At 40.7% G+C, this 69051-nt stretch overlaps 4 protein-coding genes across 4 annotated transcripts in view; 3 read left to right on the top strand and 1 right to left on the bottom strand.

Moving 5' to 3' along the window:
* The first annotated feature begins 3616 nt into the window (after positions 1–3616).
* fam131c (family with sequence similarity 131 member C) lies at positions 3617–18505 on the top strand. Its single transcript, XM_063464644.1, has 6 exons — positions 3617–3830; positions 5323–5384; positions 7027–7111; positions 14185–14430; positions 14726–14815; positions 17973–18505. Exons 1-6 carry the CDS (start codon positions 3800–3802, stop codon positions 18245–18247), a joined length of 789 nt encoding a protein of 262 aa, XP_063320714.1. The 5' UTR covers positions 3617–3799; the 3' UTR covers positions 18248–18505.
* Positions 18506–21461: 2956 nt separating this feature from the next.
* Positions 21462–39316, bottom strand: clcnk (chloride channel K). Its single transcript, XM_063464643.1, is given in 20 exon segments — positions 21462–21500; positions 21739–21825; positions 23368–23448; positions 24156–24226; positions 24626–24756; positions 27150–27366; positions 27654–27764; positions 27914–27983; positions 28565–28717; positions 30535–30619; positions 30850–30951; positions 31249–31333; positions 33267–33392; positions 33923–33998; positions 35434–35511; positions 35633–35772; positions 36985–37113; positions 37235–37366; positions 39179–39289; positions 39292–39316. Coding segments are annotated over 20 exon segments (2049 nt in total).
* Positions 39317–59531: 20215 nt separating this feature from the next.
* On the top strand, positions 59532–62934 carry hspb7 (heat shock protein family, member 7 (cardiovascular)). Its single transcript, XM_063464704.1, has 3 exons — positions 59532–59875; positions 62154–62278; positions 62417–62934. The coding sequence occupies exons 1-3, from the start codon at positions 59710–59712 to the stop codon at positions 62594–62596; spliced, it is 471 nt and encodes a 156-aa protein (XP_063320774.1). The 5' UTR covers positions 59532–59709; the 3' UTR covers positions 62597–62934.
* Positions 62935–63848: 914 nt separating this feature from the next.
* zbtb17 (zinc finger and BTB domain containing 17) overlaps positions 63849–69051 on the top strand; it is a 15472-nt gene continuing 10269 nt past the window's right edge. The window contains exons 1-4 of the mRNA XM_063464820.1: positions 63849–64021; positions 67504–67726; positions 67818–67997; positions 68468–68800. Coding sequence (XP_063320890.1) covers positions 67522–67726; positions 67818–67997; positions 68468–68800 — 718 coding nt within the window. The 5' untranslated portion in view covers positions 63849–64021; positions 67504–67521. The remainder of the gene's footprint in view (positions 64022–67503; positions 67727–67817; positions 67998–68467; positions 68801–69051) is intronic.

Genomic DNA, 69051 nt, shown 5'->3' on the forward strand with positions numbered 1-69051 from the left:
AAACTTTTTTTTAGATACCAGACTGAATTTTAACATCATAATTTGCACAAAGTAAGACATAACTATAATAATAATGGGTATATTTTGCTTTAAGCTAACATTAACTTTAGTACAGATTTTCATCTTTCACTTGCTTTAATGTTTCTTCATTTTATTTATGTTTATTGTGTTCGCCAAAGAAGTCTTTGCCAAAGATTGTCAGGCCTGATGTTATTGTTGGCTGCACATTTAAACCTCATTGAGGTCAAATGTTTGATTCTCGTTTTTCTTGAAATGCTGAATTTTCTCTGGGCTCCCACTGATTCTCACTGAAGGACTGCTGTAACCTTCAAAAGTGGATCTAAAAAACAGAAAAAGCATGGCGGGTGGACAGCTCGACATTTTTTTAAAGGATTAAAAAGTAATCGTCCAAGAAAGGCTTTTTAATTCATTCCCTTTTTTAATCCTTGGAAATTCCCACATTGACACAGACTGCAGCAAACAGAGGTTGAATTTCCCCAGAAGCCGAATGACTACTTGGTTTGCAATAAGAGAATCAAAGTAATCACACTTGTATTCAATCAAAACTTGGCTGCATGAAGTAAAAAAACAACTTTCATGTTGAGTACACTGTGCATATCAATGACAATATTTCAGAATCATCCAGTACTGAAAGGCATCCAACTTTCTCTCTGCCCCAAGGGATGACAGAAATGACTGTTGCTGAATGGTTGTGGCTTCCCACTGAGGAGAATCGCATACGCGTATGTGGATGTTAGACATTCCTCCTTCTCTTTCTGCTCTCTCCTCGACTACTAAGCAAAAACCCACATTCCCCTCAAAGCCTACTCGAGATTGGTTTCGTTTGATGGACAGAGATTTGGTCACACCAAAGGACCATAAAGAGGCCGGTTTTATTGGCGCTGTCTAACAACTGCACACGGTGACAAAAAAAGGTTTGCACAGCAGCCAGCACTGAGACGTGTTGAGGCGTGGTAACGAGCTGATGTGAATATGTAACAGCAAAGGAATTGACTTTTCTTCAACATGCAAGGTGAGAAGTGGGATCTGGCCCTTGGGTCTTTAGTGAACACTTCCACCTGCTGGTCTGAATTATTCATGAAACACTTCCCAAAGCTCTTCCTGTCTAATATCCAAGCTCCGGCTGCTTTAACCACGCACTTTGTTTGGTTTAACAATACATTTACAAGCAACTGAAACACAAATGTCATGAAAGGTTGTAACACAGCCTTCCAAGTTTCTCATGCACTTTTGCCTTTTTGCCACAAGGTGTCAGGCTGCTCCTAACCTTGCCCCCATTCCTTTCACCAAGCCACATGCGTTTCATGGTGGGATGGAAGGACTAGGGGGAGCCTGGGACTACAGCAGAGATTATTAAGAATGTTCCAGAGCAGGTTCAGAATTATTTAAAGGAATAATAAGATTCCTTGAGCTTCTCGATGGGTTTCTGGAGGGATTTCAGAGCCCCCAAAGTGTATTAAAAGGGTCAGTGAACATATTACAGCCCTCCTTGAGACTGGTCCTGTGGCCCTGAAAGAGGTTTGAGGGGCTCTGGAAGGGTTCCTGCGGCTGGAATATGCTAAATTTGAAGTAGTGAGTTCTTCATTTTCATCTTAAGGTTTCTTTTAGGGGAGCTGAATGGACCAGTGAGGGGTCTCTTTATCTTGAAGGTGTGTGGTTTCATCACTAGGTTTAAGGAGGAATTTTCTCCACTGTGTTCACTGATTGTTAGCAGAAGGTTTCAGAGGTCCTTAGATTTTTTGGAGGAACATCTGTCATTTCTAGATGAGATGTTAAGGTTCATTAAGTTCTCCTGAAGCACAATTTTCAGGAAAAACGTCAGTGAAGGTCAACAGTTTTAAGCAGGGTTTCATTTAATTAAAACAACTCAATGATTATATTATTCTGTAAAGCTACTCATCAGCTCGCACTTATCTGTGTCAAATTAGCCAGAAAGAACTTCTCTTTTCCAAGTATCGAGTTTCACCCCATCTTCTTTCTCCAATGTGCAATTTCAAGGCTCACTTGTATTTTCAGTTAGTTATTTATTGTATGGTTGAGAGGTAGCGTCTCTGGGAATGTATATGAAGGAATACCCTGTGGAGTTTCGGCTTAGTGGAAATGATCTGCCCTTGGAGAAAATACAAAGAGCACTTTTTCTTTTAAAGGGAACGTAAACGCAGCACGATTTTGCTTGAATGTTTGAGGTCAGCGGCTGTTTCTCTAACTTTATCAGCGCAGTCCTCCCATGTTCATCAGATAATGCTTCTTTGCATCCTTTCTCCGTCCAATTACAGCAAAACGCTTCAAAAGCACGGAGCAACGTGGTTGCCACAGCAACAGGATTTTCCCCACGTTGCCGCGGGTGATGTCAGCAAAGCCCCGGTTACTACTGTGCCAGCAGGCACCGGGCTCTGAGACCAACTTACGAAACACACAGGGACAAGAAGAGTCGAGAAAGAAAGAAAAAATCGTTTCAGGTGAAATGAGCCACTGTGTTTAAATGCTGTGTTTAAGCAAGGACAAGAAAATCTGAACATTCAGCTCAGGCTGGCAAGTTCAGAGAGAAGATCGTCTTAAAGGCATCTCAATAAACGCCACAAAAATGCTTTTAAAGGAAGATTTGGCTTCAATATCATCCATAAAAGTTTCATATCCCCGGAGAAATTAATCAGGTGAGACAGAATTTGCAAAGGAAAACAGCAAATTATATATCTATATATATATATAGATAGATAGATATATAATTTCTGTGCAGTGTGCGCTGTTGGTCTGCTGTCCTTCTGTGAACTGATGCGCTTTCCCCCTCGTCCCTCGTATAAGGTCCAACTGTTCCTTTGTCGTCTGTCGGGGTTCTCTCCTCTGAACTTGTGTGAGTGCTTCTGATTTGTGTTTGGTGTCTTCTTGTTTTTGTGTTGCTTTGTTTGTTTTTCTTCAGTCGTTTTCCTTCTTTTCGTTTTTAAGACCACCCTGTACGTGTTTTGCATTCGGAAAAGTCGGGCTGGTTGCTTCTTTAGTGCTGTTGTCTTAAATACGGTGTCATATGCACATAATGAAATAAGAGATTGTCTGCCCTTCGTGGTCAAAAGATAGGAATGGAAATGATTGCGATCCACCAGAATCTGCACTTAAACATTTTGCACTTTCTGCATGAGTTTGTCTGCATAATTTCAGTCGTGAATCAAATTCCTATCTATCTATCTATCTATCTATCTATCTATCTATCTATCTATCTATCTATCTATCTATCTATCTATCTATCTATCTATCTATCTATCTATCTATCTATCTATCTATCTAATATTATTTGTCCCACAACATACTTACATACCTCCATCACTAAGCCCTCTTGTCACAGTGTGAAGTCAAATATATACAGTAGCATGAAGAGTGGGAGGAGAATAGAAGAAAGAGTGGGGAGGGGATTCAAATCGTCACCAAACAGACATTCATGCTTTCTCCCCCTTTTCCTCTCTCTCTCTGTCTCTTTTTCTTTGTGTCCCCCCTCCCCACACTTCGTCTCTGTTGCTCTCTCTCTCTCTCACCTCCCCTCTCCTGTATGGAGCAGTGCCTCAGCCTACAGCTCATCAGACATTCGTTCTTACTTACCCCCCAACTCACACACACACCACCACCACAGTTTCTCACTTCCCTCTGCTCCTCTGCCTACTGATACTTCTGCTTCCACTGCTGCTTCTTTTTTCTTGCCTTCCTCGCTCCCTTCCCTCCTCTCTGTAGCTCGCTCCTCATCCTCAATCCACCATGGTGAACAGATAACCGCCCCTGCCGTCCCGAGACCATGGGTGCCTGCCTCTGCAAAGGTCACAAAGGTCAGTGCCCGACTCCACCTGCTTGCTCTTCCTCATCTGTGTGTATGTCTGAGGGTTTAATCAGCCTTGAAGATAATGTGACAGCATTCACAGGCTGTTTCAGAAAGTTGCTTTATGCCTTTCATGAATAACTATGCATGTGAGGACGTGGAAAATCATGGAAAATGTTTGATTTTTGATTTTAGCAGATATTCCTGAAGTTCTAACAGCAGAAAGACCACCTGAATCACATTTTGAGGCATGTTTACAATGCACTCCATCATGCAAATCCAGAAACTTATTTTAAGCTGATGTCTTATCTATCCTCGAGCGAATCTGTTGAGGCTGCTTTAGAATAAAGACTCTGGGAGAAGAGGCTGATGACGAGGATTGTGTGGATCAGTGAAGGACAATTGTAGCTGTAGGATGTCAGAGCTTCGTCAGAAGCCGATTCCAACTTGTCGTGACTTGAAGATGTGACTTGGGTTGCAATTTCTTTTCTCTCCTACTGTGTTTGCTCACTGTCTCTGCTTCTGGGGGAAATAAGTTAGTGTTCCAGCGCTGCCTAGATGAAATAACAATACCTCAGCTGAATGCAGGGCCTCTTCCAGGGAGAACATAGGTAGTAATTTATGCTGTCAAAACAAAAGGTTCACTAGCATCGAAGACAGATGTGAGGTGTCTGTGATACCTCAGAACAGCAGTCTACTTAATATTTTCCCAGTACGTGACAAAATATTAACATCATACTGCAGTCTTATATATTATTTTCAGCTGGAGCGTGGAGTGGTGTTTGAAAATATTTTGTGAGACAAAGGTGACAGAGTGAGCAGCGCTTTCAAGCTGGGAGGAAAGAGAGAAGGCAGCTGTGAGGATCCAGACAAACAGATAAGAGAGCAGCGGAGGTGTGTGTTGTGTGTACGTGCACAGGTGTGTGTGTGTGGGAGTGAATCAGTGTGGGATTTAACCCCACAAGGACAGTGTATTGGATCAGGAATCGCAATGGGGTTTCTTGACCTGCTGATAGGATCCGATGAGGCCAAAGAGCAGATACAGCCCTGTGCACCAGTGCGTGTGTGTGCATGTGTAAAAGTGTGCTGGTAAGTAAATGGAAGGGCATCACTAGTCACCTTTTGCTGTAGCGTTTCCATAGCAATACCCAATTGTATTGAAGGCACCTCCCGTGGGAAAACCCCTAATGTGTGAGCGTGTGTGTGCGTCTGACATTTCTAATAATGTTAATTCGCCATCGCACGGGCCTGCACTTCATTTCCTCCTGTCATTCATACGAACCTCATCACCATCAATTAGAAAGCAAACAGAGTGAGCTGGGGCCGAGCTAAATATGCAGAGAGGCTTTGGTTAAATGACTCTAACAGGATTCAGCCGTCTCCATCTCATCATTTATATATGAGGCTCACTTGACCCCTGGAAGCACATCGACACACACAAAGGAAGCCTAGACACGTACGCTGCAAGTGTAACACCAGGGTTTGTCTGTCACTCCCTACAGAGATCAGCATTCCTGTATCAACACTGCACCACCCCGAGGAGGGTCAGTCATCCCCTGTCAAGGTAAGTGGAAGCCCCCCCACCATCAACTTGTAATTACGGGCCCTTTTAGATTTTTAATGGTGGCTTTAATGGCTGTCATTACTAGCTAATACCTTTTTAAAACCAACAATACAGATCATAGTTTAGCTAATTATCTCCCTATGATATCATCATTAGCTGGACCAGCTCAATTTATGATGACATCTAATATGCTAGCAGCTCTTTCTATACCTGTAACACAAATGTTACAACATTTACAAATTCTCAATTATTATAAAACATTTTTGTTCTGCTGTCTCTCCATTTTTGTAACCTTTTAACATTTTTAGGTATGTTTTAAGGAATAATCTTCACGTTAGCGATGTCACAATTGGCATTTTGTAAAAAATGTATAAAACAACACATGTATTAAAACCTTCAAGTGAAATTGAGGTTGAAGGAATCTATATTAACTTTTTAATTACTGTTATGGAAATCTGAAATAAATCGATTTACAAGCAAACATGTTGGTTCTGTGAGGTTTTGATTTGCCTCTACAAAGGGAACAACAGTGGCGTATTTCTCAAAAACATTCTTAAAGTTCTCACCACGAGTTACAGCTCATACATCGAAACACTGCAGCTACAGTAACTTACCCTAAACTTTTATTTCACGTGTTAAAAGTGATGTTGAAAGCCTACCCAGTCAAACTGGTCAAATATTCAGTCATGGTGAATTCCTCAATTTTTAATTTCTTCTACAATGGTAAAACAAAAATGCGTGCTGCTCCAGGCAGGTTATTTTCTGAGGATAAATGACTGCTATTGTGTATCAAGGTGAAAACTGGGGACCCTGATTTGAAGAGACGAAGATTTCACTTGCTTTTGTAAAGCAAAAGAGCATCTACATTTGGATGTAATGGGATGGAAAAAAAAAAAGAGATCAAACCTCCAGCAGTAACATTAAGCTATCAACTCGCGTAGATTGTACAAAACTGAAATTGAACACATCCCAAAAACATGCAGCCTGTCTGTACCAAAGGAAAAAAAATCATATTGTAAAAAACTGAAATATTTTTCGAATGCTGACAGATGATAGGAAATCGCCTTTCTGTGATGCACAAAATGTGAATGTCATTTATTGTTATACTTGAAAAACTGTAATATCTGTACAAGTGGATTTGAACTGGTTTCCAGCAGTCTGAAGTGGAACCTTCGTCTATGCTCTAATGTGAACAGTTTACACCGTCAGCTTACTCTCAGTTCAAAAATACTAAAACCGAGAGAACACTGTTTGAAAAGTACCTCCCAAGTCTGTATTGATTGCAGCTTCTTGGGTGTAAACAGCAGACACGCTTATAATACCTTTTGCTTGCAACTTATTCAGGCTGAGTGTGATTACTGAGGGACTTATGGATGCTATTGTCATTATCACCATTTTGCCAGGAAGAAAAAAGTGGGAATAGTGTGGGTTGAGGCTCAACGTGACTGGATGCGGTTGCTAGAAGAGGGTGTATGCAAATGTTCTGTTGCATGCATATGTTTGCATCTACTGTTTTTTTTGCAGTTCCCTGCCCCTGAATTAGGTCAGATGTCTTAAATGCATTGATGGCAACCTAAAAGGAAGCTAAGTCCTGAGAAGTAATGAATATAAATCCCCTTTTTTATGCTATTATACTGTGCAGGATGACCAGAATCCCTCCAATGGCAGCGTATCAGATAAAACCAGTCGCTATGACATTGCAGAGCTGGCCACATCCTCTTTACTGGGTGAGACACACACACACACACACACACACACACACACACACACACACACACACACACACACACACACACACACACACACACACACACGTGTTTAGTTCATGCTGTGTTTAATTCCTGTGTGCTTCATCATGAGTCACTGTGCTGGTAACTATGGGAGATTATAATGTCATTTCCGTCTTTCCTTACTCCCTCACACAGCACACATATTTCCTTCATCCATGTGTATTTTTTCCTTCTCCACCTTTAACTCTGGCTTCCTGCTCCTCGTCGTCTTCCTCCTTTCCCCATCCTGTGTCTGTCTGCCTCATCTCGACTGCTTCCCCTGCTCAGTGGGGGGTTCATTATCTCGGTTAATGTGTTATGCCTTGCTGAACTTTTCCGAGTGAACGCTTCTTTATTACAGTGACAGAATAATTACGGAGGCCATGAAAACCTCATGAATGCAATAGACAAATACAGACATTCAGGAAGACGGCTGAGATGCTGGCACCTGCTTTGAGAGGCTCCGTGACATAAAAAAAAGAATCAAAAGGCTTTTTAACATTTACTCAATCTTAATCAGTCTTCAGTCATCACTTAAATTGGCACTGTAAGTTCTGTGGACGTGGAGCTGACATCCTAACTGCTTAAATGAGATCACACTGTGCTAACGCAAATATTATTGTACCACTGTAATTGCATTTTGAATAATATTGAGCAGCCGTTGCTGCTTTTATTCTCCTTGTATGATGCTGTTTGATGAATGCATCAGGCTGACGTGATTGTATTAAGAGCCAATGGTGCTAAAGCGCTGTTAGCGACTCTGGGAAGCTAAAGTCTTCATCAGATTGCAAAGCTGCAATAATATTGGACTGAAAAAGAAATGACATTTTTGTTATTCTTAGAAACCCTGTGTTACTAAACATGCAGTGTTTCTCTACACGTATGTTTACGCTGGTCTTTAAAATGAAATAGGCTTCGCACTATCAGAGTATGAAGGTGCTCAGTGAATTCAGTGTCATTTGAAAGGTAGTCATAATCATAACTAAACTTCAATTTATATAATGCTGCTGATTCTTTATCGTGGTATACGGCAGTTCTGCAGGCTATAACAGTAAATGTTGTTGCCACCTCCTAGCAGAAGCTCTTGCTTGACTGCTGTGGCTGGGTAAAGTCAATTGTAAACACCAATCTGCTTGTCCCTGTCATTACTTTAGATTTAATTAAAACCATAAAACTAGAAGCATATTCTTGCTAGCTTTGTGCAGTCACAGTTCATTAATGATACTGTAAAGGCCCGATCTCCTTTATCTGGACGTCTGTACAGCTAAAAGGATCTGCTCAGCAGATCTAGTGGGAGTGTGCAAAGTTAAAACAAAAAAAGATCAGAGAAGTAAGGAGGCAAAATCCATGCAATGACTTAAAATCAGCGGGGAAAATGGGACCAATAAAAGGAAATCAATATGGTTGATCTGTTAAGACCCAAACATTTTAGCCCAGCTGCAGACCGAGCAACAACTCACTGACAGGTGAATAAAGACTGTTTCAACAGTCAAGTCACGAAATGAAGGCATGAATAGCCTTTTTCAAAGTCTGTCGAGCAGAGAAATAGCCTCACCTTTTAAGTACCCAAAAGCTAAAAGAGCCTAGCTTTAACAACAGCATTTATCTGTTTATCAAAAGGAAAAGAGCTGCCGCCGGTCATTCTCAGGTTCTTCACAGAGGTTTTGTTTGTTTGTTTTTTAAATAGATTTTTAAAGGTCTGAGTCCAGTGGGTGTCAGGTGCTCCAAAAAAATCACTTCTGTTCATTTAAAGTAAGAAAATTTAATGCAATCCATGTTTTGACACAGACCAGACAGTCCAGTAGGGCCTTCAGAAGAGCCATGGTTTTGCATTTTAAGCAGATAATTCTGTGAATTATCTGCACAACAGTAAAATCATATCATGTTGTTTTTTTTTTTAGATTAAACTCAAGCAAAGCATATACAATGAAAACAGAAAGTGGACCAAAAATGGATCCCTGAAGGACCCCACCTTAAAAGTGAAGCTGGTGAGGGTGGTGCGTCCTCCACCCTAACTAGAACAATTCTGTCAGCTGAATAAGATTTTTAATAATTACAGAGCAATGCCTTTATTTCTGACAGTGCTCAAACTGAGCAGTTAGAATATTATGCATATTGTAGATAAAGGTACTAATCTCTAAAAGGTCATTTAAAACTTTAAAAAATGCACAGACTAAAATACTTCTGTAACTCAGCTTCAATCTAAAATGAAGCTTTTAGCTTTTCGGTCTGAAGTTGGTAACAGCTTTCTCCAGCACTTTAGTCAAAGTGAACTCATTAAATCACATCTCTAAAGAAGCAGCCCATTAGCAGACCGTTTAGTCTTTCTGTGTGCAATTTGAAGAACATACAAAAATTTTGAACATGCCATTTCTTTTTAATAAATATTAAATTTAGTAATGGCTGTTTCTACTTACAGCTATGAAAACAAGGCAAACTGCTCTGAAGGCTATTTTAGACCAGATCAGTGCAAATGAACATAAATGGGACAAATTTGCATGTCGTCAAACCATGAACATTTGCCAACAGTTATAGATCAAAATTAATGCCCTAGGTTTTCTCGCGTTCAGTTAACAAGTTTAACAAATTAAAAACTTACGAAGACTCCAGTTTAAGTTCAGTTAATGCAGATTTTTAACACAGCACTTCAACTTCGTGTTTTAAAATCTCTACTACAGTGGCTACATAAAATGTAATTGTTCATCTTGAAGCGAGCTGAATGTTCCCGGCAGTTTATTCAATACAAAGTTACAGCTTAATATACAGAATTGATGGTGGCTTTGAAGGAACATTCAGGAGCTCCCCTAAATATTGCACTTAATTTGCTGCTCCTTCCCCAGTGGCCCACCCTGGCAAGACTGTGCTATATTGGTAATAATGTAGTAAGGCTGCAGAAAAGGTAATGCTAACCCATGAACAGTGCATAGAGACATAGAGACAACATAGAGACAGGCAACAGGTCACACTCTTACATGAAATAAAACTGGAAGTTCTGTTGTTGGTGTGCCACCCCAATATTTTTAGTGGCCCCCATATGGCCACCCGTATGAAAAAAGTCTGGAGGCACCCCTGCTTGTCACGATAGATAAGTGTGAACATGGACGTCTGTCCATTCACAGTGGCCAAATTTACATCACTTAGACCTACACACACTCTGCCACGGGGAGTGTGGCACCTACAAAATATGTATAAGTAAGACTATAAACATGGTAAATAAAATTGTTGCCTCTGACATGCTGAACATGGCTAAATGTTTCATTTATCATCTCATTTCCTGTCTTATTTTAGCGGTGACTCATTTTTAACAGCAAAGTGACTCTTACATATTTTCTGTCAGTTTCATTTTCATGACTGCTTGCTGTGTTTCCACAATCACCTCTACTGAAGCTGCCCATGTTGTGCAATAATATATGTTCTTAAGGCCAACTTTATAGAGTTAAAAAAAAACCTCAAGCAAAAAACCATTGGTTGAAATGTTGGTTTGCATGAACCATTCAATATTTTAAAAGGAATGCCAGCTCTACACCAATTTAAAGCTTGTGTATGTGTGTATCAAATGACTTTGAATGTGGGATCAAAAACAGAACAAAAAGCATAGTTAGCAAATGGATTTGAGCAGCCAGTCGGCTACAGTAAATGATAAAGGGGGGACATTAGTGGAGAAAATAGCTGGCGACAAGCAAACCAGTCGTGGAAATGGCTGAAAGCAGACTCTTTAAAGCTATGTGTTTTTTTTAAATCATAAAAGCATCCCGGTCCTATCTTTTGTTAGGTAGGTACTTTCAGCTGCCCCCTTATTTCCCATGAGGTCACCACAGCAGATGGATTGGTATATTTGATTTGACACATATTATACCAGATGCCCTTCCTCACACAATCCTGCCATTTATCCAGACTTGGAACTTATGACACTAGGAACACATTAACTTGTGACCCCCTAAGGGTCGGCATGCGAGTTCTCAAACAAGGGATGTTTTGCATATTAGACCTATGTGTTAACTACTGCAACATGGAGCCACTGGGCCGTAGCCTTTAGTTCGTGTACCACAGACCTCTTAACAAGCTCAATCCGGGTTTGTTTTGACTTTGAAATAGCTCACACAGTCACTATTCAACCCAGTAATGGCATAATTCCTCTGAAGTTGAGAAGATGTGTTCACATCAAGACTGGTGTTGGCCAGAGGGGCCGATGGCGCGATATGGCAGCCTCGCTTCTGTCAGTCTGCCCCAGGGCAGCTGTGGCTACAACTGTAGCTTGCCTCCACCAGTGTGTGAATGTGAGAGTGAATGAATAGTGGCATTGTAAAGCGCTTTGGGTGCCTTGAAAAGTGCTATATAAATCCAATCCATTATTATTATTATTATAAGATAAATCTAATACATCAAATGTGTCTCTAAGGGTCTCCTTTGAATTCAGTCCTTGAACTCTTATTTGATTGATCTGATTAGCTGATCTTACTTAGAAGCAACCAAGCAAATGTAAAACTTGACATGCTAATCCTCTCTATCATGTGCTTAGCAATCAAACTGTTTCAACTACCCAGCTTATATATCAGCTTGTTTGTTTGTTTCATTTACTATGAGCTTCTCCTTTTAGCTGTTCCCTTCTTTCTACAGCAGTTCATCTCATCCTATCCCTAGGATCCACCTCTCTCACATTAATATCCTCCTTCTCTACATCCATGAATCTTCTCTGTGGTATTCCTCTTTTCCTCCTGTCTGGAAGCTCCATATCCAATATCCTCTGTCCAACATATCCACCATCCATCCTTTGTACCTCTGAGCCTGCTAGCCCTTCACCTCAGCTACGTTTTTGGTCTCTACCAGGTCTTGAGGGAAATTGTTTTCTCTTTAATTGCCGACTGCCTAGCTAAAGGCTAATCACCATTTAACCAAGCCCCTGCATGCCCTCCTTCAGTACATCAGTACATCCACGAATGGTCTCTGTCTGCATTTAAAAACTATAAATCAACTGATTCAGTTCTTATATATCCCAGTTCACTCCGTTAGCATTAATGTCAATCATACAGTATAACCTTATTGTGCTTACAGCTTTACAGAATGGCATAAAATAATGAGAAAAAATCATTTCCTGTTTAAAGAAATATAAATGAATTAATTGTGTCTGCTGTTATTGTCAGGATCCATATGGCTCCAGTAATCTTAACAGGCAAGCTGGGTATAGGGTGAGATGCTAAACTGAAGGCAAAGAAGGACAATATCACTGCCTTTTGTGCTCCACTCACAACTGCTTAATAGGCTCATTGCTTTCAACGCCCAGCAATAATTGAGGCTGACTCAGACGAGCATATGTTTCCAAAGTTTTCAAAAAGACTTCTGTGATAAGGAGAATTATCTGAAACAATAAAAGCGAGGATGACAAAAATAACATCTTGAAAAAGCCTTTCAGTTAACTGTGCAAACTCATGAAAATGTTTTACTTCTCTTCACACACAGACAATGCAAATGTGACATTTTGTAGGGTTTTTTCTCTCTTTTTTTTTTCAGAAACATAATAACAGGCCTGTATAGAGACACGCAGCAGCAGCACAGTCAGTAACTACAAACAGCACACTGTGCATCAGCCTCCCATAGCCCTGGCGGTCCCTTAAACACTGTTTCTTGTCTGCACTGTACCTACAGATTAACAGCGAAAATCATGCCTGGCTTATTTCTGCCCACTGCGTTCCAGGAACAAATAGGCTGAGCTATGTCAGCCTATTATGATTTAGTCCGTTTCATAACACAGTGTTGACAGTTAGTGCAAAATACCCCGTTTGGAAAACAGATGGGATTTTATTGCTGTTTGCACATAACCTAAATAGATGCAAATATAGCTTCCTCACATCAACAGTCAGCCAGAAAAGAGCCGCAAAAAAGAGTCGTCACTGTGTGAACGCAGCATGAGACGGAAGTGGGTGTCACAGTGTACAACAAAACGCTGAGAAGTAGGTGTTGAGCTCAGAAGGGAAAGAAGAAAAAGTGATACCAGTGGGGGTTTTTTCTCAGCTTGAACCCAGGTGTCCAGCACATTTGGATCCCTTATGTTATTTACACCATTTCTCAATCCTCAAAGTCGCCTTTTGATTTCTAATCCTTGGTTTTCCTCTAAGCTTCTGTAGTCTTAACATTTTATTTCTGCTTTTTCCATAAATTCATCTCTTTTTTTGACCTTTACCTTTTCAACCTTTCCTTTGTTTGTCCTTTGTCAATTTGACTTTAACTCGTCCTTTCCGAAGACCTTTCAACTTTTGTCTCCTTTGATTAAATTAAACGATGGATCCTTTGAGGTTTTGCCCGGTGATTTCGCAGGTTATGAATAACACATTAGCGTAGAGATACGGGAACACAGAGACCTGATATTGCTTGACAAGAGTCAATTTAGGGCAACATTCAAAGACCAGAGGGAAATGCACCTGATTTGTTGGATCCTTCTGGTTAAGCTAACAATTATGATGTCTATCACAACTACAAAGGAGTCCAAACAGACTGAAATGATCTAATAAAATGATAAATGTCACACAGTTTTTGTTTCAATGGTTTTCTAGCTAAGTGAGACTCATACAATACTGTTAAAGTGCTGAGAGTTATAAACAAGAACTGCCTGAGGCGCTGCTATGCTCTCATTTCTGTTCTGTCCAGTTTCGTTTCAGTGGCTCGCTACATAAGAAGGCAGCAGTAGAAGTTCTTCTTTTCATGGTTCATGTTATGCAAATCAAGAATAAATGCTCACCCTCAAGCCTGAATTATGCAAAGCTGTAGAATTTCATGTCAAACAACAACCATCTCATTATAGTTCACCTTTCTCTTGCCCTCTATTAGATTTCGCATGCCCCGTTTCTCGCCGTTTTCATCTCTTTCCTACTCTACACCATTTTCATGGAGCTATTTCATCTTTACATTGCCTTCCCCTCAATTACTTTCTCTTATTCCTTCGTTACCACACTTACTGCATGCTCCATCTTTTCAGCCCGGACAACCAAAATCTAATCTTGAGCTTCATCCTTTCTTGTCCTTCTTCCATTATTTAGGTCTGGTGGCCACAATAAAGGAGCACATCACCAAGCCGACGGCAATGGCCCAGGGGCGAGTTGCGCACCTGATTGAGTGGAAGGGTTGGGGTGGATGCGGTGAAGCCAGGGGAGGCGGAGGTGGATGGAGCGGGGCCTGGGGTAGAGGAGGCGGCGCCTGGGGGGGCATGGAGGCCGAGCTGCAGGAAGATGAACAGCTTTATTCCCAAATGACGGACGAATTCAAAGAAGCTCGCTTCGCTGCAGGTGAGGCAGACGGATGAGTTTCATAGGAGGAAAAACAAGATGTTGTCTGTGGAGATGAAGCGATGCTTTGATCCCCCCCAACATTGTTTTTGTGTGATTGGTTTGTGCCGAGGGAGCATCTACAAAAATCAATAACCTTTAGAACGTCTGATGACAGTGACTCAAACCTCGTGCACTTATTGAATTTCCCTCTTTTCTTTTTTTTTTGTCTTGTGGTGTACGCTTTGTGAAAAACAACCGATCGACTTCTGAGAAACGCAGCACGAAATGTGTTTGTTTGGCTTGCGTCTCGCAGGTGTCGCGGAGCAGTTTGCCCTGGCTGAGGCAGCCATGAACGTGTGGTCCATGAACGACAACACAGAGCAGCCGTCCACCAGCTTACAAGGTTGGTGTCTCCTTTATCGGCATTTCATTTTTGTTTTTCATGCTGCGAACGTGGCTGATCCATTGTGTCTGAATACAAATGAACCAAATGTATTCATTTCTTTTATAACGGTCTCCATCTGGGTTTGATTAATTATTATCCCAAAGTCATAATTTTACCTCCAAGTCGTTGCTTTAATGTTGACAATGGATTTTATTTGCAGACAGACATAAAAGATAAAAGAATGAATTTGTCTTTCACAACATACCTGATTTATAGCTGCATAGTGATGTAAGCTGCTCTGTTGTCTTCTTTATTTTGTTACTGCTGCTTTGGCATGGAGATTAATCTGTCCTCTATTAAATAAGAGCCATGAAAGAATCCAACTGACTGGCAGTTGGATTTATTTTGTCTAGTAGTGGTGGATATCTCAGAGGAAATGTTTATGTCGTGTGCAGCTATTGCTCGAAGGTGAGTGGTGCTAAAACTTTACAGACGTAAACAGCAGAAAAATTCTGTAACCCCAAGGATAAATACTACTACCTCACATATGATGGTATGTACATCTAAAATCTTAAACTACCAACGGTGAAGGCCTTTTCAGCTTCAAAGCACACTGAAATTATGATGCCTAATATGTTCCCAGATATATATATTTAGTACTTATGTTTGTCTGTAATATGTAATTCTGGGCTTGTTACCCTCTCCAGTCGTTGTAAAATCAAAGTACATCCTCTTTCAAATATAAGGTTTTATGTGTATGGACATCATCAAAATCATCTGGTACTTGCAGGTTTTAAAATTGCATAAAAAAACATGGCAACATTGCTTAAGTTTGCTATGCCTTAAGCAATGGTGTTTGGCTATAACGTGCAGCACCACAACAAAAACCAGAGCATATCAGCACAGCACGGTGAAGGAGGGGTGATGATTTGAGCTTGTTTTGCAGCACCTGGGCACTTTGGAGTCGTTGAACCATGAAATCATCTCTACACCAAAGTTGGTGTGATGGGATCATAAGAAAGCTGTGTGTGGACACATGTCAACAAGTGTCAGTGAACTAAAGCAACACTGTAAGGAAAAGTGGGCCACAGTTCCTCCACTGAGAGGCTGATAGTCAGCTAGAAAACCGTTACTTAAACTCACTACAGCGGAAGGTTCTGGAGCTATTGAGTCATGGGATGAACTCAGGTTGTCACACACTACTCCTGAATTTTGGTTTGGTATTTGTTGAATAAGATACGGTGTAATATCTCACGTGTTGTTGTTCAGCCGAGGTTGTATTTATCTAGTCTAGATTATTTTTTGGGATGTTCTTACACATAAAAAGAGGACGTGCTTTCTGTTTAGCATGACTCTTTGTCTTTTTTCTGTTAGCTGTTTTGTAAGGAAATAAAAAAATAAAACTTACTGCCTAAAATTCTCACTTAAAGGAAACTTCACCAACTGAAACATCTCCTAATTGTCACAGTATGGAGTCTGGAGACTCAGTGTTTGTGTTTTTTGATCATTAACATGCTTTGTTTCAGTTAGTTTCTGGTTACATTTTGGTGATTTCTAGGTCTTAGGTTTCAAAGATTCAAGATTCAAAGTGTTTATTGTCATGTGTACAGAAGAAATAGCATTTCTCTGTGCAATGAAATTCTTCCTTTGCTGTCCATACACAAATGCCAAGTTAGGTAGGGTTGAAGGAGCAAGATAAATAAGGATAAGAATAAGACAAGATATTAAGATAAATAAGGTAAAAAATAAATAAATAAATAAATTGTGAAAGATAAATAAATAAGTACAAAATAAGTAAATGAAGACAAGTGAGGTATGGAGTTGTCAATGTAAAAGGATGTACAAAGGAGCTTAATGTGAACAATGAACTTAGTGTGCAAATTGTTCTGATGTGCAATTTGCAGTTGAGGTAGTTTAGCTGTTCAGTCTGATAGCATTGGGGAAGAAGGAGTTGTTGAGTCGAGATGTTCTGGATTTCACACTTCTAAACCTTCATCCCGAGGGCAGAAGTGCGGTCTCTAAGGATGGAGGCAGCTCTCCTCTGGACTCTGTGATGGTAGATGCTCTGCAGAGAGGGCAGCGGGGTCCTGGTGATCTTCTCCGCAGTTGTTATCACTCTCTGCGGGCGTTTGCGGTCCATAGCAGTAGTGCTGCCGTACCATGCAGTGATGCAGCTGGTCACTGTGCTCTCCACAGTGCAGCTGTAGAAGCTGCTGAGGATCTTGGCTGACATCCCAGATTTCCTCAGCCTTTCCTTAGGTTTGTTCCTGTGCCTCCCACGTTTAGTGTGTAATGTTTCAGTGTAGGTTTGGTTCTGTCTTCATCTGTTTCCCGGTCACATCTTTTGCTCCCTCTCTTCCTTATGTTCTGTCAATCCGCATCTCAGTGTGAGTCTCTGGTTTCCTGTTTTATGGTGATAGTTCCGTGTCCTGTGTGAGTGTATTATGTTTTGCTTCCTCCCTGACTCATCATGTCTGATTAGGTTCAGCTGTGTCTTCCTTCTGTTGTGTATTCCCTCGTCACCCTCTGTGTATATAGTGTGTGTCTTCTGCTTTGTTCCCCGTCAGTTTGTCTGTTAACTTTCCCATATCTCCCCGTGTTCCAAGTTCCTCGTGTCTCAGGTATTCATGTGTTCCTGGTTTTCGTGTATTTGGTTTTCCCAGTTTAGGTTTTTGTGATTAGTTTCTCATTCATCTGATTTTTCATGTTTGGTTCCTGTTCTGTTTTTCGGCCTCAATAAAAGGCACGTCTTTTGTTATAATACAGTTCAATTTCCACATTTCGGTCATCTGCATTTGGGTCCACTACTTTCCATTCCACACGGTGACACAAATAAACACCTGCTGTTTAGGTAACCAGATCATTTAGCCTTAATCCAAGCATTCATATCAACAATATATGCTTGCACGCACGTCTTCACAAACTTATATATATTTTCAGAAAGAAATAGGTCACAGTGTTGTGTTATCCAAGGCAACAGTCGAGTGCTGTGCAGCAGGTGGTTTAGAAAAATAGAACTTTTTTTTTTCATCTGATTTGAGCAGCGTGTGTGTAAAGACCTTCTAAAAAATCACAGCAACCTGTGATGACTCACTTGTTTGTGAAATCCAGATACTTTTTTTTCCTTTTGTTTTTACAAAGCTACCATCTGACTGATATTGATACCCCTCCACAGCAGCACAGAGCCACTACATGTCTCAGTTCCTGCTTGATGGTGGAAGCGTTGGCGTCCCTCAGCATCTGTACAGCATTCACACCCAGGCGTATGGCAACAACACTGCAGCCAACCTGGTCCCCCCTCCACCGCCACCAATCAGCTCCGCTTCCCTGATGTCCAACGCCCAGGACAGAGATCATCCTATTCAGGACAGAAGCACTGTGATTGCAGAAGCCGCTGTCCGACACGTAGACAGCAGCTCCTTATCCGAGGACGATGTTTTTTACAACTAGGCTGTAAAAAAAGAAGCCTTGATGGCAATCTCTAAAATGAGCCTCGGTGTAAGGAGTCTCAACCACCAGCAACGAGCGAGAGGAGAAGTAAAGGCAGACATTTAAGAGGCGACTCTGTAAATGGCTTTTCTGAAAAGGTTCAGAAGACTCCGGATAGTATTTTCCTGAGAGCTGAGGCATATAGTTTTGTGAATGTACATAGTTCAACTGTCACATTAAAAAAAACATTTTTTATTCCATGTACATGAAGTAGTTATATAGAGCTGAACAGTCAAATGAAATATGCTGTAAATACCTTGTTATAAAGTATGTTTTAATATATGTGATGAACAAGGCGGTCTTGTTTGTGTCGCGGTCTCTTTTCTTCTCACAGGTGAACTGAAGGAAAAGGTTTCGCTTATAAATCAGAAAATGTCTCTCTTTAAGGATTTCTCGTGTGAATAGAGGTGACGTAAGCACACATCCAATTATCCGAGTTTCAGCCGTGATTAGCCATAATTCACACTTTCCTGTCTGCGAGCTGAGAGCAGATGCAGGGAGCGGTGAGAGACGAGGAGAGCGTAAAAAAACAGAGTGAGAAGAACACAGAACATACTGTGCAGCCGGGGTGTGTTTGAGAGGGAGAGAAGGGAGAGGAGAAAGGTGGTGTTGCTGTTTCCTGTCATGATGTTCTTTTAGCAGAAGCTTACACAAAGTGAAGCTTTGCCACGCGGCGTGCTGTGGCTATTCTGTTGCCTCAGTGGCTGTGCACGGCTAGTGTGATCACATCCATCAACAAAGTCTTTAAGGAGTTTATTTATTACTGCAGTGCAGCAGCATCTAAAGTTAAATGTGACGCAGGAAAGCTGAATGAAAGGTCAGAAGTGTATGTTAGCAAGAGAAAAGTAAACAGAGGCTGTTTTTCAAAAGAGGGCCTCGGTCTAACAGTAGGACAAGGATAAAAAAATAAGTCAGAGATGGCAACGTCCTGCAAAAGAAGAAGAGCGACTCCTCTGGGAGCTTATGTTTGACCACCAAACGTCTGCGACTGTGGCTGCTTTCGTTCACCACAATCAGATTACCCATGTGCTAACTTGAAATGAATGGACAGCAAAATTGTTGGCTTGGGTTGATGATTTGGAATTGAATGCATGAGCAACTGAAAGGCTTCCAAGGGGTTTTTAGAAGTGGAGCCACTCAGACTCAGATCACAACAGAATTTAATGCACCAGTGGCCTGCAATTACCACTTGCGGCCACAGAGGCTCCTGAAAGCCAAAAAGTAATTTATTGCTTCAAAGAATTTCTTAAAGGATGACTCCAGTTTATTCATGTTTGCCGCTGGAGCTTGTTATTTTCTGCCCTTGTTCTCAACAATTACTTACATAGTTATTACACTGTCAGCATAACTGAAGAATGCCAGTGTCTTTTCCTTGTGGTAACTCTAGGAAGGATGTCCAAGTCACAAACTGTTACATTCAACACATAGCAGCTATAATTTTAAATTCAGTGGGCCTTGTAACAAGTTTATAAGATTCAGTCAAAATGTGGGAATAGGTTCGTGAAATTTAGGCACCTTACCTTGTTTGAATTTGGTGGATTTCCAGTTTTCCAGTTTCCTGTTTGTTGATCACTCCCTTGAAGTCTAGTTATGACTCCACTGTGCACTCAACAATTTCTCCTCAGACCGCAAATTTGTGCAGAGGAGAAGTGAAGTTATGTTTCAAATTGACCTGAAATTTCACACAGAGGTGGTGATGAGAGAGCAGAGCAATATTCTGCAGTTTTTAGTGGAAAAGTCACTGTTCCCAAGCCCAAGGGCTTCGTGTTAGGCTGTCAGTGCAGAGTTGTAATATAACAGCCCAAAGAGGCTGAGGAAGAAAATTCAGCAGGAACGATCTGAACCGTGAGGTGTGGCAGCGTAATATATGGCACAGAGTGCAATGAAAAGGTTTTTTGGTCACATGAGCATAGAGGTCTGGCTCACATAAGTACAAAATACAACTGTTCAGAACAGGACTTCTACTGAAAGGTTTAAAAATAGCAGCCATGCTGAAAACAGCCCAGGGGCTTACAGGAAGACCTTGAACCAAATTTAAATCAGGACAAGCTTTTTGATTTTACAACCCCAAGTCTGAAACTTCTGAACTTTCAAAATTACCTCTCATAGATACAAGTCACAGGAGAAATCATAGGTCAGTGTACCAAAGTAGTGCTGTGTGATACTGAAATGTTGGTATCGATTACCAATACCAACACCAATATCGCTACTTTGAACTTATAAATGCAGCTTATGAGTTGAAGCATCGATTTGCAAATTCTAAGCACATTTTAACAAGTTAACACAATAAAACACAGCTTTCAGCTTTTCATCAGAATCCAAAAGATTTATTTATCCCCAAGGGGCAATTATGTATTTTGAAACTTTTTTTGGAGATCTGAAATGTAAATGTGCCCATCTCGAAAGCACTTTGGATTAGCTTCTGTTGTTTAAATGTGCTGTGGGCTGTAAATAAAACAGACGTGACTGTCAAAGGTTCAGACATTTTTCATAGTGCATGTTTTGTTTAACACAATTCATTGGGCTACACACTGAACTTGGAGGATAGAAACAAAGTATCTTATCATGCTGGTATCGATCTGATATTAATACCAATAGCAGTATTGGTATTATTGATATTTGGATTGATCCGCCCAGTTCTTTACCAAAGATACACTACACTGATCCCTTAAAAATGCCATAAGCAAAAAATGAAAACAAAAACATTTGGGTGTATTTTCAAGGAAGCCTCATCTTGCAATGGGTTACTATTTAAGATGCATGGTCACATAACTTTCAGTTGCGCCCACAGGACCTAATATATACTGAACAGAGACTGACTGTTATTGCTTGTATACATTACATACATAAACTGTTTTTCTTCTTATTAGCACTGGTTAATATTCTTTGTGCTTACAATTTTACTGTGAGACAAAGTGCAAAGCAGTAAATGAGACTGTGTGCTATCTGCTTAATGGACGAGATCCTTCTAATTACAAAAATGAAAATGAAATAGGCTCTGATAAATGTTTTTCACAGGAGTTTACAGCTGATAACAGTATAGTTTGGTGTGCAAATATTGTTAGAGAAATTACATCATTATTAAACACGTTGAGCTAATCAGGCTAATCATCATGTTTATTTAAAATAAATTTTGATAGGATGTGCTGTCGTGATGATGTCGCTGTGATGTCGCTCAGATTTCTTTGGCCAAGTCCTCTAATATCCTCTTCATCTGGAGGAGAAAAGGGAGAAGGAGGAAGAGATGGAGGTAAGGAACAAATGAGACTGCTTTGAATCTATAAGTAGCTATTTTCTCCCAGCGCCCTGTATAATTTTAACAAATCCATACAAGGACGTGGTCTCGTTTGCACCAAGTAAAGCTCATTTGAGGAACATGGGAATGTGACAACAATGTGCATGTTGAAGGTAACATCTGTGCATGGGTGAAAGTACACAAAAACACTCCCTACCTCTGGCCACGTGATAAGCCCGACCAGCTTTCCTTCGTCTGCAACAAACAAGGTTTGGGATCCGAGTAGACTCAGTATACTGTGGGCCTGAGAACACGCAGAGGAAAAAAGGGTTAATGAAAGCAATTTCTCAGATGAGATCATAAATATTCATCTGACGTCCTGGAAACTGCAGGGTTTTTGTTGTTGTCGCTGTTTTGTTTTTTCCCCCCTGTTTTGTCAGACACGTTGCAAACAAGACTTTTTTTTTTTATTATATGCCCTGTGGATCAGACTGTCTTTATCTTCACACATTTAAGTAACTGAGTGTTTAGAGTGTTTTTCAGCCATCTGTTGAATCTAATTTTAATTTGCTCCCATTTGGCCAACTTACGAGAGAAATATCCTGCTCTTTATGTGCTAGGGTAATGTAATCCAACAGTATCTGTCCACTGCCATTTGTTAAGCAGTGTAGTGGGGGGGTTATTATTTCTGAGAACAGCTGCCTGCTTATTTAAAAAAAAAAAGTCTAGCAAGTCCTCCAAAATAATTGCATATTGTTGATCAGAAACACAAGGATTTGGGTTCACTGTGTGCAATTCAAACATCTACTTCACTCTAATTGGCTACAAAGCTTTTTGTGGAGTGTGCAGCGAGAGAGGGAGAGAGAGAGAGAAAGAGAGCACCAGTTAACAGGGCTTTTAACTGTTGGCACTTGGTTGCAGGTTGTTTGATTGGTTGGTTTACTGTGGGTATAAAAATATTTTGCAGGAAAAAAGATGGTGACAGCAACAAGGAGCAGGCAATGCCAGAAGGTGGAGGAAGTGTAGTCTCCTGTTGCTGTAGCAGCTGATGAGTCAGTGAAGCACACGTGCCACAGCCTCTGCTACAACTTAAGGTTTTGTGAGGAAGGGAAGAGGATGCTTTTGCAACCCAGCAAGATAAACCCTCTGCGCAAGCTGCAATTTCACCTGCCAGAGACAAACCTGAGCTCACAAAAGAGATTCATGATCTCATGAGTTTTGCTCCTTGCTTGAATAAAAGTGTTGTGCATTAAAAAAAGGTTTATTGTATTTATATTTGTGATCTAATCATCAAAAAAGTGATATTTTCTGGCATTCTGACTGCATTCTTTTTAGGAGAACAACAGCAGAGAGAACAGGTGGAGAGAGATGAAGAGTGTGGCAGATGGTTGAGGCACTCTAAGAGCTAGTGGAGAGGATCAGATAGACACAGATAAAGAGTTAACACAGTTCAATTTATCCATTCAGAAAATTTGCTCATTACTTACGAGAAGCAGGAGATGTGAGACCAGATAGGTCCATTTTCAGAGACAGACTGCATCATCAGTGTTTTAGTCATATCTAAATATTTCAAAACTAAGCTAGCTCCAGTTGCTTTTATTTTCAATTTCAGTCTGTGCATAAATGGAATAAAACAGTGAATAAAACAGCTCATTAGTTATTAGCTGTTTCCGACTGATTATGCTCTGCTCTGCTAACTGCCTCCCGGTTTGTGCTTTGGAAAGTGTGCATCATCCTCCAGTTCTCAGAAAGTGATAAACAGGATTTCTTGCAATTGTTGGGACAACTGTTGCTTTAAATCAATGACTGGTAACGCTGCCAGTTCCATTTAACAAAGGGCCCCTACCTCCTGAACAGTGTTGTGAGGTGATATCACGATGGAGGTTTGGTAAATGCAGCATCCTTCATCCAGATGTTTCTCCGGACTCTGCACACACACACACACACACACACACACACACACACACACACACACACACACACACACACACACACACAAACACACACACACACACACACACACACACGGTTTTCTATTGCTCATAAACATGAATCAGTAATTTGGAGTAAAATGCAACTGAAATATACAAAATCAAATGTTTATTTATTCAAATTATAATTGGTTAAGAAAAATATTCATGGTATAAACTCAAGTAAGTCAAGTAAATGCCTTGATTGGTTTTATATTGTACTTGCACAACAAAACTAGAAACTAGAAAATTTAAATGTAATTTTGTAATTACAATACAGTCAACATTTTGGGCAGACATTGTTTTGGAGTTTCACAGCTAAGCATGACCTGGAATCAATACCAGTAGTTTCCATTTTCTTGAAAAACTGATTTACTACTTTTAACAGTTTATCGTAATCCTTTAAAAAAAAAAAGAAAAGAAAAAAAAAGTATTTTTCTGTGAATGGAAAATCCTTTAAAGTGGATGTGAGTTGTCATGAAATGAGCTCTTCCATCAGTTCACAGTCCTGCCAGCACATCCTACTTCAATCATCTTTTTTTTTCCAGTTGTTTCACATTCAGTCAATGTCAAATGGATTGTACGGACACGCTCTGCTTTTTAAACGGCTGCTTTTAAAACTCCCTCTCTCAGTGAACTCTCTGTCTCCATTCAGCCTTTTCACCTCAGTCTTCCAGCGACGCAGGAACGTCAGCAGCTCTGATCGCAGGACAAACCCCAGCAAAATCTGCGACTCTTCAACAGAACAGAGGAGAGAAAAATCAATTTTCTTTGCCACAGTCGGTGCTGCAGTTTAAAGTGCGCGCAGCTCTCTAGTGGCTTTGAGTCATCTGTTCCAAACACAAAAATTCATCCGTGCAACTGCTGCCGAAAGGCTCAGCTGCCCAATTGACTATTTTCTCATAATTGTCACCTTCTCGTGAAGCACTTTTATGAAGCTGAACTGCTGCAGCCTTTAAGATGGCTACAATTTTTCATCATTTTATTTTACTTTCAGTTGATCTTTGTGATGTCATACCTGTGCGTGCGCTTCAGACCAGCATGTATGTAAAATTTTAAAGCAATAAAACGAAGAAGAGATAATATAGGCAGACTATTGGAGTGAATTATGATCAAATACATTTGTCCGCTCACCGTAGGAGTCTACCACAGGGATTTGCATTTCAGTGCTGGTTCTGACAGCTTGCTCAGCCTCCACTGGCCCAGCTGCTTTCTGAAGCAGCACCGATTTCACCGCAACCTGTCCGACTGGTGTGGATGGAAGCCTGCAAGAGAGATGAATCGTGTCACACCTGGAGGAAAAGCAGCAGTGCTTAAATTAAATGATCAGTTCTGAAATTACATAATAGCGGCTGCCAAGTGATAAAGAGGAACGTATAAAGGAGAACTGCAATGCTCTGTTTTTACTGATGAATTTGGATCACTTCCACCCCTCATACTCAGGATGCATGTTGTATAAGAGCTGGTTGGAAGTCAGACAGTACAGCTGCTGCTGTCAGGGCAGTGATGTAGAAGACTTTTTGTTATTCCAACAACATTTCATCTGGCAGACATAGGCTGATCCATGCGATGTCTGAACTTACCAAAGTGGTGTCATGATATCTGTTAGTCCTGTGTGATACTGTCGATTTCGGTATCGATCTGATACCAAATAAATACAGGGTCAGTATTGCTGTTACCGAGTAATTAGTTAACACGACAAAACACACTTTTCAGCCTTTATTTATTTTAAAACTGGGTTTCTGGCACTTTGGGTCAACTTCTGCTGTTTAAACGTGCTATAGGCTATAAATAAAATACATCTGAAAGTGTGACAGCATGTTTGGGATATATTTTTCATTTCCAAAACAAATAATGTATTAAACACAATTCAGTGGGCTATATAATGAACTGAGGGAATAGAAACAAAATATCCATCCGATACCAGTACTAGCGTTGGTATCGGTACTGTTGATCTTTGGATCGATCCACCTCTAATTTCTGTCATGATAAAGCATTAAGGGCTGAAATCCTGTGTGGGTGGCAAACAGCTGATGATCCAAGTATAGACACATAAATCTCTGTTAAATCTGAGTTCATTTGGATTTACATCCTAATTACAGTTCTTAGCAGATATATGATTACTGACATTCATAGCCTCTGTGCCCAGTTTGCAGATATTGTCAGTGTGGGTTGTCATGATGAGTTTCTGTTGTGTTTTTCTGTGGCTGACTTAGTTAAAAGGTTGACTTCATTGTTGTGAGTGTTTTGATTCTGATGGTCGAATGTGCTCCTGGGAATCGCCTGGTAATCAGTTGTAGGGGAGACAGGTTTGTATGATTGGTGTGACAGAGCGGTGATCAACTGCGGCACAGGAGAAGCAGGAGAGTGGGTTTCTGTAGTTGGCATTCTTTCAACAATGGAAGTAGAGTGCGTGTGAATATATGCATATGTGTGTTTGTATACAGCTGTGAAAAATTAAAGGAACACTTTCAAAATGCATCAAAAAGTCGTGCTGGATGCACTGATATGGGCTGGGTAATGTGTTTGGAATGGAAGTAAGGAAATTAAAATACAACCTACAGAGGACTGAATTCAAAGACATACCTAAAATCAAAGTGCAAAAATGTTGCAGCAGGCTGGCCCATTTTGCACAAATTTCATTGCAGAAACTAAAAATGGTACTCAGTAGTTTATATGACCCCCCACGACAATGTTGGCGTGTGCTCCTAATAAGACGATGTCTGGTGTCCCGGGGGATCTTCTCCTAGACCTGGTGCCAGTCCGGATTGCCTGTACTGTAGAGGTTTGAGCATCCCTCCATGAACTTGATTCCCCAGACCATCACTGATTTACCATCAAGCCGGTCATGCCGAATGAGGTTAATGGCAGCATAATGTTCTCCACGGCTTCTCCAGACCCTTTCACGTGTGCTCAGGGTGAACCTGCTGTCATCTGTGAAAAGCACAGGACGCCAGTGGTGGCCCTGCCAATTCTGGTATTCTATGGCAGTGATCATCCTGTTCTGTCAAAGGAGCAGACATCAGTCCTGCTAATGGTTTAAGGACCTTCTATGGTCCTGTCAGCTCTCCTAGAGTAACTGCCTGTCTCCTGGAACTCAATAACACCAAAGCAGCTGAAACTGCTGAACAACCTGACCCGATCAATATCCCAGACGTTCAACTAACTTGATGCTATACTCTGATTAAAAAGTCTTCCTTTAATTTTTTAAGCAGTGTATATATAGCCATACATAAAAGTGTTAGTTGTATGTTTATTTACACTTTGGTTGGCTTCCTTATAGTTTTATAGTTTCAGTCATGGACTGAAGTTTTGTTCAGAGTCTGAGGATCCAAACATCAACTGATATTTCACTGTGAAACACTGTTTGAAAAACAAGCTATGAACACAATAAGCAAACCTAAAATTAATTAAAACAAACTTTATATTTTATTAATATAAACTTTGTATTCAGCTTTTTTCACATTTTCACACATTTCCCCATTTCTGGCTAGAATTCAGTAATACTGTACAATTTCATGCCTTATACACTGATATGACTTTCTTACCAATATAATGTTATTACACACACTGCTCAGCTAGATGCAAAAAACCCACAATCAGCACCACAGTCACAGGTTTACTACAGATTGTCAGAAGGCCTTTTGTGTTTACTTACTGAGGACTTGCCTTCTTCAGAGAGGGAAGGTGTGGGAGCCTCTTGCTGATGGACAAGGCATCATAGAAAGATGGGCGTTGGCCAGAGCGTGACAGGGCGTTGGCCAGCAGAGTCGCCAGGAGGATGGGTACAGCATGGGTGAACTGACCAGTCAACTCTATAGCCACGAGAACTGGGGACAAAGTGTGTGTGACAGCGCCAGAGAAGGCCGCTGCACCTAAAGCAGACAAACCATATGATGCACTTTGAATTGTTGCTTTGTTAAATTTAATGCCACATTTCAGCAAATTTACTTAAAACCTTAAAAGTTGAAAAGCATGATGATGATAGAAATTAACTTATTAGCTAATACTGGATTCAAACTGTAGCTCTAGGTAAATATTAAGCAAAAATTTGAAGTAAACTGATTAATGCAGGCAAAATTGTCCCTTTCAGACATTCAGGCAAGAGTCAATACAAGTGTAAAATATTAGCACCCAACTACAGCTGGTCAGGTTTTTCTACCAGCAAGTGCGTAGCCTCCTGGGTTTACAGAAGCCCACTGCTGGCCTGGAGTCACTCCAGTGGAAGACAAATAAGCGGCTCCTTCCCCAATCAAACGGCCAATAGCTGCCCCTGGAAAAGAGAAACCAAAACGACCAATAAGAAAGGGTTTCTTACCTAGTAGCTTTGCCATGTTAGGAAAAAGACAGCTTACACTCCTGCAGAGGGGGGATGCAGTGAGACAGACTTTTTATATCTAAATTTAAAGTTGAAACACTCACCATAGACGAACACTGGCATGAAGTATCCAGCTGGCAGAGGCAGGGTGCAGGCGAGGACCAACATCCACATCTCAGACACAACAGACAAAGACACAGAGCGTCCAGAGGAGTCACATCAGACTGTGTTTGCACTGCTCTCATTTATGCACAAATGATTCCATTATGTGCATTTGCGTTTCACATTTAAATGCAGAAATGAGAGAACTGCTCATTGGTTCCTGCTAAAGTGACTATCAGAAACTGTTCTCAGTGCAGACATTTTCTTTTAAACTCATTTTCTTTTTTGTGCGTTTCCAAGGTGTTCTGTCTGCTTCAAACACAAATGAGAAGACATGTGTGGACACATAATGGGACTGATTAAAACCAGTAACTGGGCTATTACTTTAATAGCTGTTAAAGGTCAAAAAACCCATTCTTTCCACCCGCAGCGTTGCTATGACTGAGCATCAAGCATCACAAGACATTTCATCCTCAAAGGTTAAAGAGCCTTTAGTTTGCCTATTCTATTGTGAAAATGTCAATTACTGTATTCCAATTATGGGTCGCTGTGACCCAGCAGAGAGGAACAAGAGTCGCAGCTGAGTTTGGTGCCTTCTTAGGATTCCTAGACAGATAAAAAGATGATTTCATTGACCTTTGCATTGGCTGTACCTTCATGAGCAGAAAGAAAACCAAAGAGAAGTAGACAGAAGTCCCTGATGAGCTCCACTCCAACAAAGGCTCCAGCTGCTCGGAGGTGTTGTGGGATTGTGAGGTCCACTGCCTGCTATCCAGGAAAGAAGTGAGGAGCTCCTTCATGGTGTACTGATTAAAAGATTAGTGATGTTAGTATTACTACCTCACACGTGCCATTATGAAACAAAAACAGACTGATGCTAACATTGGTCCTCATTTACAAAGAGTGCGTTTGCACTGGACCTGGGCGGATCGATCCGGATATCAACAGTAATGCCGGTGTTGGTATCAGATCGATACTTTGTTTCTATCCTTTAAGTTCAACATGTAGGAATTGTGTTAAATTATTTTCTAAGAAATAAAAAACATAACTCAATCAGGCATTATGAAAAATATCTGAACTTTTTCGTGTTGACTGTCACATCGATTTTACTTATAAACTATAGCACATTTAAACAGCAAAAGCTGACCCAAAGCACTTTATAACAAGGCACATTTGCATTCCAGGTCTCAAAACCCCAGTTTCAAAATACACGAAAAGCTGAAGTATGAGTTTTGTTGTCTTCTCCAATTACAGCCACAGATTTAGTGGCTGTTAAAATCAAAAAATGCAAATTCATGATGATTCATCTCATAACTCATTACATGCTGCTCTTCCCTACATAAGCTGCCTTTAAGTTAAAAGTATCGATATCAGTGTTGGTATCGGGAATACTGGCCCTGTATTTGGTATTGGATAGATACCAAAATTTGCAGTATCACACACCACTAGTTTGTACAAATCTGCATGTAAACTGTGTGTACCAATATTTTTTAACATTAATTTTTTGGCCTTTATTAGATAGCACAGTGGAGAGCAGGCAGCAAAGGTGGCAGAGAGTGGGGAAAAACAAAGGGCCTCATGTCCGAGCTGAACCCGGGCTGCTGCATTTAGCGTCGTGGCGTATGGTCGCCTGCTCACCCAATGGCCTAAACTGGTAGTTTTTCATGGAATAATTAAGCAGTGGTTCATCAATGTTTTCTGAATTTGTTTGTACCCTATAAAAAAATGTAAAACTTCTTCAGATGCATACAAACAAATGATGAAGGCCTTCTTATAATTTATTTTAAATGTATTTATTAATTTATTACATTTATTTTTTACTCGATTGGAAACACTTTGGAAAGATTTTCCTGCATTTTCCTGTTGGACACTTCACGTGGAGGTAAACATGTTTCCTGTTGCAGAGACATGGATGAGCTGTAGCTGATGGTATGCAGATTGCACAAACCTGTTGGTTTAGACTGATTCAAAACAGGCCAGTGTGCACGTGCACATGACCGTCATTTTCAGATGCACTACCTCTGCTAAGAGCATTTCTATGCTGATATTCATTCTGATGTGATGGTGATATTCAACAACGGCATCAATTAGCGTCTTTGCTAGCTTAATGGGATTATTATGATTTAAAAAAAAAAAAAACAGCAATCAGAGTCAATCAGAGCTTTGTAAATGGAATTAGGAAACAAGAAAAGTTTCTTCTTTATGTTAGAACTGGGAAATTATTCAAGAAGCTTTGTGCCAAAAATCTCAGTTATGAGTTACTGAGATAGAATTAGATATTGTGAGCTGACACCCTGACAGAAATAAAAGTGAAATAAGCCTCTGTGGTGAGTGTAATGATGTCTAAGGAAGAGCAAAGTAATGACAAACACAAGCAAAGTGTTTGAGCTTGTAATGAAGTTAAACAATCTGATCAGGCTCAGATCAAGTGTTGGAGTGAGCGGTGAAATTGTTGCAGACTATAATTGTGGATTAATAGTTACAATTTATAGGAGGATGAGAGCAAGGCAGCATACACGGGAGTGACTCAGAATAAAGTGCATTATAATGAAGGAACATTCAGACGAAAGCAACAGCGTGACTCACTGCAGTGTTTATGTCTTTAAATGCTGCTGATGCCCACCTTAGAAGCCATGTAATGACCAGCAAAATGGGGAAACGTCAGTGATGCCAGGAAGAAGACAACCATGCCTGAGTACAGACCCTTCCTGCAAAATAAAGGCATTTGGTTCTTTCCATTAGCTTTTTAGGTTTTAATCAGTAAAATTATCTGTCCGACTTCTAAATAAACTGACATTTTTTCCTATCTACTCTAGTCCATGCTTTCAGTGGTTTAAAGTGTGTTACTCAACAAATATTTGCTTCTATCTGGAAAAAAAGGCAAATAAGTTGTCAACCAGATTTTACAGCTCAATTCCAGGTTGCAAAGAGCTCTCACTCTGTCGTCAGCATCTTGGAGAAAACTGGGTTTGTTTTAGTGAAACGCAGGATCCACCGGTGGCAGAAGAGGTAGCAGCAGCTCACAGCCCCACACAGCAGCCTGTTTTCAGACAGTGACACAAACCACAGTGAGAGATGAGAGGCTAATTTTAATCCAGGCAGCAACAGACTATCGGAAGTCATTAGACTTGGAGAAGTCATGGGAAGGAGAAGGAAGAGGAGGAAATGGTTGAGATGAGACTAAAAAAATTGGAATGCTAATTGGTACAGCAGGAAAAACAGCTGGTTTTCATTGTGACTGATATGAATATGAATGCCAGAAGTCAGGGATTATCTGTCAGACAGAGAATAAAAGAGGACCTGTTTGATTATGCAGGTACTGTCAAAGTAAACCTACCCCAGGAAAGCAAACAGCAGAATTTCCAGCGGGTAGAAAGGTAAAGCATCGGGGAAATTAGTTCTGAACAAGGCCTGGAGAGTCTCTGTGGACATAAAACAAATTGCATCACTTCAATCTCCCCCACAGCCTTTCAGGATTTAATAATCCCTCACATTACTGAACTCAAAATTTATTGGATTTTACAGTATGCCAGCTTAAATGCTTCCACTAACTTTGCCAAAGTTGTTTGACATGGCGAGTTATTATATAGCTGTCAACATCACTGACAACAGAAAGAAATAAAATCAGAATTAAAAAAAGAAAATATTTCATTTAATTAAGGATTTACTTCAACATGAGACATCTTCATGATAAACACCATGAGAGAGATGGAGAGTCTGTTTATGTCAGACAGTCTGAAACATGAGTTTCTGAGAGATCCATGACATCAACATGATCAATAGGCCTCTGAAAAAGCTGCAGTGACATACATCTTCTGCCCACTGGTGGATTATTGGTGCACTGCAGGCAGTAAAGGAGCTAATGTCATTTAGACAAAAGCAACAGGCCACACAGTCTCTTCTTTGAATTCAGGTGTTTTCAGCCCAGTTACCACAGGTTTAGAAAAATCAAGCACCTATCCACGCAGTCTGCTCAATGCTGATCAATGTAAAAGGAAAACACGCTAAAAAAAGCAGAAAGTAAAGCTAGACAATGCAAATAACCAGGAGCCACAAGGAATGATTTTACAGGAAACTCTGGGAGTGGATAGACTTTGTGGTCGACCTGGCAAAGGTCAAGGGGTGACTGAGACAATAACTATAAAAGGACATGAGCCTATAGGGAAACAGGTGGGAAAAGCAGTGGGGACAAATCAGGGATGACAAGGGAAGTAGAAGCTTCCGCAAGGCACCGGGGACAAACATCTATCAAAATAAAACAGGAAGTGGCAAGACGAGCAACACCAAACACAGAGATTGAGACGGGCAGGATGAACTGAAACAATAACTTAAATATAAACAAAAGCAGGAAAACCGAGGGAAAACATAAAGCAACTGTAAACTGTAAGTATTAAAATAACCAAAACTAAGAGGACCTTAACTTAGGACCTCTTAAGGTCCTAAGTTAAGGTCCAGCAACCCATGGTCCTGGGTTGCTGTCCCAGCAACCCAGGACCATGACATGATCAGCTGTCAATGGTACTACTGCACAGTGGAAACCAGGGTCACTGAGTACTAAAGACACACAGTGTAAAAAAAAAAAAGTCTCCAACGCTCTGCTGACTCAGTAACTACAGACTTCCAGATCTTCTCTGACATTAACATCAGCATAAAAACTGTGCGGTTGGAGCTTCATGGCCTGTGTAGGTGTAGCGTGTAGGTGGCCCAATATAATCTAGGACACTTATGTTTAAAATGTCATTATTTTCCTACGTAGTTGTTGGTGTTAAGTGGTCCAGCTTTTAAAAAGGAAATAGCACAGTGTCCTTGTAAGTCTGACTTCAGTAAAATCTCAGCTCTTCAGTCATTATCATCTTATTATCTTGGACTTGTTGCTGTGAGGAGCTGTTACTGTGGCCTGATTGTTGAGCTGTTAGCTGCTGGAAAGCAAGTTTATTACCCTAACCCTTCCCTGCAGGAATTTGGTGTTTGAATCCAGTTTGAATCAACACGCTGTCTGGCTGTCTGGTGGAAGGCTGTGGATAATTAATAGATCCGGACCCTCTGCACCACTTACTCAACGTACTGCTGAACATTTTTCTCTGACATCTGTTTCAGCTCCACTGCCCCAAGCACTGATACAGAAAAACAAGGCGTGCATTCATATTAAGCTTCTCATTTTAGAATATTTAGATTTTGATTGAGTGAACCATGTTCTTCTTTCTTTTTTTGGCCACTGCAACACAATAATTTCCCATATTTGGGGGGAATTTCTTCTTCTTTTAGGCTTTATTTGACTTTTTTTCTGTGACTCTAAAGTAAACCCTCTACTTGTAGACTATTAAAGGAGCGAGTGGTGTTTAGTGCATCCATCACCTCCATCTCCACCCCACACTGCTAAAAGTCGGAAGGTCAGCGCCCCACAGGCTGCTGAGAAGAAGCATGGGCAGTAATGCCTCAGGGCGAAGTGAGAGCTCATCACCTCCACAGAGAACAACACACCTGCAGGGGAAAAGGAGCAAAGAGACAAAGGAATAAGAGTAAGGTGCAGATGACATTTTGCAAGTGACGGCAGTAGCCCTTTCTACTGTAAACAGTACAATCTTTGGAAGGCTGTAATAAATAGTGTTGTCTGCATCTGTGCCAACAGAAATAGGGGTATATTTCAGGTGTTAATAGACCCCCTGCTGTTTTATGTAAATTGTGACATTTTGAGCTTATCCTTCAAGCACAAACCTTTGGCAATGAACCTCCAGCAAGGATGCAAAAGAGAAATGGAGGTAAGAAGATCAAAATATTAGGCGGAGAGGTGATCAAAGGAGGAAGAGGTGAGGGAGGAACATATACAAACACGATGGGGGACCAAAAAGGGCTCAGGGAGGATAAAAGGGAACAGCAACTTTGTGAGGCTTGCAAAAGGGAAATCAAAGGCAGAAAAGAGCATTACCTGAGTAACTGTGCGAAAAACAGATTTGCTGTGAGCAGATACATAAAAAGTTATTGATTTGTAAAGCTCAACCTGGCTTTCTCACCGCCAATGGGAGCTCCGAAGCAGCTGGCTACCCCGACCCCGGCAGATACAACCAACATTTGTCCAGCTGCTTTTTCCTACAAGAAACACATGCTGTAGTGTGCTGTCTCTTTTTTCAGACTTTTATGCTTTAAAGAACGTAGCAGGATTTCATTTATTGTTTTCCAGAGAAGCATTTCACACCCCGTTTGAGGTCCCTTGCTATGATTCAAATAACATGGCCTCCAAACAGTGGAAGAATCAAACGCAAAGCCCTTGTTCTCTTATTGTGTTTCCTGTAAAGATTACTGTCTTTACTGGAATTATTTCAGTCCTTCGATGTGATTCATTTTTTCTGATGTGTCAAAAGCTGCAGTTCCTCAAACAGCCACTCGTGGCTGGCTCCAAAAATGAGTCGTCCTCCATAGACAATCATGTTAAAACGCCCAAATTTAAAGTATAAACAAAAATGTTTGCAGCCTGAAACAAGAAGCAATTTTAGTTTTTATCGCTAATTTTCTCATTTAGGACAACTGCATGAGGGTTGAAGTTTGCATGATTTGCTTATGGCAGCTTTGGCTGAGAGGTGGAAGATGACACTGGCCACTTACAGCTAGCGCCTTTTGGCAAGGCTTCACCTCAGCACTGATCTGGACCTCTCAAAAACGCGTCCTTTTGAGCATTTTTAATGGAATTATCTGACAAATAATGGGCTGCTGTGCGATTAATATTTCTAGACTGTCCAGGAACACTGTAGACAAGTTCTAGTATTTTATTTATGCATCACTTACTTTTATTTCCCTTAGCACCTATTTCAGCACTTTCATTATCAGGTATCTGTTACAGCAGTTAGGCTTTGATCGCACTGCGCATGCGCGTTTTACCCATATTCTATCGTGATATTTCATTTTCCTATCGTTGCCCAAAATTCCACCGGTATTACCGTGAACGGTATGATATAGCCCAGCCCTAATAGATTCTGAGTCAGAATTATTTGTCCAAACAGATTAGGGGTCCTATTTACAGCAAAATGATGACATCCAGTGTTCACACTCCTTCTAAATCTCTGTCATTTTAGCCACTAAATGGATTTATATAGCACCTTTCCACTCATGCTGAGCATTCAACTTTCTGGCTCACTCAACTGTGTCATTCACCCGATCAAACATTTACTTATGCCTAAGCACACGTACTGCTTTGGAGACAAGTAAAAGTTCTGTATTTTGCGCAAAGACACTTGGATTGGTGGACTGGAGGGGTCAGGGATTAATCCAATGACCTTGTGATTGGTAGACTACCTGCTCTAACACCTGAGCTTCAGCTGTGCCACTAAATCATCTCTGGCTTTGTTTGCCTGGTGTTTGGTACTTGATGTGTAATATATAGGGTTTATCAAAGCTTTTCTCTTTTTTTTAACTGAAAGGTTTCTGGGCTTAAATATCAAAAATGTTGAATTAAAATGTGCTTTATTTCTAACATACACAGACTGTTTTAATGTATAGCATCCTTTTTAGTTACTTCTCTGTGCTTTACCTTTTTATCACGTTGTATGAGAGTGCAGAGATTGCTCAGGTAACCTCCCACCATGGTGGAAAGATGCACAAATGGACCCTGATGTTTCAAGGTAAATATACAGAACCGTCACAACAAATCAGAAAACACACCATTAGCAAAATGATTGCATTACTGCTGCGCATTCTGAGTAACAAAAAGACACGCTGAGTCATCTTACCACTTTGCCCAGGAAAACAGTGCTGCCAGCAGCCAGTGTACAGATCAGGCCCAAGAACTTGGAAAACAAATTAGTGAGAGACAAATAATGCGGCATTTCAAATCCCGCCAACATGGTTCTCACCTCTGGTATCCCTGAGCCTGAGAAGAAAAAAACATTGGGATTACAAGATTGTTTTGACTGAGTTTGAGATACAAAAGCAATCACAAAGGCAAAAAAGACTATTATAGGTGAATACGCAAGAATGATTTTTGAATAATTAAATAGAGGGGAACGGCAAGGCAAGGATTTCTTTGGGACTTAAAAAGACAATCAACACAAAACAGGCAAGCTGAAGATGAACTGTGTTTCAGTATTTGATTGTAAAAGCTATATCTGCACAGACCTGCAGGCTCTGGGATACTTTATGAGGGATTTTGGTTGCATAAATCAAACCAATTTCTCCTTTTTTATGGTTCAGCTGAGATGTCTTCTTGTTTGCTTTGTTTGTAAGTAAGAGACCAGAGGGGCCAGTGGGCTACAGCACAGAGCTGCACTGCGAACGGGGGACAGATAGAACACATAGTCCCTTAGATATGCTTTATCCTTCATACTTTAAAAGATTTCTGAGACAGATAATATCATAGTTGACTTCTTCATATCTCATTTGACTGTTTTTCAATACCATTTATTTTAGATAGACAGAAAAACGTTTCCAAGAGAAAAAGTGGGTGATGAAAAATGAATGTGAACATTCATTTGTGCTCATTTATCTTTTTTCCAAGACTATAATGAAGATAAAAAGGTTTAATGTTTTTTCATGTCACAGTGTGGCCTCACAAAATCATCTTGGATAATTAGCCTTTTTAATCTTATGCCATATTGTAGCCTAACACTACGTAACTAACACGGTGATCATCACATGTAGGTGAATGAATGGCAAAAACTTGTTACTGCAGTACTCATTAGCTCACACACATCCACATTTGGTAGAGACTCAGTGTTTGCTTAGCTGTTACATCTAAAAAAAACTGGTGCTTTAATGCATGGGCTCACAATTTTTCCAAGTCTGTCTTACAACAATAATCAGGTTTGCATGTAAATATATGGAGAGTTTTTCGTGCTGTAGTAGTTCCTGTTGTTCACAATAATCACGTCTTTCTATTGACTTTTAACCCTGTAACAAGTGTTTGAGACCTCTATATCATTAGTGTTATTGTTTTTGTATGTTTTTGTTAAAGTTGAATTAAAAGTATAAATAAATAGTATAAATAATATAAATACATTCGAGTCTGAATCTAGAGGTACTATGAGGGTTTGATGATGTGAGTTGTAAAAAAAAATCAAAATTTCCTGCTTGTTGCTGAACAGACCTGTGGAGAAAGGACAGATGTTGTGGGAGAATGATGATGCAATGGCACAAATGCATGCTGGGTAAAGAGTCCAGCAGAAAAACTGCAGCAAAACATTTCCTTCCAGCATCGTATAAAGCCACTGGTGAGCTGCAAGAGACGCGAGAGAGAAGCACTGATTATTTGTGTGCTTTGCTTACTTAGCTTGTGTGTGTGTGTGTGTGTGTGTGTGTGTGTGTGTGTGTGTGTGTGTGTGTGTGTGTGTATCCACCTCGTAGCAGCTTCGCTACACTGAAGTCCATGAGGAAACTGAGGATGGCAGTCAAAATACCCAGAGCAGCGTAGCCATACCATTCAATCCCACACACTGTTCCCAGACAACACCTCAGCTTCAACAGCAGCTCTAAGGAAACAAAAAGGTTTAGCATGTCAGAGCAACAGCGTTGTGCTGAGATGTTACAGAGGTGGTAAAGTTAAAAGGTAAAGTTCACAATTACTTGGAAAGCTGTGGAGCATTAAAGTTTTACATTTTTCATCAGATTGGATTCAGTTCAGTTTCGATTCAGCAGTTTCCAGAGTAGGTTTGAATCTTTTAGGTTAGTTTGCATTGTTTGATTCCAGCCTTCTAGTTGTTGCCTTTGTATTACAGATTGTACAAAACAATCTGAAAATACAAACACTTGGATCACAGTCGTATAAGCATCCCAACGTATTGAACATAAATGATCATATTAAAAATAGGCCAAAACTAAGGATATTTTCTTCATCTTGTTTTGTAGTAAACTTTTGTTTAATTTTAGTAAACTATAAGAACCTTGCTGCAGGTAGTAGTTCTACTTTTGTTTGTCCACTTGGAGTTAATAATAATAATAATAATAATAATAATAATAATGTATACTTTATTGATCCCCGTGGGGAAATTCCTCTCTGCATTTAACCCATTCACTCAGTGGTGTATCCTGGGGTAATCAGTTGTTTTGGGTCTCACAACATCACAGACCCTCGCTCAGGCGAGCCAGCCGGGGGTTGATCAGCCCCCGACTTGCATACCAGTAGCTACCAACGGATCAGCCCTCTTAATCCACAGCCACCTTGTGGCTTTCTCTGCTGCTTCACTCACAGCCTGGATGGCATTCTTTTTGGCTGCCCCAGCCACACCCAGCCAGCCGAGGACTTTGCAGAGTGACCATCCTGCAAAGCCGGGCAGCTGCTGAGGTGTTCTAGGGTGCCTCTTCCAGAACACAGGGGGCAGACAGATTTCTCGCTCTTCCCCCACACTTGTGTATTCAACTATGGAGTTGTGCACAATCCTTATTTTTTTAGATTTGTGCAAGGCTTGGGTCAGATGACTTAACTTGAAACAACACCTATAGAACCGCATAAGCTAATATTGAAGTAAGCACCCATCAGAACAAACACTAATATGTCCAAACATGCTGTACTTAATTAGAACTACAGACACTAGTGCCAAAAAAACACTCCAGAAAAAGCTGCAGTACTGATTCAACCTCTTTACTCAAATAAAAGTGAAAAAGTACAGGCTCTGAAATGTACTCAAAGTAAAAAGTAGCTCTTTGGAGGATGTTTCTATCACATATATCTGTGTAAAGGTAACAGGAATATTTTTAGCACTAGTAATTGTACTTCTACTGCAGTAAAGAATGTTTTTACTTACTTCAGTATTAGCACGAGTGGTTCTGTAATTGTTGTTTCAAGTTAAGTGACCTGACCCAAGCCTTGCATGAATCTAAAAACAAGGATTGTGCACAGTTCTGTGGTTGGATACACAAGAAACAATGAAATCAAATGACAGTTTAGTATAACTGAAATAACAGAAGTATAAAAATATAATATGAAAGTTAAATCACCAGATGTATTGTATGAAATATAACAGCAACCGATTATACCTGGGTATGAGAACTGAATATTAATGAGATATCAAATCAGTAATTAGGATTCAGTGTTGCACCCTGTCCTTAGAGCAGAAAATACATATTAAATACATATTTAAAAGATGTGATAATATCTTATCAATAAACTCTGTTATTGAGTTCAAGCTTCTGATCAATGTATGACTTTTCAGACTGAGGTCAAACCAAACTGGAGCTCCAGCGTAAAACTACATACTTGATTAAGATTGCACATGGCTGCTCTCAGATAGATTGATTGCATCAGTATTGATCAGATTATAACGATTTTCCAACATCACTCTGACCTTTGACAACAGCACGGTGCCGTCTGCATGGTTTCCATGGATCCGAAAGGAGCGGGCTCTTATTATGGGATGTGTCCAATCGATTTTCTTGCTCCCAGTTGTTGTTCTCGCCATCTGCTTCACTCCTTCGAGGCTCATCCGGGCTCTTCATTTTGTCTTGAAGTGTTTGCATTGCAGTGTGACTAATGCAATTACAAATAAGCTGCCTGAATGAAGATAAAATACTTACATGTAAGACAAGCAGACTTACCTTCAAGCCCCACTTGAAGTAATATGATGTGTTACAGACAAACGTCTGTGTGTAGTACATACAAACTGGTAGCTGGTTGTCAACTGACCTCTGTTAATGTGTTAGTATTAAGGTGATGGGGCAGTCACGGTTGAAAGGGTAGCTAATATTAACTCTTTGGGGGAACATGGGTATGTGCCCTTCATTTGTCTGGACGTGCATGATATTCAGCTTTTAGGTAAAACAAAATATGCTTAAAATACATGTTCCACTGTGATTAGATATATTAGATATTCAGTGTCTATTTTCCAAGGTCAGAGAGGACTTAAAATTGTAAAATGAATGATGTTCTTTTTTTTTCTTCTTCAAAGAACTTAATGGTCCAACTTTTAAGAACAAAATTAAGAATATTATATTATATTATATTATATGGAAATGCATTCATTTAAGTATAAACTTGAAGGTAGGTCAGTTGAAAATCAGTTTAAATCTGAGCTTTTCTTACTGCAATAACTTTACAACTGCAATAATTGCAATTAAAAAAACTATGACCTTGCTTAGAAGAGTGATTGGCTTCAAAGGCCCTGAGAACCAGAAAAAAACATTTTGCACGAAACTGCCATTGTGAATTCTCTTAATGTCCCAAACTTTGCAGGAAATGCAGGTTTAGCTTCAACAGGTTGCTGAAGGTCAAGGTAATCATTGTTCCGTCCTGGAATACACATACACATGTGTGCACGCCCACACACACACACACACACACACACACACACACACACACACACACACACACACACACTTTAAATCAGCCCTAAGTTCATGGCTATCAGTTATACATCCAATTTATTCTTTCATCTGATTTTTTTTTAAAACTTAAGTATGCATTGTCTCTCTCTCTCTCTCTCTCACACACACACACACACACACACACACACACACACACACACTCAGTATACTACTTGTTTCCATGGGAACAGCACACTGAGGTTCCTAGAGAGCCAGACCGAGAGACTACGTTACTTTACTCTTGTCAACAATGACTGCTGCCGGCTTGAGAAGTTTTCCTCGCTGCCAAATAAGTAAATAAACCAATCAATTTATTCCTTACAGTTTCTGAATCTTGAAGCTGAAAATGAATGCACTTGCAAATATAGATAAAGCTTTATTTGAGAGTAAAGTCACAAATTAAATGACCTCAGTTTTTTTTCGAGGCTTGTGAGGCTGAGGAGTATGGGGCGCCGTTTGTAAACTGAAACATGCCGAAATTAACGGCAACATTTTTCCACATTTAGCTCTAAATCTTACAAAAACATTTTTTTACAACATTTAGTAAAATATTTGTAACTTTTTATATTTAAAACAGAATTTTAAATGTTAAATCTAAATGCCAAATGTTAAATCTAAATGCTAAATGTTAAATCTAAATATTATATTTAAATGTAAATGTTAAATGTTAAATGTAAATATTATATATAAATCTAAATGTTAAATGTTAAATCTAAATGCTAAATGTTAAATCTAAATATTATATATAAATCTAAATGTTAAATGTTAAATCTAAATATTATATTTAAATCTAAATGTTAAATGTTAAATCTAAATGCTAAATGTTAAATGTAAATATTATATATAAATCTAAATGTTAAATGGGGAAACTAAATATTTAGCTAATATGCAAATTTATTGTACGGGTCAACGGAAATACCAAAATAAAAGCTTCAAGAAAACCTCCCGCGCTAAAGTGTGCCGGTCGTGGTCAGGTTGTGTGTCTGCGCTCCTCTCACGGTCACTGTGGACTGCCATGAGCTGCTTCACCTATTCCCTACCAGTATGTCCAGCGATTTAGCTGAAAACATTGGAAGAGCCGTTTTGTCGGCCATCCAACGATTCAGCGGTAGTGCACCATCAACCTCACAAACGCCGCAGTTCCGAAGTTCATTGTATAACATTTTGGACGGGTTGATAGCAGTGTTAGCAAAACTAGCAAAGCTAAATTACTTAGCTAGTCCTCAATTATTTCATTTGGTAGGCAGCAGACAGAGATCGAACATCATACAACTCTATTTATTTATTTGGTAGGTAACAGTCGTTCTTGATGTAAATGTTTCCTTAGGAATCCAGCAATGCACCCGGACCAAGTAGATCTGCCGTCTCCACTGGGATACCGTACCGCTCGGTAGGCCTTCTTACACATATCATTTAGCTGACTGGTTTTTGTTTTTTCTTTGATGTAATATGTCACCTTAAATTAAATCCTGTCAAAGTAATGATTCTGATTCTACATACATTTCATCTTCTTAGGGGTTCATCATTAGCAGTGTCACATCACCACCAACAACATTCACAAGTTTTACATCATATTTTATTACTGTTTTTGCTATGAAGTGTCTTTTGATTGCTCACTTTAATATTTTAAAACTATTGATAAAATATTACTCTCTAGCTAATCTGTCACAGTATAATTGCCTCAAATTACCCATTTTTTGTTATAGAATTGTGCTAATTGAGATTATCTGTGCCGTGTTCTAGGATGGTTACCAAGGAAGGCTTCAGATTTCCAAAGAGGAATTGGAAAATGTTCTTTCCCTGAAAACATCGTTTACTGAAGCTGCATCTATCCTTTCCATCTCCAGGCCCACTCTGTATAAGTTACTGCAAGACTATAATATCTCAGTGTCAAAATTCAATGTAATCAGTGACCATGAGTTAGATCAGATAGTGTCCCAGATAAAAACTGAACATCCAAATGTTGGAGAAGTGATGCTGATGGGTCATCTGCGTTCCAAAAACACAGTGGTTCAAAGATGGCACGTAAGAGAGTCACTGCGGAGGGTGGACTCGGCTGGTGTTCTATCTAGGAGAAGAACTGCAGTTCCTCGGCGAGTATATTCTGTGCCTCATCCAAATTTCATATGGCACATAGATGGAAATCACAAGTTGATTCGTTGGAAGTTTGTTGTTCATGGTGCAATAGATGGATACAGCAGGATGTTGATGTTTCTTCAGTGCTCCAGCATTAATCGAGCTGAGACTGTGAAAGCCCTCTTTACTGCAGCTGTTGGACAATTTGGCAGACCCCTGCATATCAGGACTGATCATGGTGGAGAGAACGCTCAGATTTGGGAGGACATGCGAGCAAGCAGGGGTGAAAGCTCTGTCTTAATGGGAAGTTCTGTGCACAACCAGAGGATTGAGCGTTTCAACCGAGACTTAAACAATAACCGTAGCCGCATTTATGCACCTATATTTTATGAATTGGAATCACTTGGTATCCTAGACTTAGAAAATGCAACAGACCTATTTTGCCTTCATTATGTGTTTCTACCACGAATCAACCGCACTTTGAAGGAATTCAAAGCTGGATATAACAATCACTCTATTTCCACTGAAGGTAATAGAACTCCCATCCAGCTTTTTGCCTGCGGAACTCATGTGTTTCATCGTCACAACCCAGAACTTTCTACAGCAGAGGTCTCCATACCCTCCTTGTCAAACTCTCAAAGTAGGTTTGTCCCATTAAATGACAGCGATTTACAAGAGCTATATACAAACATTCACCCTTTTGAAGAAGACAACAATAATGGTAAAACATTGTTTCAACGAACACAGCAGTATATTTTTAACAAACTTGTAAATGTGTGACCTCAACCACAGGATACCAGTGATGTTCTAAAGAGTGATGACACTTAGTATTCTTAAATGCTGTACAGCAAATGTGTTTTTTGTACTTCTGCAGAAGCCCCCTCCCCTCTAGCAGTGATACCTCCTGCCACATAAGGACTCAAAGTTAATGACTGATAGTGACTCATAGGCTATTCAGAAGGCTACAACCACTTTTGGTTTATGGGTAAACAGTTATTCAGATTGCAGTAAAGACATCAAATTCACACTGTAACAGTGTAATACAGTATAACAGTGAAAATTATCAACACGGAACAGTCAGTCTTTAAATCAATTCACAAGATTATCTACAGTATTGTGCTAATCATTGTAAAGTTGCAATAGTCTTAATAAATGTTGCTGTTAGATGTCTAAGTAATCCTGGCTTGTTCTACAAAGCATGTTTAGTATACTCTGTGCATAAACTGTTTTGAAATGTCCTTGTTTAAAAAAAGAAAAAGCTTAATAAAATGATTTTGTATTACACCAGTGACTTTGATTTGTTGTTGAAAATACAGAGTTAGCATTTTTATAAATCTATTGAAGCTTTGAAAATTATTACATTTCAACATTAAATGCAGTCAGAATTTATTTCAACTATCTTGTATGAAGCAAAGTTACTTGAAACTACAATTAATGGGGCGCTCGTGTACACTGATGGAGTAGGACGCACTCTTCTCAGCTCCGCACTTTTCTTCTTATTTTCCAACAATTAACGCGACACCCTGCCTCTTTACTTAACTGTTCAACAGCCCTTCTGCTCTGCATCGACTACGATAAAGACTGGACGACATGCCGCCTAAAAAAGACGCAACACACTGCCAGAAAGCAGTAGCTGAAAACTCTGCGAGCACCGACGCCATTTTAGCAGCTATCGCTAGCCTAAAAACGTCTATGGAGACCCGCCTTGACACAATTGAGTCTACTCTGTCTAAGCTCCAGGCAGCTATCCGGTCATCCGAACAGCGTCTAGATGTTATCGATGAGTCACTTACTACAATGGACGGCCGTGTTTGCATGCTTAAAGCTACGTGCAAGGAACTAATGGCGGCCACCGATAACCTGCTGTTGTGTCCACATACTATTGCATTTGTTCTGTGATGCATTTACCAGAAGCGCTAGACGGCGCTAGTGAGTATGTTGTTGTTGTTGTGGCTTTTGAGAAGAAGAAAAAAGAAAAATAAAGAAAGGAGTTATCTCCGGTGATCCTCTGTTCCTACCTGCGTGTGTGTGTAATGCCTGCTGAACTTACACCATACAACAAGTGGCGACGAGAGTAGTGGTGATTCAGTTATGGCTCTGCTCTCTTTGCAACCCCCGGCTGTGTTCCTGGATTGTCCAGGCGAACCGAAAATTCCATTTACTGCGTGGAAAAAGTTGTTTGATAACTACTTGCTTGCGATCGGGGGTGATGACTTTGCTGCGGAGAGGAAGAGGGCCCTGCTCATTCACTGCTTGGGAACGGAGGGACAACGAATCTACAGCGCCTTGCCACTCGCTACGGATGATTACGAGGGATCCGTAAAGGCTCTGGAAACGTACTTTCATCCTAAAGTCAATGTTGTCGCCGAGAGATACCGCTTCAGGCAACGAGCTCAAGCTGTCGGTGAGTCTACAGATCACTACGTCGCAGCACTGCGTGAGCTCGTGAAACAATGTAAGTTCGGAGCTATGGAAAATGAAATGTTGCGGGATCAACTTGTAGAGAAGACAAATAATGCTCGTATACGTGAAAGACTGCTAATGGAGGAGGATTTGACCCTTGATAGAGCTTTGGAAATTGCTAGGCGTACAGAGGCTGCAATAGCTGATGCAAAGGCCATTGCTGTTGGTGAAACAAAGCCTGTTGCCGCTGTTCAAGTACAAAAGAAGATGCGCAAGCCAAAATACAAAGCAGCTAAAAAAGCGGATACAGCTCTGACGTGCTACCGTTGTGGTTCAGCTGATCACAAAGCCAATGATAAATCCTGCCCCGCAAAAGACTGCAAATGTAATACGTGTGGGAAAATCGGACATTTTTCGAGAGTGTGTAAATCTTCCCATAAGCCTGTTAATGAAGTGACTGTGCCTGAAATGTGTGTTTTAACTGTTGACAGTTGTGTCAGTAGTGATCCGGCTAAACTGATGTGCACTGTTACTGTCACTGTACCAAATACTGCACAGGCATGTACTGTTAAACTACTAGTAGACACAGGATCTGGTGTTTCTATACTGCCTGAACATGTTTACAGCACAAACTTTGGCTCAGTTAAGTTAAGTACTCCAGCTGTTCAGCTTATTACATATTCAAAAGAGAAACTGGATGTGTTAGGATGTCTTAGAGCTGACATTACTTACAATGGCAAGAGTGCCTCCACAGATCTCTACATTGTGAGAACAGGAACACCCATACTGGGTATGGACTTGGTCACTGCCCTCCAGCTACACATAAAAGGGGGACAATTAGTCCTTGAGAGTCCCAAGGTCTGTGCTACACTTCAGCAAACCTCTGCTCTGCCCGCTCACTGCAAACAGGAATGTGAGTCTCCATCTGCATTCGGATGTGCAAAGGACTTTGTACATAAAGTGAAGGTGCGACCTGAAGTGAAGCCAATACAGCAGAAACTTCGACGCTTACCCCTGTCAGTCCGCGAGGCTGTTTCCGCAGAACTCAAGAACCTTGAGGAACATGGCATCATAGAGAAAATTGATGCATCTGAATGGGTCTCCCCGATTGTAGTCACTAGAAGGAAGACTGGTGGCATACGCATGTGCGTTGATTTGAGAGAACCTAACAAAGCGGTGGTCGTTGACAGTCATCCCTTGCCACTGATAGAGGACATACTGTCTGAGCTGCGTGGGGCTGTCATGTTCTCCACCCTGGATCTTAAATCCGCCTACCATCAGCTGACACTACATGAAGAGAGTAGAGGGCTCACTGCTTTCATTACACATGAAGGACTGTACCAGTACTGCAGAGTCCCCTACGGGTTGAGTTCAGCGCCTGCAGTGTTCCAAAAGATGATGACACAAATCCTACGTGGCCAGAAAGGGGTGCAATGCTATCTTGATGATGTCATCATATATGGGACTTCAGAAGCCGAACATGAGGCCAACCTGCGTGCTGTGTTACACAGAATCAACAATGCAGGACTGAAACTCAATGTGGACAAATGTCAACTCCGTCAAACTACTCTGAGCTTTCTGGGTCAAAAGATTGGTCCAGAAGGTCTGCTGCCAGATGACTCTCATGTCACTGCTATCCTGCATGCTCCGCCCCCTACTGACCCTGCAACCCTGCGCTCATTTCTTGGCTTGAGTGCATGGTACAGCAAGTTTGTGCCAAATTACGCGACTGTTGTTGAACCTATGAGAGCTCTTCTGCGTAAGGACTGTTCATTCCACTGGAACAAAGCAGCTCAAGTAGCATTTGATCAAGTCAAGCGCTTAATCGTGCACAGCCCTGCTCTGGTGATGTTTGACCCCAGTAAGCCAACCATAGTCTCGACAGATGCCTCAGACTACGGCGTAGGTGCTGTTTTGACTCAACTTGACGGTAATAATGCAGAACGGACTGTTGCATTTGCCTCTCGGAGCCTGTCTGATGCAGAGAGGAAATACTCAATCGTCGAGAAGGAAGCCCTAGCTTGCGTCTGGGCTGCTGAAAAATGGCGCACATGGCTCTGGGGCAGAAAATTCCTCCTACGAACAGATCACCAAGCACTCACAACACTGCTGACTACTAAGGGCAATAACAGAGCTGGTCTACGCATAGCCAGATGGTCAGCTCGCCTGTTGGAGTTTGACTATGAAGTGGAATATAGAACCGGGTCATTGAACCATGTTGCTGACTGTCTTTCTAGGCTCCCGCTTCCCGAGACAGACATGGCAGGTGCAGGGGATGTGGAGTCAGTTGCAGCCATCCTCACTGATCTGAGTGCTGTGTCTGAGGATGACTTCCAGTCAGCGTGCAAAGCCTGTCCAGTGTTCACAAAGCTCCGTGTGCAGATACAGAAAGGCTGGCCTGCAAGGAAGACGTCACTGGAACCTGACTTACAGCCGTACTTCCCAATACGCCATGAACTTGCGGTCATGAACGAGTGCATCGTCAGAGGTACACATCGCTTGCTAGTGCCTGAGTCGTTGCAGAAAAAACTCACTGATATAGCTCATGAAACTCACCAAGGCATTGTACGTACCAAACAACGCCTGAGGGAATTGTACTGGTGGCCCAAAATGGATTGTCACATAGAGACAATGATAAAGAACTGTGCAACATGCAGACAGAATGACAAGTCCACTGTCACCCATGATGCTCCACTTCAACCCATTCCTTTCCCAGCTGCCGCTTGGGAAAAGGTGTCTGTGGACATCATAGGCCCTTTTGAAATAGCCCCTTCTGACTGTAGATTTGCCATCACATTGGTAGACTATTTTAGTAAGTGGCCTGAAGTAGCTTTTGCTCCCCGAGCTGATGCAGCTACTATCATTCAGTTCCTTTCTGTAGTTTTCTCTCGTGAAGGGAATCCAAAGACATTGATAAGTGACAATGGCTCCCAATTTCTCTCTGCTGAGTTCGCTGACTTCCTCAAAAGCAGGGGAATCCAACACCTGAGATCCTCAGTGTATTACCCAAGAGCTAATGGGGAAGTTGAGAGATTTAATAGATGCGTTAAAGATTGCCTACAGACTGCTTCGATTCAAGGACAACCCTGGAAATCGTTCCTGAGAACTTACCTGATGGATTACAGAGCAACACCTCATTCAACAACTGGAGTTTCCCCTTCAGAACTGCTCCACGGACGACGAATGAGAACAAAGTTACAGGTAATGGATATGCCTGTTCCTCAGACAGAGAGGCATACCATGTGCGAAAGAGTTAAGAATAAGCAAATGAAAATGAAAGAATACACCGATGCTCGCAGACACGCCAAACCGTCCAACTTTCAGCCTGGTGACAAGGTACGGGTTAGGAAGCCATGGAAGGTGAAGAAAGGCGAGTTAAAGTTTTCTAAACCAAAGACTGTCATGACAAGGAAAGGACCAAATACTTATTTGCTGGATGATGGAAGGACCTGGAACGCCTCACACTTATCTGCTCTGTCAGAGCTGAACACAGGTACTGAATCTGACACAACAATGGACTGTCATAAACCAGGAACTGATCTAGCATCTAACTCTGATGAGTCTGATAGTAGGCTTAGGCCCACCAGGATGAGGAATCCACCTTGCTGGACCCAAGACTTTGTCATGGGGAAGTGAATGTTATAGAGTAATGTGAAATATGTTAAATGTGTATTAGGTGACATACATCAGAATGATGAAGTCAGGTTCATGTAAGAAATCCTTGTTCAAAGGGGGAAGATGTTGTGTCCACATACTATTGCATTTGTTCTGTGATGCATTTACCAGAAGCGCTAGACGGCGCTAGTGAGTATGTCGTTGTTGTTGTGGCTTTTGAGAAGAAGAAAAAAGAAAAATAAAGAAAGGAGTTATCTCCGGTGATCCTCTGTTCCTACCTGCGTGTGTGTGTAATGCCTGCTGAACTTACACCATACAACACCTGCGTGACAAGCTAGGCCAGATGGAGGCGCGCTCGCGTCGGGCCAACATTAGGATTGTTGGAGTGAAGGAAGGTGCTGAGGGTGGTAAGCCTGCGGACTTTGTGTCATCCCTGCTGCTGGATGTGTTGGGGAAAGACAACTTTATTAAGCCGATAAAAGTGGAGAGGGCACACCGCACCCTTAGACCAAAACCAACGGCTGGCCAGCGATCGAGGGCTATCATAGCCAAGTTGCATCATGAGAAAGACGTGTGGCATGTCCTGCGTCTGGCACGCCAACGTGCACCGTTAAGCTGCGATGGAGAGAGTCTGTCCATCTTCCCCGACTACACTGCGGAGGTCCTTGCGCAGCGGATGGCCTTCAATACGGTCAGGAAAAAGCTTAGCGCTTCCGGAGTGACGTGCAGTCTGCGCTACCCGGCCCAGCTTCGGGTAGTTCACAACAACATCACTAACACGTTCAAGTCTCCTGCTGAAGCTGAACGTTTTGCGGACTCACTGTAATCGTGACCTGGTAATGTACTTGTTCATGTTGTTGATGCGGCTGTGTTGTTGAACATTCTCATTCTTCTCTTCCTATAGTGAGAGTCGCGATTCGTTCAATCATTTTTTGAATGCTTCTGTGGTGATAGTTTTCTATCATTGTTTTCTTTTCTTTTTTTTGCTACGACCTCTTAAAACTTTGATTTATCGTGAAGTACTGAGATCGTTTATATTATAAATTTGGTTATACACAAGTCATTTTATATGTTGGCGTCTTTTTTTTTACCCAATCAGTCGATTTATGGGTGTAACTATTGTTTTGATTAATGGAGTCTGGTGCAGAGCTGCCGGATCTGAAGGATGTTTTTTTCTCTTTTTCTTTTTTGTTCTTTTGTGCTCCTCTTCCCGGCAGTCCCCTTAATGCACGCTGGGATGGGCCGCAGTGGTTCTTGTTCTTTTCTTTTTGGGGGATGGGGTTCAGTGTTCTTGTTCTTAATTTTGTTTTAACTGTTTTTTTGCCAGTCCTTTGTATTATTTGTCACCTGTCCATATGTCATACCACCTCTCATTTAGATGCGGGGTAACAATGCTACTGGTTTTGGAACATGTCCTTTGACATTTACATCCTGGAATTGCAAGGGCTTAGGCAGAGCTTTGAAACGTGGGAAGGTTATGTCACATTTGAAGCATTTATCTTCTGATATCATTTTTCTTCAGGAAACTCATATTCACTCCAATGAACAGAGACGTTTAAGAGCAAATTGGGTGTTGTAGGTCTACCAGTCCACTTTCACATCTAAGGCCAGAGGTGTTGCTATACTCATAAGGAAAACCACTCCATTTATATTTGGATCCGTCGTTACTGATCCGGGTGGGAGATTTGATTTGGTCTCTGGGTCCATTAACTCTTTTCCACTGGTTTTGCTAAATATCTATACCCCTAATTTTGACTGTCCTGACTTCTTTTCCAAAATATTTGACCTAATTTCTGAATATAATATGTCTAATATAATAATTGGTGGCGATTTTAACTGCTATTTTGATCCTGTTTTGGATAGATCATCTACAAAAATAGCCCCCACTACTAGATCCACGGCAGTTTTGAACAACCTGGTAAAGTCACACAACATGGTTGACGTTTGGAGGCTTCAGCATCCAAATGATAGGCAATATTCTTTTTTTTCACCTGTACATCGTAGCTTTACCAGAATAGATTACTTTGTTACAGATTCTAGACTATTACCCAGTATTATCAGCTCTGCTTATCATCAAATCTTGATTTCTGACCATGCCCCACTTACCATGAAAATAGATTTTAATTTACAGCCTCGAATTTTCAATTGGAAATTCACTTCTACCCTTCTGTCAGACAAAACCTTCTCCACTTATGTTTCCACTGAGATTTCAGATTTCTTAAAACACAACGACAACGGGGAGGTCTCTGATTCCACTCTTTGGGAATCATTTAAGGCAGTATTGCGTGGCAAGATCATCTCCTTTCAAACATTTTCGAAAAGAACTAGATTAAATCGTCTGTCCCAAATTGAGTCTGAATTATCAACATTAGAGGAGGCACTTCGCCAATCTGATACTGAAGGCATATCTAATGCTATTCTAAAACTAAAACTTGAATACAATCATATTTTGGGTACCCAAATCGGAAGCGATATTATTAAATTGAAACAAAGACACTTTGAGTTGGGAGATAAACCCCATAAATTACTTGCCAGACAATTAAAAGATGTGCAAGCCCATCGGACCATACACAAAATTGCCTCCTCTACTGGTGAATTAATTACTGATCCTAAGCTGATTAATGACAGATTTGTGGAGTTTTTCAGCACACTGTACTCTTCTAAATCGAACGCTACTGACTCTGAGCTTTTTAGCTTTCTTAACTCTCTGAGCATTCCGACTCTCACAGAATCTGCCACCCAAGCGCTTGATGCTGACTTCAGCATCACAGAAGTCAGAGCTGCTATCCTTTCTTTCCCTAGCGGTAAAGCCTGCGGGCCAGATGGGTTCAACATAGAATTTTATAAAGCCCATATTGATATAATCGCTCCACTTTTACTCAGAATGGTGAACTGCTCTATTGCACGGGGCTCTTTCCCTGATAGCATATATGATGCCCACGTTTGTCTTCTCCCTAAGACGGACAGAGACCCCAACAATGTGACTTCATATCGCCCACTTAGTTTATTAAACTGTGCTCAAAAAATCATTGCAAAAGTCTTGTCTTCACGTCTTAATAAATTTTTGGGCACTTTAATTCAACACGATCAAACTGGGTTTATCCCAGACAGATTTGCTTTCTCTAATACCCGTCATCTATTGAATGTACTGTATGGAACAAATTCTCCAAATTCAGCTGTTATTTCATTAGATGCACAACAAGCTTTTGATCAAATTGAGTGGAAATACCTGTTTGCTACGCTTGAGAAATTTGGCTTTGGTAGTAATTTTACAACTTTGGTACGTATGCTTTATGCTCGGCCAAGATCATCGGTACTGACAAATTTTGATAGATCACATCCGTTTCTACTTCACCGGGGGACTAGGCAGGGTTGCTGTTTATCTCCACTGCTCTTTGCTCTAGCTATGGAGCCTCTGGCTATTGCAGTTAGAAGCAGCTCTGATATTGTAGGTATATCCTGTGGTCCTGTCAAATCTACTATAACTCTATATGCAGATGATGTGGCTCTAACACTGTCTGATGCCAGGCTCTCTTTGCCTCCCCTGCTTCATCTCATTAACAAATTTGGACAACTCTCTGGTTTCACAATTAATTGGGACAAGTCCATTTTTATGCCACTGGCAGATGGGCTCGACTCTAGCTTCATCTCTAGCTTACCTTTTAAAACCACCAGCAGTCACTTTAAATACCTAGGTATTAACATTCCCAGAAACCGTAAGCTGCTATTTAAATTGAATTTTCAGGTCCTCGTTGACAGTTTTAAAGCTAAGATAGATAAATGGACTCTTCTCCCACTTTCTTTGATTGGACGTGTCAATATTATTAAAATGGTAGTACTTCCTAAATTTATTCATCTTTTCCTAAACATACCCATCTTTCTCACTTCATCCTTTTTTAAAACTATTGACTCTATCATTTTGTCTTTCATCTGGGCAAATAAACCCCATAGAATTTCATAGGCACACTTGCAGAAACCCTCCTCTGAGGGCGGATTAGGCCTCCCAGTTTTCAGGCACTACTACTGGGCTTGCAATGCCAGATCGTGGGTTTTCTGGAGCAGTGTTTCAGCTGTTCCTGCTGTTCAGAAGGGATGCGGTCCTTCTTGGCCTTTGATAGAGGCACACAATGCTAAATCAATTTTTGGTACGTCACTTGATGGTATTCTGTTTTCTAAGCCCAACATACCTACCAAACTTTTAAGTAATGATTTTGTCCTAGGTCATTCTCTTAGGATCTTAAAGCAAGTTAGGGGTGCTTTGTGCCTTCCAGACCTATCCATTTTTGCTCCCATAACTGAAAACCTTTCTTTTTCACCTGGCTTGATGGACCCTGTGTTTAAGCTTTGGTCAGCATTAGGTCTTCACACTATTAAGGACCTCTACATCGACAATTGTTTTGCTTCATTTGCTCAGCTGCAATCAAAATTTATGCTCCCCTCTGCTCATTTATTTAGATACTTACAAATTAGGAATTTTGTTAAACAGTCTTTTGCCCATTTGGATAAGCCCCCTGCTCATAGTGACTTTTATGATTATTTGATTAAAAATCCCACTTCCAAACACCTAATTAGCCAGTTTACTACACTTTTTACACTTACAGCACCTACTAACCACATCAAGGATGCTTGGGTTAAGGACTTGGAAGTAGACATATCGGATGCTTTGTGGGCCAATGGGTTGAAGAAGATTAAAGAATGCTCTGTTAATGCCAGACTACAACTTATACAGTTCAAGGTCCTTCATCGTTTGCATTTTTCTAAAACAAAGCTATGCAGCATTTTTCCGTCTATTTCGTCTTTGTCAGATGCAAAGCAATGGATGGAACCCTTGGTCACCTTTTCTGGTCTTGCCCCACACTCAGGAGTTTCTGGGCAGAGATATTTAATATATATAACCGGGTTTATGACTTAAAATTAGAGCCGGATGGTGTACTTGCAGTGCTAGGCTGCTCCCTAACCTCATTGGCACTTAGACGTCATCTTCAGAAAGCTTTAATGTTTGGCATGATTGTAGCTAAAAGACTTATTCTTAGAGCCTGGAAATCACCATCTCCTCCATTGTTCAGGGTTTGGCTACGTGAGATGATTGCATGTTTGTATATTGAAGAGGTTCGTTATCGTTTGGCTGACACTCATTTTAAGTTTGTCGAAATCTGGGGCCCTTTTCTCAATCATATTGATGGGAATTCAACATAAATTTTAACCCATTTGACTGCACTTTGTGTTTGTGTGAAACTGCACTTCTGCCGGACCCTGATTTCTTCCTGGACTTGTTTCCCACATCTTGTGGTCTTGGTGAACTCTCTGTTGCCCTGTCTAAACTCACACAGAAGATCATCTTCTTTGGACAATGGTGTTTCTTTTGAACTTTTGATTTGTACTGGCTAACTGGTTTATTTTTTTTCTTTTCTTTCCTGTTTTCCTGTTTGGGTTTTTTTGGTTTTGTTTTGTTTGTTTTTTTTGTGTTTGGTTTTTGGTTTTGTTTTCTTTTTTTTCTTTTTTTGTCTGTGCTTAAATATTATTGTTTTTGAATCTTATGTCATTTGTCTGCTGTGATGTTATGTAACTTTGAACTTAAAATCTTATAAATAAACATTTAAAAAAAAAAAAAAGAAACTACAATTAATGAACAGGATTAGAGTTAACAAACCCACCATTTTAATTTCACTTTTTTGGAACATGTTTAGATGATGCTGAATAAAGCTCCATTCATGAGTGCTACTAAGAAGCAGTAATGAAAAGCATCATCATCAGCCATTGTTGTTTCATTCACAAAAAGCTGAAGCTCATTTGCACATGTGTGTGCAATCGGGCGATGTTTGGCTTCATCATGAATGAATGATATTTTAGGAGCTGGTCTAAAACCTATGGCTGGAACCTTGCTGCTCCCGGTGGCAAAAACCAAGATGTGACCAGGCCTCAAAGCCTTCACAAATGCTTCTTCATCCTTGGTAAGAGTCCTTTCTCCAAGTGCGTCTCTCAGCTCTTTATCTAAAAACAAAGAAAAACCACCGTTAACCTGGGGACACTAAAATAGTTAAAGCTTGAGCTAACAACTAAATGATGACTAATGTATTTTTAAAAAATACAGAGGTTCTGTCTTTGCTTTGCTTGTCAGTTGTAAGCTTTCATACATCTTTATTCCTGTTTTGTGTGTGCATGTGACATAAAAAGACAAATTAAGTTTTACTTTAGTGTCCTGAATTGTTTCAGGGCCAGACTACATTATATGTGAATTTCTGCTTACTTTCGACACACTGGAGAAATTCCCGAAATTTGACCATCAGCTCCTCTCTAACTCTCCTGTTGCTCCCAAGGACAGAATAGCTTGGCCTGAGAACCCCAGCAATTAAACTGGCTGTCAGATCTTTGTCCTCCCCCAATAGGTCAAGCAGAACATGCAAACTGGGGTTCTCTCTCAAGAGTGATAAAATCTAGACAGAAAAGTTTAAATAATGGTTAAATTCCAGTTTTAAATACAAAAAGTAGCTCACTCTAAATGTTTATTATAAAACAACGACCAATTGATACAGAAAAAATATAAATCTCACTCCATAGTAGGACAAGCCATCAGTTAGTTGATCGAAACAGCTTTGCCGTTGCAGAACTGCAAGGTATAGAGCTGCATTTTTCACAAACAGATCTTTATTGGCCATGGTGACTGTGAGTGGAAGATCTTCAACTTGATATCGCCATGAATCGCAGCAGCTGACTGCTTTCTCCAAATCATGTTGCATTTACAACCTAGATATTTAAGAAAAACACTTTAAATGTTTGTTTTTTACCAGTGTACACAAATACTGCAGATGGTTCATTTTAATTGGACTCTAAACGTTTTTGTTTTGGTTTATTTGGCTGTATTTCACCAATATTTTTTTTTTAACAAAAAGGAAACAAATTGAAAATATAATACATGGAATTGCCTCTAATAACCAAAAGTGTATTTATTATATATTATAAAAGACCAGAAGACTTGTGAATATAGGAAATATTACAATATTCTTGTTATAATATTGCAATTCACCTTTTTCAGATTCTCTCTTAACTCAGGGTCACCTATATCATCCGGTGTTAGGTGTACTTGAAGAATGTCTCCTGACACAATGTAGTCTACTACATGTGGAGAGAGAAAGGCTGGTGCTTCGCCACCTTGCACTATTATCGTGGACAACATCCTGCCAATGGTTCGATATACTCCATTTTGCAAGTGTAGGATGTTAAATTTCAGTGTGCATCCATTTGGTGTAGCTGAAAAATAACACACAAAAAAGTATATTCTGTACAGACCCCAACTGATATCTTGACATTGACAGACAAAAATGTATTACTTTTTTTTTTTTTTTTTTTTTTTTTTTTTTTACTGTTTCAGACACACAGAACATAACAGATTTATTATCTGTAGTCATTTATTAGCTTGTTAATGTTCTGTCAAACAATGTTCAGATCAGGTGGTTGTTGCGTTTGTAACATTATAAAAACGAGTGTCGTCAACAAGCCTTTAGGCCTTGAGTAAGTAAGTTAGTTTGTCTATGAAATCATATTACCTTCAAAAGCACCACTGTCCTGAAAGATGGCCTTCACCAGTAAACGGAAGAACTCCCGCCTTGGCCCCCCAAGGTCAGCAGCATCTTCCTCTGTATCATGTTCATCGCTTGCAAATGTGACATAAAGCATCTCACAGCTTTCTGCAAACTTGGGTCTGTTGAACTGACGCAAAGCAGTCGACCACACATTGGCTCGACTGATATGGAGTTGTCTTGTTCATGGTGTAATGACTTTCTCACTATGAGCTCTAAGAAGACCTTCAATTTCTTCTTTGCTGAGACCTATATAAAAAAGGGACAATGACAAACAGATCTTGGGGAAAAATGGAAATTTGCTGTACATTTGACTCAAGTGCACAGAGTTACAACAGATAATTATGTTGTGATAGTCCATATTAAATTAGTCAGAAATGAGCAATTACCTTTGTAATTGTGTAACTTAAAAAGAAATGATGCAAGTAAAGATGCAAATAAGATATTCAATTATCAAAGGTTACTTTCAAATCTTACCTTGAAATATGAACTTCACTCTGTCTATCAGACTCTTCTAGGAGGCTACGCTGAATTGCCTCTTCAAGAGCTCCATCTTCCTCCAGAAAAATAGGGCTAAGTAGACAAGAGATATTAGAAATCATAAAACATGTCAGCCTTGAAGAATGTCTCACACTACATCATTAAAAAAAAAATTAAATGTAAATCCTAAAGTTGCAATCATTCAGCAAAAAACAAACCAAACAAACATGCAAATTGGAAACCTGCATTGAAACAATATCCTAAACAACATCTAAAATGAAGGATTTCTTTAACCCCTAGACAACAGCTTACACAAATTCTGCCACATTATATGGAAACATCTGCTGTCCCTCTGCCTGTCCCTCATTTTCACTCTCCTGAGTGCAGCCCTCTGTTTCCTGATGCTTGGCCTCACTTTCACCTGGTGTTGTAGGCAACGCATGATGCACTGAATAAAGGAAAGAAGGTCAGCATGACTTGCTTCATAATGTTAACAGAGCCTTTATATATCCTTATATTAGTTCAAGTGAAAGTTGGGCACATATTCCTCCTTGGCTGTAATCACCTGTGATGATCCGTAAACATTAAAATCGGACAAATTAATGATGCTCTCATCAAACAAACCCCCCAGGAATTATTACTCACTGCAGTAACAAAATCTAACTGGTCATTGAGCTTAGAACCTCACTAAGCTTTCTTCGAGACATGTCTTCTCATTAGGGATTTGTCTTGGTGTGTGGGATGTTGCCTGGGGTTGATAGTGTTAAATAGTGATTATGTGTGTTTCAGCTATTTTAGAGAGTAACATGAATTTAATGTAATGTTACTCTCGGGAGTAAATAAGTCATATACTGCATTATGGCCAGGGTAATATGTGAAATAATGACTTTTTTTGAGTAAAGACTCTGATCACAACAAAGAGGGAAAATACCACAACCACATGCGCAACCATTTGACCCACAGCATTAATGTAATTTCTGCATTGCTGCTTAAAGTGTCACGGTCCTGGGTCGTATGACCCAGTGTTTTGAGTTTAGTTTATTTGGATGTTTATGTGATTAAGCTCATGACTTTTTCTAGTTCTTTGTTATTAGATTCCCCTTGTGTCTTCCAACCCCTGTGAAGTCTCCCCTGCTCTTCATGTGTTTCATGTCTGTGTCTTACGTTGTCAAGTTCTGGTTGTCATGTCTGCGTCTCATTAGGTTTCCTATTTTATTTTGAAGAGATCTTGTGTTTGTATATTATGGTTTATGTTTTGAGTCCTTTGTTGTACGGTTTCTTGTTTCAGTTATGGTTATCATCGGTTTAGTTCTTTGGCTTCGTAATATGGCTTCCCTATGTTCCATGTTGTGTCCACTGTGACCTTTTTGTACCATGTTTCAGGTTCTTATGTTCTGTCTCCCCAGTTGCTGTTAAGTTACATGTCTAGAGTTCAGTCAGTGTTTCCTGTTTTACTTTGAAGGTCGGTGTCTCATGTCAGTGGTTCTAGTTTTGCTTCCCTTGTCTCGTCCAGTCTGATTACTCCCAGCTGTGCTCTCCTTCTGTGTCTAATTCCCTCGTTATCCCTCTGTGTATTTAAGCCCTGTGTTTTCTCTTTGTCAGTGTCGTAGTCTCCCTCATGGCTGTGTTTCCCTGTGTGTTAGTTATCCATGTCCCAGTTTAGTTTATTTATATTTTTCGTGGCATCCTGCAATAAAGCAGCCTTTTGAGTTTAATTCCTGTGTGGTGAGTTTTGCGTTTGGGTCCTTCTCCTGCCTTTACACAGCCGAAACATGACATAAAGATAGTGGTGACTCTGAAAACATACCCAATGAGAACTTAATCTATAAGTGATATTGCTAATGGAATAGGAATCGCTAAATTCTTATCAATTCCCATCCCTACAACCAGCAGCTTTAATCTCCATTAGAAGTTTGAAACACTGATTGATATCTGATTCTGAAATAAAGTAACAATATTACTGCTGTTACTAGGTAGGGAGGAGGCTCTGTTAGGGAGGTGCTGAGTTGCTGGGCTGGATTTAGACCTTCAGCAGGGGTCTGTACTGATAAGACTGGAAGCAAATAACACAGTGTGGCGTCATTTTCAATACTGGGTAACGTTTCAAAAAAAAAGATCACCTCGCATGGTGGATTGCCTGGGAATTTACTGTAAAGATAGACTGTGATGGTCGTTATTAGATGTTAAGGACTGAGGTTGTGATCTCTGATTTGCCTATAATGTGTCTTACATACAAACCCCTGCGAATCACAGGCAACCTCCTTTTGACTGGAATAATGAATCACAAGTCAACAAGGCAACCTCAGAGAGCACATAAATGGATTTTAATGGATTAGCTGTCAGCAGCACTAACTAGAAAAAAGGAGCAGAGAGTGTTTACTAATCATGATGGGCTGTGCTCTCCATGCAGATATTAATAGCCACAAAGCAATGTCACTACCGAGGCCCCTGCCCCCATCCATGGCTTTGTTTTCAGGCACATTCTTTCCATCTTTGCTTTTCTCCTAACCTACACTCTGAAAATAGAGGTGAGGCGCTTTTTTCACTTTTAGATTGACTTTGCTCGCTTCTCTCAGCACAACACAAGACAGCAGCTGCGTTTTCTGGCACATGATTAGGAGATTGAATTAAATAAACTCATGACACCGAGAAGGATTTCAGTCGAGAACGGGCCCTTGTGAGAGCACAAACATTTCTATAATGAGATGAAACCGTGCTGCGCTACTCCATACGCTGGCATTAAACGGCAGAAACGCGTGCGGATCTAATTTCAGGTCAAAAGACGTGGCCCTGAATATTAAGAAAGCAGAAGAAATAGACAGATGGGAGTGATGGAGAGCAGGGGGAATTAAAGCGAGGGTCGGAAAGCTATTTCAGGGATGACGTGTGATGGAGTGACAACTGTTGCCCCCCTCCCCTTTATCCCCTGTCAGCCCCTGCTCTTTCTCTGCCTCTCTCTATCAAATCTCACTCTGCCTCCCTCTCTTAGGCCCTTCAGTGCCCAGAACTTTTCCAACCACAGACCCATCTCTCCATCAGCTCTCTGAGTCTCATGATAAATTTAGAACAGTGTTCCCAATGAGCTGTGGCCTGTGTGACACGTGCCACCTCCCAACCACTGCATGGGACCGTATAGTATATAAGGGCCGTGGGTAAAGGGCTGCAAGAGATTGGGGGAAAAGGTTGATACTGCCTTACACAAACCAGAAAAAAAGAATAAATAGACAGACAGAAAAAGAAAGACAGTAAAGGTAGATAGAAGAGCTGTGTGTGCAACTATAGCCGCAAGAAGAAACAACTCTCTCCGCCTCCCTCTTCTCTCCTTTTCACTCCTCCTCTGCCTTACCCAGCACTTACAGCCATCCATGAGTGTAACCAACTCCTCTGCCTATCGATCGGAGCGTAGTTTCCACCAGACTTCATCCTCAACTACGTCCTCTGGTAACCCATACATGGAGAAGAGCCGGGGACTATTTGCTGAGGACTTTGGCTCGTTCATGAGGCCTGGGAGCGACTCCTTGGGTTTTTCCAGTAAGTTGGAAGCAAATTTAAGGTCTCTGGCATTCATTTTGTAAACAAAAGGGGTAAAAAATTAATAGTAAAAGAGAGCGGAAGGAACAGTTTTGACGGCAAAGAAGATTTATGCCCGCTTGAAGGCGATTTGTGTACAGTGGTGTGTTTTTGTTCGAGGAGTGATAACATATCTTCAGAGGAAGACTATGGTGTGGCTGATCTGTGTGTGGACAGATGTTTCTTTAAGGGAAACTGTAGCCAAGGTGCTGAAAAAATAAACAGAACAGACTCCATTTTTGGACATGTATTTACTCTTTTTTTTAAAGATTTATTAGGAATTTACATATGTGTTTAAAACGGAGGGTTGAGGAGATTTTTTTTCTTCACAGCCTGGTTCATCTACTGGCTCAGTAACTCAGTGTCCACTTGATGTGAAGTGCTCCGTATCACTTTGCTGCCGGTCCACGCAGACGCGTGAATGTGTGAAATCTGATCTTTAAATGGTCCATGTGCTCCTATGTGTCAGGGGCAGAGCAGCATTGTTTTGGAGCCATGGTTGGTGCTGTAATAGGTGCAGCAGATAAGATGTGAGGTGGGCGCTGCTGAGAAGAAAGCAAAGCAATCACGCACACACATGCAAGCACACACAGAGTACGTGCAAACCTGGGAATGCTGGACTAACTGCCAGCAGTGTGACATCACACACTGAGTATCTGGGATGACGCCTGCATGAGAAATGACCAGATGGTTGCCCAGTGACCAGTGCGCGCACACACACACACACACACACACCACAGTGAGGTGAGGTCACATAATTAAGCTAACCTACACGTGAAGTCAGAGCTAATATCACTCACACACACTCGTTTCCAGTCTGCTGCCGTGTGTGTGAGGTCATGCACCACGCAGGCTTTCAGTGAGCTCAGACTCCACAGGGACAGAAAATAAATCACACTTTTTTCCTGGACCGACTCACCTATCAATCCTAAGATATTTAACCGGGACTACAGCTGTGCCTCTTGACAATTCTTAAAGTCACACCGGGCACGGATTGAATGATTATGTCATGTGGAAGATTCACAGGAGCGACAAAGCCACAAACCATATTTTGTCTGTCGGTTTTCTTGCCTCCAAACTGCTCTCAGAAAACTTTAGTCAGCTGGAAACAAAAAAACAAAAATCAACTTCTGGTTAACTCATCACGCTGCTAATTGAACATCCGAGGAGAGAAAGTCATTAACTCAGCAGCTAAAAAGTCAGATATATTCTCCAAAGAGGTGGTGCAGACCCAAACAGAGCAAAAATGGAAGTGAATATAGAATATGGATGAATGTGGACAGATTAATGATCTGTTTCTTCATGTCTGCTGACTGCCCATAATGTGAGCCAAATTTCAAAACACAGTTAATTTGTACACCAATTTTTACACCTCGTTAACTAATCACCATTATTACTCATCATATTTTTGAGCTTGTATATGAATATGAACAACAAGAGCTAAAAAAAGGTTTTGGAATTACAAAAGAAACATACAACAAGGGAGTGTAACTGATTTCTACTCGACTCCTCAAAGCACTTCACACAACACCCGTCATTCACAAAAGCACTTTTGTCTAAGTGCTTTCTATCTAACAGACAACTTGAGGTTAAAGTACGTTGCCCAAGGGTACTTTAGCATGCGGAGGCCAAGAGTTGGACCACAAACCTACAGCCAACCCAAGCTTATAACATTTGGTATTCCTAATTAGTCTCCCATCCAAGTACTAACCAGGCCAAACCCTTCTTAGCTTTCAAGATCAGAGGAGGGCATGCTCAGTTTGGTAAGCATGCAGCACAGATTCTAGCAGTTTCATTTAACCATGGAAAACATATGATCCTCAGAACTGTAATAATTAAGGGGCTGGTTCATCTTTTGTCTCTACTCAATCCATTAAATCGACATTAAAATCCATGTTTGCCTAGAATGTGTGGAATAGAAGGTGTGTCATGCTGTTGAAGCAAATGCAGAGATTCTGATCATGTCTAAAAATGGATTTTGGTGAATACACACAACTGCAGATCCCTCACTCAAATGAGTGTGTGTAGCCCATCCTTAATGAAGCACCACCTGCAGGTACTCCAGTCATGAACAGCACACGGTTCTCAGACTGGTGGGTTTATTCACACAGGAAGTATTGAAGATGAAAATCTGTGAACGTTAACTGTGCGAGATATACGTACTTCGCACAGTTAATTGTAGCTCCCTGATTCGTCATTTGTGCTCTAACATCCTTTCATCATCTTGGCGTGGTTTTAGGTGGAGCTGGAAATATCAAGACTCTTGACGATTCGTACCAGTTCACAGTTGACGTGCGAGATTTCTCCCCTGAAGACATCATCGTCACCACATCCAACAACCAGATAGAAGTCCGTGCGGAAAAGGTGGGTAGGGGCGTGGGAAGTGTTGAAACAATGTGAATCTTCATATCAAAAGGGGTTAATGTGAGCCAAATAAACCCTAACCAAGCATCCGTCTCCACAATACATCGTATGAATCTCTAACGCTTTCTGTTTTGGCAGTTGGCCCAGGACGGTTCAGTGATGAACACTTTCACCCACAAGTGCCAGCTACCCGAGGACGTGGATCCCACCTCAGTGACATCATCATTGGGCACCGAGGGGACCCTCACAGTCCGGGCACGGCGAAATCCAGCCAAGCATGAGCTCGTACAGACCTTCCGCACCGAGATCAAAATCTAGAGACGGTCCGATCCGTCACTTCCTGTGCTTTCATACCATTTCCTTTGCTTCTTATCCTCACTGTCATCATTCAGTTTTACTTCAAACACTCAGAGAGCTGACACTGTGCTCTGCGTGACACAATGCCACTCTGTTGCTGCTCATTTATGTGTTGTGAGTTAGCTCATCCCGCACATACACAACGGGACATACACATTAATTTAAGGAGACACAAGGGCTTGGAGCACCATTTTGCACAAAGATGTAGACACACAACCAATAAACCATCAGTTAACTTCTCCTCTACCCCTCCCAGTGTTATTCTAAAACTTACCAGTCACTTCTAAAGATGATAAGTTATTGTATAATATTATTTGTGTGAATAAAATGATACTGCTTTGACAATAAGCCACCCTGCTCTGTAGAATGCTTTTTATGAACTTCTGATTTTACTAATTATTGACAGGAAATATGAGTTTGCAGTTTAGGAGATTTATTTGTTTATTTGTATTGTTTCAGTTTTGACAGAACTGGAGAAATCTTCTGTGGAGACTTATCACCATCCTTGGTATGACTTGCCTTAAACCACTGTTTTGTTAACCATCCTTGGAAAAAAAAAATCTGCGTAAACCTTGAGCACCACAAGGCAAACTACCCTTGAAATCAATATGAAACGGACTTGGCATTCAGTGGGTGCACAGAGGTGTATATACAAAGGTGCTTCTATTCAGTCTTTTGTGCGTGGGAGCATTATGAACCATCGTGTCCTCCTTTCAGGAGAACAGGGTTTCAAAGGAGCTATTCTCCAATATAATTTGGAAGTCATTGTTGTTTATAATTTCCGCCACTGTACGTGAGCTATGCAGTGGCTTTTTCGTTAGAAACAAACAGGAGCATTACTTTTATCCTTGTATTAATATACTTTTCGTATCGCAGAAAATTAATTCCTCTTTGTTCCTTCAGTTTTCCGATGATTTAAGACATGGACTTCTGATTGTATAAAATAAAGCCTAAAGATATAACTCGCTTTAGCACGCAGGGATTCAGTTTGAAATTTGAAGATTTATCATTATTAAGTTAGATTTAGAAGGTTTATTTGCACCCTACACGTGCTTGTAACGACAAACTATTCTATTACAAATCCTTTTCTGCTCCACGTTGTTATGAAGGTATCAGTTTTGCACATTATGTAACTTTGGTGTATCGCGACACCGCGTGGCCGCTGTCGGCAAAACATTGGTTCCCACTGCGCGTGCTCCAGCGATACATCCGGCCGGTCCCTATCAATCGATCAGAGAGAGGAAGATGGCGTTGGATGGAGTGAGCGGGGTATGATCGATCACCGAAAAACTCGATTGGGTTCGTTTTTCCCAACTGAGCCAAACACTCCGTAACACCGCTTGGACCAGCAGTTTCAAGCCCGAGTGAAGACGAGATAACAAGGAGGTAAATCGGAAGTTGGTTTCTGTTAAAATGGCGCTTCTTAAAAAAACCGAAAAGAACAGGCTGGCTGTGAAAACAACAAGAGGGGAGGCCGGACTCGCCGCTCCGCCATCTTGTTCCCTCACCACACGCATGTAGGCATGCTAAATTAATCCCTGATAACAAAGCTGCAAGGATTGAGGAATTGTAATCGATATATTGCACCGTCAAACCATGCTGTCAAAACTTGTGGAGAAACTGACGTTCAAGTTAAAAAAAGAGAGAGAGAGCGAATTAAAAATAGCTGCACACCCAGCGGGACACGAGATTACGCTTCATCCTTGCGTTAATGTCGTATCTCGCGGTTTAGTTGGCCTTTAGCATCTTTAGCATTGCATTTCGGATTTAAGCTAGCAGTCATTTTGAGTGGTTGATTTCCAAAACGCCGTTTTTGTCTTTAAAAACACACACACGCAACATGTTTGTGAAGTTTGGTTCATAGGTTGCGTCCCATGGGACAATTGTGAGTCTGGAGGAGATGTCATTATCTAATATAACAACTGAAACAACGTACTTAGACTTTACCAGTGGCAGAGTTACTATAGTTATTATAGTTTTATTATTGTTATTATTAATAATAATTTAGTTTAGATTAAAAAAAATAGTTTTTATTGGTTTCAGTTTTCATTTTGGTATTGGTTATTACTGTATTTATGCCAAATGCCAGAGCCAAATTTTTACCTCATCAGCCAGTTTGTGCTGATAACGGATTAACACGTAACATATTTATTTATGTTTACTCTGTTATTTTCCAAATTCCCAAAATAGTTTTAGTTAGTTTACCCTTTTTCATGGTCTAGGTTTTATTTTTATTTATCTAACTACAGTATTTTTTCAAAGCTAGTTTTTAGCTTTTGTTTAGTTTTAGTTAACTATGATAGCCTTGGTTATAGTCCAAAGGAAGACACAAATGAGTGTGAGGATAACAATTGCTGTTATTAAAACTGCTTGTGAAACAACACATACAGAGAGTTTAAAAACTGATTGTTGGACGCTAACTTTACTACATCTCTGTCCTGATACATTGTAAAAGGGGTAATTGTGAAATTAAAATGAACGCAATTTCCTCCGTGTTTAAAACGGCGATCAGACACAGTATGCCAACTTTCAGTTTTAAATAAGGATAATAAATAATGTAATGGTGTATTGTGACATATAGTCTAGACCAGGGGTCGGCAACCCTAGGCACGCGTGCCACCGTTGGCACGTGAAGGGTTAACTGATGGCACGCACGACCATAGCTGGACTGGCCATCGGGCATTTGCTCGGTGGCCCGATGATTTTTTTATTTTTTTTATTTTACGGTATAAACAATGAAAGGTGGTGGATTGGCCAGATGCTGGCCGGTTTGTAAAAATAACTCAGTTGTTTGGTGGTGGCTATGGCGGAGCTTCCACAGATTCAGTAAAATTAACAAGTGGTGGAGGCCAGCAGGTGGATGAGGGAGAGGGGAGGCAGGAGGAGCAGAGACCCGAGGCAGCCGCCGGTCCGAGTGTCAGGTGAACTGAACTTCAGGTAAGAAGTTATGACCTGCAGTCTATCTGGGTCAGATATAAACCAAGTTTAGGTGGAGTTTATTTTCGTTGTGCTGACTTTTTACAGTCAGTTACAATAATTCGTACTGCGTGCTAGCTAGCATGACGGAGTTTCTATACAGCTGGGTGGGTGCTATGATTTTACTGATAGTGAACTTTATTTTATTCATAAGGTTAGTTAGTAGAGTTGCCAACCGTCCCGTACAAACGGAATCGTCCCGCATTCAGAGAAATTATTACGCGTTTCGTGTTGAGCTGAGAAGGAACACAGTTTGTCCCGTACTTTAGCTAGAATGAAAAGAAAGCTGGATTTATTCTGTCGTTACGCTGCACAGCTGCATCTTCTTCTCCTGTCATTCTCTCTTGTTTCTACTTCAATCATGAAACTGATCAATGATCAGCTGATCGGCTTTTCTCTCTTGTTTGTTTATCGCCCACTTTGCGCCAGAAAGAGGAAACCGCCGGATGTCGCGCTAAACAACAGCAGCACGTTTAAGCTTGATCAGCTGTTGTTAGAATTTATTTAATATTAATTTCTAGTATCAGCTGATGTTTGCTGGAGCCACAGCTGTAAAGCTGCTGGTCATGATGGTGGTTTGTATATCTGGTGAGAGGGAAACATGAAGATGAAACCAGGAGATGTCCTTACTGAATCATCAGAGCTGAACAGGTGATGGAGAAACAGGTTTACCTTTTAGGTGACATGAATGAGTTGAAGGGAAGTTATGAACTGTTTCTGAGAGACAAATAACACCAGGATCCTTTTCTAAGTAGCTGACAGCTGGTAACTGTGCAGGGGCGGGTCTAGCAAAGTTTTGCCAGGGGGGCCAGGTAGGGCATTAACAGGGAAAGCGGGGCACAAAAAAATACTTTCTTATTCTCATTTAAAATGTCTGGCTGTTATTAAATAATTATCTGAAGCTTACAACCAAAGTTTTTATCTGACGTAAAATGAATAGAAATCATACATATACCAACAAGACAGTGTACATCACTGTCACAACAGCGTTTGTTTTCATTCAAAGGCTTTATGGCTTTAATACCTGGTGGGCCGGTCTTTAGTCAAAATGCCCGGGCCGTTTTTTTGTCCCAGTCCAGCCTTGGGCACGACATGCAGTGAATTAATCTGAGAAGGTGCATCAAAAAATAAATGGCCGGGCCAGCAGTGCACATCGCAAATCAGCTCGCATAGACACATTGGTTGTGCCTCTTCTTAATGACAGTATCTTAGCTAACAACCTCAACTACCAGATTCAACTTGTAATTGGGTAAAAATAACTTAGCCTACTGGTAAGAGGGACGTTGTTAGCTTTCCACATTCCGACACTTCAAAAGCTTCAGGAGCTTTCCGCTCATCACAGCATCAGCACCACGGAAATACACGGATACATCCGTAGACTCGAGACACAATGCATTTTTGGGACTTTCAGGTGTATGGACCAATGTTTTATTTTCTGATCAAACCAGAAATCTTTAATGAGCAGCTAATTTGTCTCGCATTAACTGGCTGAGTTAATGCCAGTTAATGCGACATCGAAGCAGCTGGAATCCACAGATGTGCGTGTTCACACTGACTTCTGAGGAAATTTTAAATGGCACTCGTCATCAGAAAGGTTGCCTACCCCTGGTCTAGACACAGAATTTATACTTCATTATAACTCATATCTTATTTCTGTTGATTTATATTAATGTGTAATGTATAGGTTTAGTTTTAAGGCTAATACATCTATGTTTCTGAAAGTAATCATCCCCTAATATTGACTGACCGCAGTCAGTCAATAATAAAACTACTATGCTGTCGGAGGATGCATAATTATATCAGAGGTGAACAATGCAGACACAGATGTAACCTGACCATCACAGCCTTTTCAAGCTTCTTCATGCTCCACATTTCATCTGTTTTATTCACAGAGCTTGTCCTTCAGGACGATGGAGTTCCCGTGGCACAGTGGGAAAGTTCTGGAGCAGCTTAACCGGCAGCGCAAGCAGGGCCTGCTGTGTGACTGCACCTTTGTCGTGGACGGTGTGGACTTCAAGGCCCACAAGGCTGTGCTGGCTGCCTGCAGCGTGTACTTCCGCACCCTCTTCTTGGACCAGAAGGATGTGGTACATCTGGACATTAGCAATGCAGCAGGTCGGTCCCCGTCAGGTTTTGTGCTCTACCCTATCTCTGCCTCGTCTCTGCTGTCTAACTGGATGTGTTGTTTTGATGAATGTCGTTTCAGGCTTGGGTCAGGTCCTGGATTTTATGTACACTGCAAAGCTGACTTTAAGTCTGCAGAATGTAGAAGACGTGCTGTCGGTAGCTCACTTTTTACAGATGCAAGAAGTCGTGAATGCGTGTTCTGCGTACCAGTCGATGTCAAATCCGGCCCCGTCCGTCATAACACTGGATTTTGCTGTTGGTGAGTCGGGTCCTCGGTGAATACTCATGCCTGTACCCTTTTTTTCTTTATTTCATAGTCATTGTCCTGAGCTAATCCGTGCATGCCTTGATTCTTCAAATGAATCATCAGTTTGCTTTGTATTAAATTTGTCAACCAATTTTACCGTCACTTTTCATAGCATGGTGACAAACGTGTATTTCTGCTGTGTCCATGTTTGGCAGTAGTCCTAACAGATGCTGTTCTACATTAAAAAAGATAAATGACAAGTAACTCTAAATGAATACATATTTACCCAATTGTTGTTTTATTGAGCTCATAACATGGTTCTTTATCTGTTCTTATTGGCATTCAGTTTGTTGAAAATGGAACACAATCGTCACTGATTCTGCATTCTAGTGTATGAAATATTGCTCCTGATAGTCAGAATCCAGTACTTCCATATTCTTCTGAAAGGATGACCTATTTTAATTCTGTCTTTAACACACCAGATGAAAAAACAGGTGAAGGAGAACAGAAAGAGGAAACTGACAGTCAGCTGTCAGATTTGGCATCACAAGCAGAAGAGTGCCCTCGTAGCATTCCCACAGAGGATAAAGAGACCATTCAAAGTCAGGACATTTTAGAGGAAGAGCTTTCTGCTGAAACACAGAAGCCTGTTTCTCAGCCGAAACCCACTAGAACCCACGCAGGCCGCGGACGACCACCAAAAACGTCCCCCCTTCTGACTCAAAAGAAGACGTCTGTCAAGAATGAGGAAGAAAGTGGTGCATTAGACGCACCCGCCTTCCAGGACGACCCCGCTGATGCCGACTACACACCGAGTAAATACATATTCATAGAAAGTCTGTTCAGATATTTAATTATGATGTATGCTAGCATGTTTAAAGTTTGAAAGGATCCACATGATGCTAGTAGCTTTTTATTTGATGGCATTTGATATCTTGATATATTATTTCAGCCATTATTAATGTTTTTAAGAAACGATAGGTTATAAAAATAAATGTATACATAAATGTTTAAAATCAAGAGTTAAATTCAATGGAAAGAACAAATGATTGTGGTAGCTTAACAA

Source organism: Pelmatolapia mariae, linkage group LG20 (genome assembly GCF_036321145.2).
Source record: "Pelmatolapia mariae isolate MD_Pm_ZW linkage group LG20, Pm_UMD_F_2, whole genome shotgun sequence".
Lineage (NCBI taxonomy): Eukaryota > Metazoa > Chordata > Actinopteri > Cichliformes > Cichlidae > Pelmatolapia > Pelmatolapia mariae.

Excerpts from the sequence above, each read along its gene's own strand:
- fam131c (XM_063464644.1), top strand. The coding sequence starts at position 3,800 with ATGGGTGCCTGCCTCTGCAAAGGTCACAAAG. Across the intron at positions 3,831-5,322 it reads CCTCTGCAAAGGTCACAAAG|AGATCAGCATTCCTGTATCA; the intron begins GTCAGTGCCCGA and ends CACTCCCTACAG. Across the intron at positions 14,431-14,725 it reads AGAAGCTCGCTTCGCTGCAG|GTGTCGCGGAGCAGTTTGCC; the intron begins GTGAGGCAGACG and ends TGCGTCTCGCAG.
- hspb7 (XM_063464704.1), top strand. The coding sequence starts at position 59,710 with ATGAGTGTAACCAACTCCTCTGCCTATCGATCGGAGCGTAGTTTCCAC. Across the intron at positions 59,876-62,153 it reads CGACTCCTTGGGTTTTTCCA|GTGGAGCTGGAAATATCAAG; the intron begins GTAAGTTGGAAG and ends GCGTGGTTTTAG. Across the intron at positions 62,279-62,416 it reads TAGAAGTCCGTGCGGAAAAG|TTGGCCCAGGACGGTTCAGT; the intron begins GTGGGTAGGGGC and ends CTGTTTTGGCAG.